The sequence below is a fragment of the Cnephaeus nilssonii genome (assembly GCF_951640355.1).
Source record: "Cnephaeus nilssonii genome assembly, chromosome: 6".
Lineage (NCBI taxonomy): Eukaryota > Metazoa > Chordata > Mammalia > Chiroptera > Vespertilionidae > Cnephaeus > Cnephaeus nilssonii.
This window is the reverse complement of record NC_137077.1, coordinates 20,683,169-20,751,291: the sequence shown is the minus strand read 5'-3', so window position 1 is coordinate 20,751,291 and position 68,123 is coordinate 20,683,169. Positions and strand designations below refer to the sequence as shown.

At 54.2% G+C, this 68,123-nt stretch overlaps 5 protein-coding genes across 9 annotated transcripts; all 5 read right to left on the bottom strand.

Annotated features, from left to right (window-relative positions):
* Window positions 1-4,475: 4,475 nt before the first annotated feature.
* Window positions 4,476-19,795, bottom strand: PTPN6 (protein tyrosine phosphatase non-receptor type 6). Of its 4 annotated transcripts, none has more exons than XM_079773908.1 (16): window positions 19,458-19,795; window positions 14,820-14,942; window positions 14,404-14,598; window positions 11,766-11,955; window positions 11,487-11,603; window positions 11,263-11,376; window positions 11,016-11,112; window positions 9,827-9,906; window positions 9,479-9,628; window positions 8,151-8,282; window positions 7,888-8,042; window positions 6,097-6,164; window positions 5,846-5,997; window positions 5,646-5,737; window positions 5,121-5,231; window positions 4,476-4,659 (listed from the first exon to the last, which is right to left on the bottom strand). In XM_079773908.1, exons 1-16 carry the CDS (start codon window positions 19,469-19,471, stop codon window positions 4,578-4,580), a joined length of 1,872 nt encoding a protein of 623 aa, XP_079630034.1. In that variant the 5' UTR covers window positions 19,472-19,795; the 3' UTR covers window positions 4,476-4,577. The 4 variants fall into 4 exon arrangements, with proteins under 4 accessions (XP_079630034.1, XP_079630032.1, XP_079630031.1 ...); XM_079773906.1 differs by having other exon boundaries at window positions 4,525-4,659; window positions 5,116-5,231; XM_079773905.1 differs by having other exon boundaries at window positions 4,528-4,659; window positions 5,090-5,231.
* A 376-nt stretch (window positions 19,796-20,171) lies between these two features.
* On the bottom strand, window positions 20,172-22,833 carry LOC307101911 (protein C10). The gene is made up of 3 exons (XM_079775420.1): window positions 21,607-22,833; window positions 21,154-21,330; window positions 20,172-20,402 (listed from the first exon to the last, which is right to left on the bottom strand). The coding sequence occupies exons 1-3, from the start codon at window positions 21,656-21,658 to the stop codon at window positions 20,251-20,253; spliced, it is 381 nt and encodes a 126-aa protein (XP_079631546.1). The 5' UTR covers window positions 21,659-22,833; the 3' UTR covers window positions 20,172-20,250.
* Window positions 22,834-22,950: 117 nt separating this feature from the next.
* Window positions 22,951-35,299, bottom strand: ATN1 (atrophin 1). 2 transcript variants are annotated; one of them, XM_079773398.1, is made up of 10 exons: window positions 35,132-35,299; window positions 30,141-30,334; window positions 29,858-29,995; window positions 29,599-29,712; window positions 26,997-28,996; window positions 26,609-26,831; window positions 25,395-26,091; window positions 24,173-24,316; window positions 23,663-23,843; window positions 22,951-23,489 (listed from the first exon to the last, which is right to left on the bottom strand). In XM_079773398.1, the coding sequence occupies exons 2-10, from the start codon at window positions 30,165-30,167 to the stop codon at window positions 23,456-23,458; spliced, it is 3,558 nt and encodes a 1,185-aa protein (XP_079629524.1). In that variant the 5' UTR covers window positions 30,168-30,334; window positions 35,132-35,299; the 3' UTR covers window positions 22,951-23,455. The 2 variants fall into 2 exon arrangements, with proteins under 2 accessions (XP_079629524.1, XP_079629525.1); XM_079773399.1 differs by having other exon boundaries at window positions 26,997-28,993.
* Window positions 35,300-39,417: 4,118 nt separating this feature from the next.
* ENO2 (enolase 2) lies at window positions 39,418-49,068 on the bottom strand. The gene is made up of 12 exons (XM_079775309.1): window positions 48,952-49,068; window positions 47,767-47,866; window positions 45,482-45,577; window positions 45,262-45,320; window positions 44,884-44,953; window positions 44,289-44,422; window positions 43,842-44,064; window positions 42,121-42,318; window positions 41,199-41,400; window positions 40,813-40,921; window positions 40,591-40,649; window positions 39,418-40,339 (listed from the first exon to the last, which is right to left on the bottom strand). Exons 2-12 carry the CDS (start codon window positions 47,849-47,851, stop codon window positions 40,270-40,272), a joined length of 1,305 nt encoding a protein of 434 aa, XP_079631435.1. The 5' UTR covers window positions 47,852-47,866; window positions 48,952-49,068; the 3' UTR covers window positions 39,418-40,269.
* Window positions 49,069-50,294: 1,226 nt separating this feature from the next.
* Window positions 50,295-54,909, bottom strand: LRRC23 (leucine rich repeat containing 23; the record flags this gene model as incomplete). The annotated part of the gene is made up of 6 exons (XM_079773520.1): window positions 50,295-50,556; window positions 52,349-52,485; window positions 53,143-53,273; window positions 53,859-54,112; window positions 54,593-54,702; window positions 54,787-54,909. The coding sequence occupies 6 exons, from the start codon at window positions 54,907-54,909 to the stop codon at window positions 50,295-50,297; spliced, it is 1,017 nt and encodes a 338-aa protein (XP_079629646.1).
* Between the last annotated feature and the right edge of the window lie 13,214 nt (window positions 54,910-68,123).

The following is a 68,123-nucleotide window of genomic DNA, read 5'->3' as shown; positions in this document are numbered from 1 at the left end:
CTCGTGCCTATCAGGGGCTTATGTGCTCAAAGGCCCCGTGGGCCCTAGCTGGTTTGGCTCAGTGGATAGAGCATAGGCCTGCAGACTCAGGGTCCGGGGTTCGATTCTGGTCAGAGGCACGTACCTGGGTTGCAGGCTCCCCCTGGTCGGGGCACATGCATGAGGCAACCAATCGTGCTTCTCACATCGATATTTCTGTCTCTCCCTCTCCCACTCTAAAAATCAATGGAAAAATATCCTCAGGTGAGGATAAGAAAAAACGGCCCCATGGGTCGTGTTTCCTGCTGTGAGCTACTCGCTCTGCCAATTTCACAATCACCAGGTGTGAGGAACCTGTGTGAAACGGCTCTACCTGTGGAGGTGAGTTCACTCCCACAGCTCCGGCCCCCAACGGAACAATCCCTACATGATGGGCCTCATCTTCCCAACACAACACAGGGCTCCCGGAATCTCAACCACCAGAGAAATGAAGCTACTGCTGTACCTGGTGCCATCCAGTCCAACCCCCATCCCTGTCCCTGTAGGGAGACAGCACTGGGGGCAAAAGCATGTGCAGGAATTACAAAGCCTGGTAGGGGAGGAGGGGAGTCTTGCAGGGTGAGGGACGGGGCTCATCTTCAGCTTCGTAGATTTTTTAAGCAGGAGATTGATTTTCCCTGCTCTGCAGGTTGAATGTCATGCAAGAGGCAGGGAGGGAAGCCGACGTGGCAGCCCACGCCTCCGGAGCTGGGAGCCTAAGATGAGATCGACAGACAAGAAAGGGTGGAGTAACCTGAATCGGTCCGCCTCGAGTCCCCTCCACACTTTATTTCCTTCGTGCTTCCGAGGCGGGAAGAGCGTGGAGGTGCCTGGAGAGCAGGCGTGTTTTCAAGTTCTGGGGCAGCCATTTTGTCTCCTCCCCATTGTTCCCCTTTTCTTAGTGACTTACACCCCCATCCAGAGGGGTAAAGGTCAAAGGTTGGTCAGGAGGCCTCCAAGGTCTTCAGGGCTCCCTGAAGGTCACTGCCGAGGGAACCAGCCCGGGGGCCATCTTTACCAGACAGTGTTAGGAGCTTCGAGATTAGACCATCCAACACTGTACTGGAAGATGGGCCCAGAGCCGGCGACACGCAGCTCCAGGCTAGAGCTGACCAGTTGCTACAGGGACCCTGGCCGCAGGCCAGGTGAGGTCTCTTGAGAGCACATGAGCCAATCCCAAGCTCCTGGTGGGCTGTGGGTCCTGGATCCACCAGATGACAAATCACTCCGGGTTGGGGGAGGGGCTCAGAACCATTGTGTCCAGTGGGCAACTCGCCAACCAAGAGCCACTTTGTTGGCAGCACCCTCCACTCCAAATGAAGGGGACTCCAGGGTGTGGGGGGAGAGTCAGCAGTGGGGGGCTGCAGCCTGCCAGGGCCTGAGGTAAAGGATGGTCGCTGACACAGGGACGGGGGCCTCCATCATTACCCGGCAGTATTAGAGACTCCCAACCAGCACCCAAACACTGCTGGGTAAGACGGGGGCCCCCACCCAGCCGGCCCACCTCCCGGTCAGGCAGTCCGAGGCCCAGGCTCCCTCTGGAGAGGCTGCAGAACCCTAGCTCCCTTCCCCCCACCACCACCCGCGTCCCTGGGGACACTTCCGGGTGAGCCCTGCAGCCTGCCACCAGCTCCACCCTGAACTGTGGATCCACTGCGGCCCAGGCAAAGCTTCAGCAGCCCCCCCCCGCCCACCTGTCTTCGGCCTCCGAGCCCCTTCCCCCCACCCCGCCCCCCACATAGCCTGTCCCTGTCCCCACAGACCAATCCATGGCCCTCATGGGCCCTCTGCAGCCCCCAGCTCAGCCCCAGGGCTCCTCAACCAGGGCCTTTACCTGTCACCAGGCCACCTGACCCCCAGAGAGTGAGTGCTGAGGAGGGGAAGGGGAGTCAGGCCCAGGATTCAACCGCCGCCCTGGCCTCCACTCTTCCTTCTTCCTTCTCCACCGGCAGGCAGCGCAGGCTCCTCACCTGGGCCCCGCCTGCCGCCCCTGCGTACAGGTGTGTCCTCCTGCCATAGGCTGCCCCCCCCCACTGCCTTAACCCCTTGCCTCCCAGCGCCAGCCCTAGGAGCCTCCTCTGAGTTCTGCCGCCCCACTAACCCTCCCGCCCTTTTCTATCTGTGTCTGCTCTCCTACCAGCCACCTCTGCCCCCAGGCCTAGACCAGGCAGACTGGTCTGTCTCCAGAGGGGGAAAGGGAGGGGCTTTGGGGCCCCTTTGCCTACCTCCTTAGGTCCCTCCTCAGCTACTCCTGCTCCAACTACCTTCTTCCTCTGAGGCCTCCGACCCACCCCGTGGGCAGACCTGGAGGGCCGGAGATCCCTGAGGTCAGCCACGGGTTCGCTTGGTAGGGGTGGGTTGTGCCCAGGCCCGCTGCCCCACCTGTGCTGGGCATCCCTGCCTGTGGAGGGCAGACAGGTCTCAGCATGGCGTCTCCCTGTCCTCAGCCCTAGTGTTGGGGTACCCGCCTCTGCTGAGAGGCCCGAGCTGGCCACGAGCATCAGTTCTGACCTAGACCATTACAGGACTGAGCTGCTCTCCTTCAGCCCTCACCAGCTCAGCCCCTGCAGTCGTCCTTCAGGGAGGAGGGACTGGGGACGCTCCGCTCCAGGACCCACCTCGCTGCCCTGGGTCCAAGTCCCAGCCCATGGGCAGGTAGCCCACAGGCGGTTAGAGGGTGTGGGGCCTACCTTTCCTTTGTGCAGCTGTAGCCGGGAAAGAAAGGGCGTTGCTGGGAGAGGGGCCCTGAGGCCCACAGGTGCACAGGTGATGGCCCCACCCCCACCCCCTGGAGAGCATTAGCTCCAGGGAGCTATTGTGTTGCCCAATCTGATCCCTCTCACCGGCCCCCCTTCTCTCGCTCCCTCCCTCCGGCCTTTGTTTTGTTTGCATCCTTCTGTACTTCCCATTTGTCTGTGGGCTGTCTCTGGGTCTGTCGCCCCTACCACCCTCCTAAGTTCCACAAGGACAGGAGCTGTCTTGTTCATCATCGCACCCCCAGCACGACTCCCATGCCGGCGGCAATGTGGACACTCAAAAAAGGAAGTATATGCCGAATGAAGGACAGTGGAGCCAACATCGCATCAGGACTGTGCCTACTCCTGAGCCTGCCCAGCAGGGGGGACTCTCACAGGCTTAACGCCCCGGGAGTTAAGATAAAGCCATAAGGGAAAGGAAGAGGGGACAAAAATAAAATGAATCGGGAGCACAAGGGGAACAGCGGCCCCATGGGAGGGAGGAACCGGGGCCCGGGGAGCCCAGAGAGGGGAGGGGAAACCAGGGCGGTCCTGCTCCTGAGCTTCCTGGCCTCTATGTATTTTCTTGGCTCTTGGACCTCCAAGTCAGCACCAGGAGTGTGTGGTTGCCACCCCACCCCCCTCAGGTGACTTCAGCTGCATCTCCAGGCGTGTGGGTTCTGGGACGACGTGACCGCCTGAGTTAAAATCTTAGCTTCACTGCTCAATAGTGACCTTGAGCAAGTTATTAATCGATCTGTGCCTCAGTTTCCCCCACTGTAAAATGGGAATGATAGATACCCAGGCTGAATGAAAACATGCAGTTTTTTTTTTTATGTTTTTATTGATGCTTTTTAGAGAGAATGGAAGGGAGAGGGAGAGAAAGAGAGAGAGAAACATCGTTCAGTTGCCTCCTGCATGCACTCTGACGGGGGATCAGACCTGAAACCTGGGTAAGTGCCCTGACGAGGTGACCTTTCGCTGCACAGGATGATGCTCAGCCACCTGAGCCACAGCAGCCAGGGATACATGTAGCCTTTTAAACTGTGCCTGACAGCAAGGAGCATTCATCTTGCTCCCTGGCATATGTGGTCAGTTTGGCTCAAATAAACTCTTATGTAAAACAAATAAATAAAAGTAAACAATGCCGCCCTGGCCGGTTTGACCCAGTAGATAGAGCGTCAGCCTGCAGACCAAAGGGTCCCGGGTTCGATTCCGGTCAAGGGCAAGTACCTCGGTTGCAGGCTCCTCCCCGGCCGGGGCCCTGGTTGGGGAACGTGCAGAAGGCAACCATTCGATGTGTTTCTCTCACATCGATATTTCTGTCTTTCCCTCTCTCTTACACTCTCCCTAAAAATCAATGAAAAAATATCTTTGGGTGAGGATTAAAAAATAAATAAATAAATAAATAAATAAACAGTGCCTGACACATGGCAAGTGTTACCCTTGCAATCATCATGCCTCATCTCAATGATCTTCACAGCCTGCCTGTTAGGATCGACCTCCACTTTCCAAGAAAGAGTCTGGTGAACCTGGGCCACGGTCACACTCCTAGTGTGTTAAGCAGAGTCCAGAACCAGGTCTGTCTGACTGTAAAGGTGGAGCTTTCACACACACACACACACACACACACACACACACCCCTCTCCCTGCCCACCTCCCTCTTCACCCCCTCCTGCCCTTCCCACTGGACAGCATAGTTAGAGACCCAGACACAGTGATCCTAGGGGCTTTATTTACAGTGTAGAAGGGTCTGGCCGCCTGGAGCCTTGCTGGGCTATTTACAGGGTCTGGGAGAGGGAGGTGGTAACACGACCATTTAAATTACAACAGAGTTGGGCGGGCAGCTCCTAGGTTCAGGCTGCTGACGTTCTCTGGAGTCTTCTCTAAGGGAACAGGGCTGAGGCTGCAGAGAGAAGGGAGTAAGGGAGTTAAGGGGGTGGCTGGAACCTGAGGAGAGGGGACAAGAGCAGGTCTGGGATGGCTGAGCCTGTCATCCATCCAGGGTGAGCACCAGATCCAGAGGACACTGGGGCAGGGCAGGGAAGAGCCCTGAGCAGAGGGGCCAGGGGACATGGGGGACAGGGCAGCCCTGAGCAGAGGGGCCAGGGGACCCCGGGGCAGGGCAGGGGAGAGCCCTGAGCAGAGGGGCCAGGGGCCCCGGGGACAGGGCAGGGGAGAGCCCTGAGCAGAGGGGCCAGGGGACCCCGGGGACAGGGCAGGGAAGAGCCCTGAGCAGAGGGGCCAGGGGACACTGGGGACAGGGCAGCCCTGAGCAGAGGGGCCAGGGGACCCCGGGGCAGGGCAGGGAAGAAGCCTGAGCAGAGGGGCCGTACCATGGCCGCCTCAGGATGGTGCCCACCTCACTTCTTCTTGAGGGAGCCCTTGCTCTTGTCCTTGTCTGCTGACCGCTGCTTCTTCACCTTCTCCTCCTTCTTGCTCTTACTGTGCAGATTCTCATACACATCCTCCTTGTGCCTGCAGGTGGGGTGGGCAAGTGTGGGCAGATGGCGCAGGTCAGGAGACAGTGCGGGGTTACCCGGCACCAGCAGCCGCCTCTGGTCCCTCTGCCTCACAGCCAAGTAAACTGAGGCCAGGAAAGTGAGGAGACCTGGTCACTGTCCTTACACCAGACTGGGAGCTCCTTGGCACAGAGGCTGCGTCTCACACACTAGTACCCTACCCGCCCCTAGCACAGGCCCCACGCCGAGAGCACGCAGGAAACACGAAGCACAGGTAGGAGGAAGCAAGCCTGAACTTGAACCCAGGTCTCCTCAACAGCAGCACTTGTGCTCTCTGGAAAGGGCGGGTCAAGCTGGGGAGGAGACACAAGAGGATGCCGGGGGGGGGGGGGGGGGGTGGCAGGCAGGCAGGCAGGGAGGGGTCACTCACTTGGAGGAGGTTCGAAAGGCCTGGGCATGGGTGTTCTTCATGGCTGGGGGGTAGGAGATGTTCCCGTACTCGGACTCCTGGCCCTTCTGGGACTGTGGGCAGAAGTGTGGTGGGAGAGCCGTGGTCTCAGCAGGACCAGGGGATGCCCACGGCCCTCCGCAGCCCCCCCCCCCCGCCCCCAGGCCCTGCTGGGCACGCACCTGCATGACCTCGAGCTTCTTCTTGGTGGTTTCAATGAACTGGGCGATGGCCACGTAGATGAACTTGTACTGAGCCTCCGTCTGCACCATGCCCGAGCGCTGGGCCCGCACCATCTGGATCGTCTTCTGGATGTCAATGTCACAGTCCAGGCCTGAGCGGGGATGGCGGTTGGACCTCAGGCCCAGGCGGAGACGGACACCCAGGAGCTGCCCACCCACCCTCCCCGCTGCGTTCCCCGCGGCAGCCTCACCTTTGGTGCTGATGCTCTCCATGAGCATGTCGATGACGATGATGGTGCCCGTGCGGCCGATGCCCGCGCTGGGGAGAGAAGGGGCGCCCTCAGAGGCCAGGGCCACACCTCCCAGGAAAGGGCCCAGAGCTCAGTGCCAGCCAGCCCTCTCTTCCCACTTCCTCCACCCCCTGCCTTGACTCATTTCTGGCCAGTGGCGGCTGCCCACCCCAGAAGATCCAAGATCCCCAGTCCCACCTCCGTCCTGCCCACTCCCCTGACACCTTCTCCCAAACCCTTGGCCTGAGCGAGGCCTGCCCCTTCTCCCTTCACAGGTTATATTTGGAGCTCCTTTCTTCAGGGCTTCATTTCCCTTTTTCTTCAGAGCTGACGGCAGGAAAAGAGCAGCCCTCAGACAGTGGGGTGCAGGGCGCACAGGAGACATGGAGGAGCAGTGCAGCAGGAAGCTCCCCTTCCCCCCACCCCCACCCCGCCTTCTGCCTCCACCCTTGGGCAAACAGGGACTGCGAACCTCAGGGCCCCGCATGTCCCTCAGACCTGCCCCTTCACTGGGCCTGTCAGGCTGGTGCCCTGAGTCTCACTAATTTCAAACCCAGATTGTCAAAAAATAAACCCCCTTCACCCACTTCCTTCCTGTACCGTCTAAATAAAGACCATGGGGATTTCAAGAATTGGGGGGGGGGGGGGGGGGCGGGCAGCGGGACGTTTGTTCCTGGTGATGGATGCATGGATGCAGAGCAGCCCCTGGAAGCAGAGCATTTGGGGGGGGGGGAGCAGACACCTCCAGATCCAGGCCTCCCAGCCCTGCCCAGGAAACGCAGCTGCAGGCGGGCAGGAGTCAGGCCCTCAGGCCCGGCTCACAGGAAGCCGCGAGAGAGCACAGAGCCGGCTTCTACTCCCTCGATCCGGACAGCTCCCATTTCCTGAGTGTTTACTATATTCCAGACTCAGTGATAGGTTCTCACTGAATCCTCACCACGGCCCACAGCCCTGGGAGATCCTGACTTTACAGCGGAGAATCTGAGGGTCACAGAGGTGAAGCAATGTGTCCAAGGTCACCCAGCCAGCGAGTAGAGGAGCTGGGATTTAACCCAGCCGCCCTGGACCCTGTGCCCACTGCCCCCTCCACCGGGCCAGGCTGGCTGGGCAGCCTACCTGCAGGACTCTGCCCTCAGACCTCCTCGCTGAACCCCCGCCTCCCCACAGGAACGGGCTCTCCTGATCACGAACATGAGGGTCTCCACGGGAGCCAGCGAAGCGTGTGCCCCTCCTGGCATCACCGTCCCTACACACTCTGGAGCCAAGCTGGGGGCACTGGCTGGGAAGGGGAGAGTGGGAGCAGCAAGGAAGAAGCCCCCCGACTCGCAGAGCTACAGGTGGAAAAAGCGAAGGGATGGGGAGCCACACTGGCCCCCGTGGGGGGTGTTGGTGCCAAGAAGAAACGGGCTGAATGGGCCAATGCCGGAAAACCGTGATGGGGACTGAGGGCTCTTATGAGTGCCAGTCTAGGCTCTGCCCTGACCAGGGTGAGCTGCCAAGGGGCCGGGCCTGTGTCTTCATCCGTCTTCGGCAGAGTGGGAGAAAATGGTACACCCCGGGGGCTCTGAGAAAGCCACTCCCTGGCACAGGGTCCGACAGTGGGATCGGTGCAAGCTAAGTCCCACCCATGGATCTGCAGCCATCAGGGAACCCGGAAGAGGCTGGCTCATCCGTAAATTGCTTACAATAGTGCGTGGGTCTCAGCAGTACGGACCCGCCAGCTACTGCTCATGTCTTTCTCGCCACTCTCACCTGCAGTGCACGATGATGGGCCCGGCGTGAGGCAGCCTTTCCTGCTGCTGATTGATCTGGTCCAGGAAGCTGAGGACGCCCCCAGGCTCACTGGGGACCCCATGGTCAGGCCAGCTCAGGTACTGGTAGTGCCAGATGTCCCGCACCAGGTTCTCCTGGACCCGGTACATGGAGTCAGTGCCCCCGGCTCCCGCCCCCGGCTCCATCCCCCTCCCAACCAGACAAGGAGGGCCCGAGAGGCGGCAAGGGTGGGGGACACTCACGTTGTCCAGGGGGGAGATCTGTAAGGTGCGGAGTTTGTACTCAGCTGTGTCATGCTCCCCACAGTTGGTCACCGTGTAGGATCCGTACACACGCTGAGTGCCCACCTCTGGCCAGTACGGGACACACTTGTTCTAGAAGGGAAGGCGGAGGTGGAGCGTGAGGCGCGGAAGCAAGCATGACACGGGGTGCTCTAGGCCCTGCTCTAGGTCCCGAGTCCTGGTGCCGGCCCAGTCAGCATCGCTTAGAGGAGCGGATGGACTGGCCAAGAGGCAGAGCCTGAGGATCCAGTGCGGAGCCCTGCCCAGCCGCCTGACAAGTCCTTCAGTACACATCCGCTGTGCAAGCAAGGCAGGCATTACACATACAAACACGAGGCGGCCTGCACCGCGGGGCCTCCAGGAGCTCACAGAGACAGGTGGACGGGGAACGTGGAGCACCGTGGAGGGCGAGGCTAATGCTCCCCTCCGTGAAGGAGGAAATCAGAAACGGCTTCACAGAGGAGGCAGCGTGTGGCCTGGGTCTGTCAGGCAGAGATAGTGTGGAGAGAGGAAGTCGCTTCCTTGTGCAAAGGCACAGAAACGTGACGGGGCCTGGCCCGTTGGAGGCAGCGGGTGTCAGGGAGAGGCCGCCAGGCCCTGACTGCCAGGTCTTAGAGTGCGACCATCCCCAAGGCAACCGTGCACAATTTGGACGGGATCCCTTTGGCTCCAGGACAGAGGTTCTGTGCAGGGGAGAGGAGGGGGCTGATTCCAGAGAGATTTATGAGGCAGAGGGGACAAGAGGGGCTCTTGCCTGGATGGGGGCAAGAGGGGGAGGGGCAGGTGGAATGTTTGCGTCTGGACACTTTAAGGCAGAAGGCCCACTTAAAACCTGTGTCTGGCCCGGCCAGCATGGCTAAATGGTTGAGCTTCAACCTATGAACCAGGAGGTCGCGGTTCAAATCCCAATCAGGGCACATGCCCGGGTTGCAGGCTCCATCCCCAGTGGAGGTGTGCAGGAGGCAGCCAATCATTCTCTCTCATCATGGATGTTTCTATATCTCTCTCTCCCTCTTTCATCCTCTCTGAAATCAATAAAAACATATTTTAAAAATAAATAAATGAAACCTGTGTCTGGTGGTCAGGAGAGCCCAAGGCTGGAAGCAGAGATCTGGGGAGTCAGGGTGCACCCAAGACTTTGTCTCGGTGCCTCAGTTTCCCAACAAGGGTTGGGCCCTTGCCCTCTGAGGTGCCTTTCTGCCCTGGCATTCTTTGGTTTAATGGTGGTGGACAACGAGTACCGGGGAGGGGATGTGGGGACCAGGGGGTGGCAAGGGGTTCGGCCCTACCCGGCCTTTCTCCACTTCTCGGGTGGTCATGACGATGACACGGGTGTTCTCCTGCCACGTCATCTGCCAGAAGTCGTTGACGGTGGTGTCCAGGCAGCCCTGGCTGGCGATGTAGGTCTTAGAGTTCTCATCGGGGCCTAGCAGCTGGTTCTGGATGCGGGGGCAGAGAGACACACACCGGGACCGTGAGCCTCTGGGCCGGGGGCATGCCCTTCGTCCCCACCACCCTCACCCACGTGCGTCGTCAGCTTCGGCTTTGCCCAGGTGTCTCTGGACCTGGCACCTCCCTGAGATGGGGAAGGCCCAGGCCTAGCCTCTCCTCCTGAATGACTGGTGGGCAACACAGACCTTGATGTAGTTGGCGTTGATGTAGTCGGACCCAGGGATGTTACTGTCACGTCCCTGCAGGATCACTCGGCTGTGGTCGACTGAGAGGGAGCAGAGAGGAAGCAAGGAGGGTCTGGGTCAGCAGGAACTCACCAGCCCCTGCATCAGACCCTTCCTAAGCTCACAGGCCGTTCTTGTCTGAGAAGCCATGAGGCTCTCGGAACAGTGAGGGCAGGCGGGGCAGCTGCATGCGTGGGAGTGGAGGTTTCAAAGGAAGGAGAGTAGAGAGGGTGGTGGGTGTGGGAGGCTCGGGAGGATTAGAGGCTTTTTGAAGGAGGGGAGGTTATTTTGTGTGGGTGGGAGGTGGATCCTCCCTGAGTTGGGGGTAGGGACCCTAGGAGATGGGGGAGGTTGGCTGAGGGAAGGAGAATCTCCTGGGTGGATGCTGCTTGGGAGGGGGAGGGATGGAGGCCATGGGGGGAGGGGGAGGGATGGAGGCTATGGAGAGAGGGGGGAGGCTATGGAGGGAGAGGGAGGGATGGAGGCCATGGAGGGGGGGTGGAGGCCATGGGGGGAGGGGAGGGATGGAGGCCATGGGGGAAGGGGAGGGATGGAGGCCATGGATGGGGGGTAGAGGCCATGGGGAGGAGAGGAGGGATGGAGGCCTTGGGGGAAGGGGGTGGAGGCCATGGGGAGAGGGGGGAAGGCAATGGAGGGAGGGGGAGGAATGGAGGCCATGGATGGGGGGTGGAGGCCATGGGGGGAGGGGAGGGATGGAGGCCATGGGGGAAGGGGGTGGAGGCAATGGGGAGGGGGGGGAGGCCATGGGGAGGGGGGGGAGGCAATGGAGGGAAGGGGAGGGATGGAGGCCATGGATGGGGGGTGGAGGCCATGCGGGGAGGGGAGGGATGGAGGCCATGGATGGGGGGTGGAGGCCATGCGGGGAGGGGAGGGAGGGAGGCCATGGATGGGGGGTGGAGGCCATGCGGGGAGGGGAGGGAGGGAGGCCATGGATGGGGGGTGGAGGCCATGGGGGGAGGGGAGGGAGGGAGGCCATGGGGAGGAGAGGAGGGATGGAGGCCTTGGGGGAAGGGGGTGGAGGCCATGGGGAGAGGGGGGGAGGCAATGGAGGGAAGGGGAGGGATGGAGGCCATGGATGGGGGTGGAGGCCATGCGGGGAGGGGAGGGAGGGAGGCCATGGGGTGCTCACATGGGAGAATGTTCTTGTAACGGTTCTTGCTCTTGTTTTCTGGCCGCTGCCCTTCCAGCCGCTCGTGCAGGTTCTTCACCTCCTGCTTCTGCAGACTCTGAGGGGCGAGAAGGGCAATGGAGTGCCAGCCCCAAGGGGGCGTCCATGGCGGAAGATAGCGGGGGCAGGTCAGTATCAGGTATGGAGAGAGAGAGTGGGGTCTGCCTGGCTCCCCATGCTGGTCACCCTCATGGTCCCCATCTCGCACCTCAAACTCCTCCCAGAATCCAGCCTTGGCTGTGTTCTCCGACTGCTGCTTCTTGTTCAGTTCCAAGACCCGGTTCTCAATGTCAGCCGCATTCACCCGCGTGGCGTAGTATGGCTGGGTGGGGAGGGCGAGAAGTCAGTGACTTCCAGGTCTCAGAGGCTAGGGCGGCTGCGGACTGCACTGGGGGGCGGGGGGGAGGGGGAGCAGCCAGACCCACGCCTCACCTGCCGCAGGTAGACAAAGGCGCCTGAGGCCTCCTCAATCCCCGTCTTCTTGAAATGCTCCACCAGGTCCGTGAGGCTGTCGAAGGTCTCTGAGCCACCCACCGTGTAGCGTCCACCCTGAGGGATACCCAGTCAGGCCACCCCACAGGCCCGTCTCCCTCTCTCCCTCCACCCCCAGCCTTGGCCGGAAGCCTGGCTGACTCTCCCCACCGCCCACGCTGTGAGCACAGATGGGAGGGAGCCCCAGCAAGATGCTCCCCCACTGCCAGGCTGCCTTACCTCACACATGACCTTGATATGGGTGACTCTGAGCGGGGAGCCTGGGCCGGCTTTGGGCTGGTCGTTGAGCACGGACAGCACAAAATCTCCCGGCTGGCTGAGACTCTCACGCACAAGGAATGTCCAGGGCTCACCCTTGGCCTGCAGCAGTGTCTCCGCCTGCCCCCCAGACATGTGGCCATGGTACCACCTAGAAAAGGCAGCATCGGGGAAGGTGAGTCCTGGGCCGAGGGGCAGTCACTGAGCAGAGAGGCTCACAGGGAGGGACAGGGAAACAGACCCTGGGATGTGCCAGGCACTGTGCCAGATGCTTCCAAACCCACCACCATATTTAGGTCTGTTACTCACAAAACACAAAGAGGCAGGTACCATCCCCATTTTACAGATGAGAAAACTGAGGTTGTCGATTGCACACTGGCCCGAGGCCCTTGCTGATAAGAAGCAAACCTCAGGAGTGCCAATCAGGCCCACCTCTGGAAGTTTAAGACAAAGGCAGAAAGGCAGGCCCTACCCAGAAAGTTTGGAGGGGAGACACCCAGGGTCTCCATGAAAGACGGGGCTGGGCTAGGGAAAGAGGACGGCGACCAAGAGGAATGCAGACAAAGGTCAAACCACAGAGAGCCGTGATGGGAGAGACGGAAGTCACCAAGGAGGCCTGATGGAAAGCACTCCTCCAGGGAGGCAGGGAAGATGGACAACCAGCTGGGGAGAGTGGTTTAGGGGGCTCTGAGGCGCCCAGGATGATGCCATGGAAGAGGAGGCTGGGGTTCAGAGGGGCTCAAAGGGGCAGAAAGCAGAACTAGGACCTTTCCCCGAAGCACACCCCCTTCCCAGGAGGAAACTGTAGCCCCACAATGCCCAGCCCCACAGGAAACCACGTGATGGAAAAAACACAAAACTCCTTCTGGGGAGAGAGTGAGAAGTGAGGTTGTGAGGTTTCCTCAGCCCAGGGACCTCGGGAGGGGGGGGCATTTTCCAACCGCAAGGATGGGGGGTGGGGAAGAGGGCATCTCACTCCGGCCCAGAGACACCACAGCTCAAAGGCCTTCAGCGTCTCCTGGCCTATCCAGGAGCCCTCTGGGCCACCGCATCCTGCTACTCAGGGACAGGCCAGAGCCCCAGGGCAATGAGGAGGGGGCTAACCCTCTTCCCCGAGGCCCCAGGATGAGGAAGTTTCCATGCAAATGTCAGGCTGACCACAGGCACAGAGCTAGCCATCAAGGGGACAAATGCAAATTCTTGTGGAGGGGAGGGGCAGCAGCCGCCTCTGCAGGGACACAGAGGTCTGGAGAAAGCCTCCCACACACACTTCCCAGGTCAGGGGTGAGCCCAGAGTGTCCAGGCGTAGGTAACCAAAAGGGCCTCTTCGCGTCAGCTTCCCTGGTCTTGACCACCCCCAGCCCCAGCTCTATTCTCCTCCTGTTTCTCCTAAGTGATGTGAGCCCAGGCCTCAGCCTCCTCCCCGGGGGGTCTGCTCAGCCCCTCCGTCCCTCTCCCAGCTCAGTACCCAACCTGCTGCTTCTCTATGGTCTGGCAACCCCATTCTCCTACTGCAAGAGCCTGGCTGCGGGCAAGGGCCGAAAGAGGACATGAATTCAGTGGGTCTGGGTGACAAATGCCCAGGCATGTTACCGATGGGACCTAAGAAAGGGGTCAGAAAGTACGAGGTCTTCCATGCTGAGGCTTCACTCCTAGAAGGCATGGCTTCAAAAGAAGCGATCCATGGCTTCCTGTGGGCTGGAGAGAGTCACGGTGGGGCATGGGGCCTTCACCTCACCTCCTCCACTTCTAAGCCTTAATCAATCACTTGGACAAAAATACTGATGCAAGGTGGGAGGCATGCATCTCAGAAGCACTGAAAATGGACAGAATCGAGGTTCAGAATCATGTCGACAATCAATACACAAACACAGTACGAGGGCAAGTTGGCTTGGCCACAGGAGTACGGCGGGGGCGGTGCGGGGAGGACACCCTTCGCCTTAACAGGAGCTGCCATTGAGATGTGGCTGCTAAAATGAACCTCCTGGGAGACTGAGTGTTCAGGTGCCCCCACCTCCCACCCACGCTTTAGGGAGACCACCTGGAGAGTGGCCAGCCCAGCTCTGCGGCCACAGCTTTGGAGCCAAAGGGATGGGAGGGAAATGGCTTGAGTGTTACCCTGGGCCCAGTCCTGGGCCCTTACGCACGTGACCACATCACACAGTGATGCCCTACCAGCCCCAAGAGGCAGACCCATTCCCGCTGGTCTGCTGAGATAAGGCGTTAAGTGTCCTCATAGACCGTTATCCCTGCTCCTTCTCCACCTCTCACTGCATTAACCTGTCCAGAAGGAGGGAATAGTTACAGGAAGTCAGATTCCGTTCCATAGAAGGAAGAAGAGCTTTCTAACAACAGAGCTGGCCGCAAGGAGCGGACTCTCTGTCACCAGGGCAGCCTGGGGCCTGGGTTGCCAGTCAACAGGGACCCTGAAGGGTGAGGTGACCTCTCGCTTCCTCAGGGGTAGATGGAAAGGGGTAGGGGGTTAATCCCCTGAGACACAGCCCTAGGGTCACATGGAAGAGAGAGGGCCACAGAGCCCTGGTAGGGAGCTGGGATAGGGAAGACACTGCCAGCGGGGGGCAGAAGCAAAGCCCCTCACCTCTCACTGGTGGGGTCAGAGCAGTTAAGCGGGTACTTGAGGTGGATGATGGTGCCATCGCGGTCCTGTAAGACCCCGTGCTGCTGCGTGTAGTACTCCACCAGCTCCGTCAGTGTCGCAAACTTCTCCCCGCCATACAGGTCGTAGAAATCCCCCGAGTTCTGGATCCGAATGTGGGTCACCTGATCCCCGACCCTGCAGGACACCAGGCGGTGAGGCCAGTGGGTGCAGGAGGAGAGGTGGGGACGGGTGGGGGATAGGCTGAGGGCCTAAGAATGGGACACACACAGGATGGGGTGGACACAGACAGGGACAGGGACATGCTGGGCTGGGGGCTGGGGAGTGGGCACTACCAAGAGGGAATCAGGGATGAACTGCCGAAATACTGGTCCTGGGTGGAGTTGAGGGCCACCTACCTGACAGAAAGGGAGAAGTCGCCCTGGTTCTTGCGACTAGGCCGAGCCAGGAAACTCCCGTGGACACCTCGGCCCTTGAGCAGGGTCTCTGCGTCCAGCCCACTGAGGTCTCGGTGAAACCACCTGGGAGGCCCAGGAGGGCGGTGAGGAGAGGTCTCGCACGGGCTCCGGGGCTCCCATGCCTCCTGCCTACCGTGGGTCCCAGGCCCTTACCTCACCATCCTGGGGGCTCCCCAAGAGGAAGCGGGTGCAGGGAACGAGGTAGTGCCGGGGAGTCCGGGCAAGCGGAGACCGCTAGGGCTAAGCCTCAGACGCGGCCCTCAGCACCCAGGCCGCCTCGCCGCCCCTGCAGTCCTGGTTCTGGGGCTGCCACTCCAATGGCCCAGGGCTGCCGACAGGGCGGGGACAGGAAGGGGCGAGGCCCCATTGGGGGAACTCACTGTACTTCTCATTTTAGCAGAGACGGAGGCAGTGGGGGTGGGGCTAGGCCCACTTTCCACATGTCTGCCATCCAAGGCCTTCGGAGCATGGCATTCCACAAATAAGGACACATGTACGCCTTGCACCCTCCAGGAGACGATCATGCTTCATACATGTGAACCCACAGTCACACGCCATCTCTTCCTCCTCCCAGCTGCTTCCATACTGCCTCCCCTGTGCCGAGCTAATAATAATGGTCACGGTGACCACTGCCATGTCATGGAATCACGCCGTGTGCCAGGCCTTGTGCTATAAGGTCCTTTACGACCCCCGCCTGGCTTACTCCTCACAGTAGCCCTGTGAAGCAGGTGCTGTGTTTCTGCCCATTTTACAGACAAGGGGCCTGAGGCTCAGGGAGTGCAGGGAACTTGTAGCGGGAAGGGGCGAGTCCCCAACAGCGAAGACCTGCAGATGCTTCCGAAGGAGGGTGCCCTCGCCTTCCCAGCATGCCCATCTGCAGAGGTGCCACCAGGGCAGAGGGCTAGATAGAATGGCCCCCGTGAAACTTGCACCTTTTCTACTTCTTGCCCCCAGGCCTTGGCCGCCTACCCTGCCCTAACCATGTAGTTGGAGCCCAGGAACAGAAGCGGGGGGCGGGGGGGAGGTGGGAGTCAAGGAGGCAGGAAGGGACGGAATTGACAGGCCCCTTTAGTCCAACCACCCTACGTCTGTGCCATAGCTTCTTGCCGAGTGGGTCTGGTCTCAATGAGCCAGAGCTCAGGACTCTGACCGAGGCCTGTCTGGGGTCAAGATCCCTGCCATGGCTGATAATCTCAGCGCCGGTCGACCTTGAGAGGCCCTACACACTAAAAGTGTAGGATGCTCTCTGTGTGTGATTCCACACAAACACCGCCCAAGCAAAGTGAGAGGAAAGAAGCCCAACAAAGAATAGACAAGAAACTCATATTGGTGGCTTCCCCTAGTGGGGGAGTCTGGGTGGCTGGAGGGGTGGGCTGGAGGGACGCTGACTTCTCCCTTATACCTTTTAGAAAGTTGTAGCATGGGCAGGTGTTACCTTCATAAAAATAAACTGACTGGGAGGTAGCAATTTCCAGGAAAGCTCTGGGCTGCTGGTAATGCTCTACATCTTGATCTGGGTGGTGTATACATGGGTGTGTGCTGATGTTCATCAGGCTGTATGCTTACAGACATGCACATTATGTGTGCCAACCTCAATAAAAAATAAGGAAAAAATAACGAAGTGTTAAAGCCCAACAAAAGTCTGTTTTTCTATGATGGCTACTATATCATTTTTTAAAACATCAAACATCAATCCTCCCTCTTCCCCCCCAAAAAAAGGGCTTTTTCTCCACCTCCTTCTGGTACCCTGGGGAACTTGCTTGGCCTGGTTATTGCATGGTCTGACACTGACTACGCTTCAGTCTTTTAAAAAAATTTTTAAATTGATTTTCTTTAGAAAGAGACAGGAAGGAAAAGAGAGAAAGAGAAACAGTGATTTGTCATTCCACTTATTTATGCATTCATTGGTTGCTTGTTGTATGTGCCCTGACTAGAAATCAAACCCACAATCTTGGCTTATGGGATGACGCTCTAACCAACTGAGCTCCCAGCCGGGTTCCCCTTCAGCCTTGGACAGCCACACGGAATGGCCATGAACTCCCTCCCACAGCGAGGGCAGGAGGAGCGGCTGCACAGTCCGCTCCGCCACAGGGGGTCCACCACCGGTCTTGCTCACCTCCAAATGTTCAAAGCTTGGCACAGAGTACGTGTCCCATAAACAAGCTCACCAAAACCTATGCAGGTACATGGTCACAAGTCCAGTTCCTGGTCCTACACATATACCCTCCCTTGTCATATACAGACACACACCACAGACACACACACCCACACACACACACACTCACCCACCTAAGCACACAGTCCCACTACATGCACCTCATCGCCCATGTCCATGTACACACATACCTGGTTTGGTACAAATACCCACCTGGACACTCAAAGTTCCAGGTCCATGCTCAGCACTGAACACCCACTGTACCCCAGCCCCAGGCCACTCTCCTTCTGGGGCTTAAACCCCCTGGGTGGGAAGAAACTAGCTAGGCACCCAGGAACTCCTGACCCTTGGGAGAGGAAGGACTTTTTCTGGAAGGTGTCAAGCCAGAAGACAGACACTAAGATAAGATGCACAGTCTCTGCTGTCCCTTTAACAGGGAAATAAAGAACCACCGCCTTCCTTACCTTGACATAAGCGCTCCGGTATCCTCAGAGCACGTGCACATACACAATCCCACCTGGGCCTCGCACATCCTTCTGATGTAGAGATTATTTCTCCCCACTTTTTAAAGGAAGGGAAACAGGCTGAAGGAGGCTGAGAGTTACAAAATAAGTGCCTAGTGCTTCAGAAGAGAAAAGTATTCACTTGGGAAGCAGGGAGATAAAGGTAGAGATAGAGATCAGTGGTGAAGTAGAAAGATAAGGGGTCTAAATAGCAAAGTGAAATGCCTAGAAAATTACTGAGCTTCCCCATTCCTCAACACCTGGTAAAGAAAGAGAGATAGAAACATCAATGATGAGAGAGAATCATTGATCGGCTGCCTCCTGCACGCCCCACACTGGGGATCGAACCTGCAACCCAGGCATGTGCCCTGACCAGAATTGAACTGTGACCTCCTGGTTCATAGATCAACGTTCAACCACTGAGCCATGCCGGCCAGGCCATCATTGATGTTTCTATTTCTCTCCCCGTTCCTCTCTGAAATCAATAAAAAAAATACACATATTTTTTTAAAAGCTGATACGCAGTAGGGTTTTCGTGCCAACAGCTTTTACATTACAAATTAACCCACATGTCAACCCTATGTATTAGGTCTTATTAGCTCAATTTTAGAATAAAAAAACAGGCTCAGAGGCGTTAAGTAACTTGCCCAAGGTCACTAGCTCATGAGTGAGAAGGCGGACAGACCAAGGTTATTTGACACCAGAGCTTGTCCTTCCCCGCACAATGGCCACACTTCGGTAGCAGACTTGGGGGGGGGCGGTGCTGGCATGGCCCTAGGGGACACTGCAGGGCCGGGGCTCCCACAGAGGCAGCACCAAGGTGCAGGCACAGGATCCACTGGAGCAGGGCTGCGTGTGAGCAGAGCAGGGTGCCCGCTGCAAAGCTGCTCTGAGAGGCGGGGGCCTGTGGCAGAGTCTGACAAGGCCCCGCTGAGGAACCAGGGAAGGAATCTGCACCGGGAGAGGCCTTCCCAACCAGCTGGTAAGAAATCATGGTAGGAGCATGGACGGGATTATCCAGAAGACTGCCCGTGGGGCTGACAGCGACAACTGTGTGCGCCGGGGAAGGCAGCACCAATGGAAAGAAGGGGGCGACCAACCTCCCTACTCACCAACACTCCAAGCAGGTCGTCACTGCGTACGTGGTCACACACTCCAGCAGGCCTGCGGGCCCTGCTCTCCTCCCCACCAGTTTACCCAGCTTCCCCACAGCAAGGCCTCTCCTCACCATTCCCTCCGCCCAGGGGCTCTGACTCACTCCTCCCCTCCTCAGGAACACCCTCCCGGACCCTCCAGCCAGGGAGGCCATCGGCAGCCCAGGCACCTGCTGGCACATGAAGCTGTTTCTTTTCCCTTCTGAGAATCGGAAATTATCCTATTAATTGGGTTCTTGGTGTAGTCCGTTGCCTCCCATTGACATGAAGCTCTATGGGGGCAGGAACCATGTCCATCCTGTCCGATACAGCTATTGCCAGAACCTTAAAAAGGACCTCACCATGTATCTGTGTCTGAATGATGCAGCGGAGGGGAAGTGAAGAGGAACTGAAAGAAAGTGGAACGAAGACACGCTTTCTCGGGTTTGCCTTTCAGACACGTTATGTTTCAGGTGATGTGGGCTACCCAGGGGGGCAGGTCTAACTTAAGCAGACAGCAAAAGCAGGCGAACAGAGGATGGAGAGAGAAATGCAATGGTGAGAATCAATACACGTGTCAGGGGAAAGTGTCAGAGAAGGGGGCGAGTCCCCCCCCAGAAGCATGAATAAGCCTGGAGCTCCTCAAAGCTTGAGGGTAGAGACAGGATGCAGGGAGCCGTGACAGACTGCACTCATGGTCACACATGTGTCAGAAGTGAGCATGAACCTTGCTCCTCCCTCCAAACACACAGGAGACTGTAGCACCCAGGTGGAGCAGGAGACTTACCCATGGGACAGCATCTCCCCAGAGGGATGGGGGAGTCACAGGCAGAGAGCCACAAGGGGCGGGGCTGAGCCCGAGGCACAGCAGTGTAGTGGCCCCGACCCGGTGGAGAAGAATGCTCTGAACTCAGCCACTTCCTCCTCCTCGATGCTGTCCACCAGGCAAATGGTACCCGCAGGAACAAGCCCCTGCACGAATGATCCCCAGAAAAGGGACAGGTGAGGTGGGGCTGGCCTCCGACCACCCACAGCAGCCTGCTTTTCCCTCCAGCCCTACTCCTCCGTCAAGTCGAGAGTCCAGGGCGTGCCTGCCTGCCTGTCCAGGGCCTCCTTCCATTGGGAGGGGAGGAGCCACCTGGAGCTCCACCTGGAGCGCAAGCTGACAGGGCCACAGGAGGGCGGGTGGGGGCCAGGACCAGGAAGTAACCCTGGCCAAGGGAACACCAGCCAATGAGGAACGTTTTTGGTCCACAGCCTCCCAGGGGCCGCAGTAGAAGCCCAGGAAGCCCCATTCCTCACCAGAGGTACTACCTGTGCAGGCCCACCCACTCAGGGTGTTGAGGGGGCCCGGCCCACCCTCCGACCCTGCCTTGGAGCAGGGTTGGGCCCAGCAAGAGCAAAGGAAGTATCTGGACAGGGACCTGAGCAACTGAAATGGCAGAGGGAATCCGGGGCCAGGAGGTGGGCTTGTCAGGTCACAAACGAATGAGGCTGAGAATAAACCACAGGCATGTTTATTATCCACTGGGACACCGAGATCCTCCCTTCCCAGGCAACGGCACAGGGGAGGCCAGCTCTCAGGAGGCGGCTACGCTGCCACCTGAAGCAGGCCCGTGGGGTGGCAGTGTCATCGGCGGCAGGAACAGTGCCTTCAGCTTGCCTGACAGGCTGGCAATCTCAGGATCCTGGGCTTCGTAAGACTTGACCAAGCGGGCAAACTTCAGGACACCTGCAAGGAGGGGGGGGGAGGTGTCTGAGGTCAACCCACATCCCCAGGGAATGGAGGTGCTCAAGACGAGGAGAGGGTAGCTTGAGCATGAGTCACTCGCCAGGTAGCTGTCTGCAAAACAAGGCACATGAACGGCCTCTGCCCTGGGGGTTTGGATCAACCACTTTCTGGTCTACACGGAGCACAACTAGATGGGATGCAGGAAATGGAAATATCCCGAAGCAGTGAGCTTCTCCCTATCAAGTGAACAATTTTAGCAATTTAGTCACAGGAATCCAAAGTATGAACACCCAGGAAAGACCCCATATCTATAACCACAACACAGGAGGGCCATGGGGTAGCTGGCCTAAATCAGTCAACACCCTTGGGGAATACCATGATCTCATTAAAGAAACTGAACTTCCAAGCCTCCAACACCTTGGAGGGGCTGCGGAAGCTGCCATTATGCAGACTACAAGCTTTCAAAACGGGATCCAGGTCCAGCTCTGCTGTGACGACCCTCCGGCACTTAGTTTACTACAAGAACATGTTTCCTCGTCTTAAAATGGAATAATAGTAGAATTAATGGTAACTTCAAAATGCACTTAAGACTTCACCTGGCACATTTCAGAGTAGGTCCTAGGCTCTCAGTGCCAATACTATTGGTCGGATCATGGCTGCCTCCTTGTGGCGAGAAGGGAGACGACAGCTCGAGGACACAATGAATCCAGCACCTTTCTCCCCAACTCCACCCCATCCCCTGCCGACCCACCTTCCCCGTCGCAGCTGAAGCCATAGGCCTTGATGACCTCCTGCTGAATCTGCGTGGCCACGGGCAGCACGAACTGCAGCATCTTGCCCATGTCGTTGCACGCGTTGTCCCGAGCCTCGTCCATGCGCACGGCGTTCTCGGGGGCCGAGAACGCCTGGATCACCTCGGCCAGGACCACTGTGTGGCGGATGCAACCCAGGGTGGCGTCCCGGGGTAGGCGTCGGAGCATGGCCAGCAGGCCCCGCCGACAGTGCAGGGAAGAGGACAGGGAATTAGTGGGCTGAAGCCGTAGTAACCCGATAAACACGGCCCCGCATCCCTCGCTCTAGGGCCCCCCTCTCAGAGGAGGGAGGATGGTACCCCGCGCCCCGTTTCCGGCGGAGCAAGCACATCTCGCTGTTATCCCCCCGCCGGCTCCCTCCTCCGGCAGGCAGCCCCCCCTCTGCTGCTCACCCTTGGCCTGTTCGGCGCTCAGGGCCGCAGCCTGGGCCGAGGCGGACGCCATCGTGCAACAGAAGCAGCACGTACGGCAGGACCAGGGAAATGGCCGGGAGGAGAGGGAGGTCGCCGGGACCGGTTCTCCGGGGTAGCGGGGGCGGGGGAAAGTGTCAGCCGCGGCCGGAAGTCCCTCGTGCGCCCCCCAGAGCACCCCACCGAACCCCCAGGAGCTGAGAATATCAGGTGTGTGTGTGACGCTCTAAGAACTAGCAGAAATAGCGCTCGCCCGGATATCAAGTCATTCTATTGTTACCAAGAACTTGCTTTTTGGGGTGGGCCTTCCGGTGCGAGCCGGAAGACCTGCTGGACAAATTCAAAAAGAGCTGTAAGCACTGCAGGGCGGGCCCGGGAGAGAACGCGGGGGACCCGTGGACTCCAATCTTGGTGAGGGTGACTCAGAGCGGACTTTCCTAGTTCCCACCGCTGTGCGAGCAACGGTGCGCACTGCAACTTTTACAAGGAAAAACAGTATTTAAGGGACTTATTCATATGCATTTCTAGAGTTTGCAAACGTTTGATACGAGCGTATGCAAATGAGATCGATGCCGATTGGCTGAGAGAAGCTAGTCACACCTTTTGGTTTTTAAGAACGGAGACAGTGATTTGCAGCAATAAGAGCTTGGAACTGAAACAGCTGTCGCACTTTCCTACCAGGGCCTTGTATAGGAATGCTGAAGCGTAATGCCTTCCAACTTCTCTTCTAGGCGTTTGAAATGGTCACCTACTCTCTTCTCAAACCATCGGGTAAAGACTCCTGGAGTCTAATCGCTTTAATCTGTTGAAACAAGGCTCTTGGACCTCTGCTTCATGTCTCAAAGTATTCTATAGAAAGGATTCAGACTGGTCCTCCTAGCTGTCACACCTCAGCGCGGCAGTGGTGGTTCAAGGGTTGAGCGTTGACCTATGAACCAGGCATGCCAGGGTTACAGGCTCATGGGGGCGTTGGGAGGGTAGAGTTTGCAGGAAGCAGCCAATCAATGATCTTTCTCTCATTGATGTTTCTATCCCGCTCTCCCTCTCCCTTCCTCTGAAATTAATAAAAAATGTATTTTAAAAACAAAACCCTCAGAAGTCAGTATTCCCTAGACCTGACCTTGGCAGAGGCATGCCTGTCCCAGGCCTCCAGCATCCTGATGGGAGTGTCCTGTTCAACTGTCCAGGGTCCCTCAGCCAGTTCTTCAGAAGGCCCATCCCTTCCAACTTCCCAAAGAGTCTCTCTGGAGGCCCCACTGAGCAGACAACTTCCCACCCACCCCCACCCCCATAGCCCGCAAATAAGGAGTCACAGCCATCTTCCTGGGGAGTTGTGAGGACGTTTTGTTTGGTTGGTTTTGGTTGGGATGTTTTTAAAGAGCATCATATAGATATTTATATATATAAATTATTAATGTGGGGCAGGGGCAAGGGGCATACATTGCAGAGGGGGGCGCGCACACAGGGATTGGGTAGAGGCAGGGGTGGCACACAATGCTACGCAAAAACAGCCACATCTAACAGATGAAATAATCACACCAACGGGGCGGGAGGGGGCGTGGCCACGGGCTGGGCGTGGGAGAGGGAGAAAGCAGGGGGACAAAAAGAGGGACCTGGTCCAAGATACTGTGCGCTTCTGCCCCCACCCCCGCCACCTCCCCACCTCTGCACACCACAGGAGCCTCGGTTTCCCATCTGTCCCTTCCTCCCTTCCTCTGCCCAGCTGCCGAGGCCCTGCAACTGAGCAGCACCCCTCCTCGCTCTGGGTGGCAGGCCGGGAGGAGACTTCCAAGATCCAGATGCACACTTGGGTGTTCTCTTGATTGCAGGTTTACAGTGGCTTGTCACTTTCCTTTTTCAGGTGACTAGGAGTAGAACAGAGATATGCGACTGAGGCCAAATCTGACCTGACCCCTCTCACAGAGGAGGGTGGAAGAGGGGATCCCTCCCTGAGAAGACTAACACCAAGTTGTACCATGCCTACACCCCATCCCAGGCTTACATCTCCCATTCCTGGCCTAGGGGTGCCCAGTAGTACCTGTAGTAGTCCTCCTGGGCAGGTAGCGGCACACTGTGCAGTGGGTGATGGGCATGCAGCCACTGCTGCTGCTCCAGCGCCAGGCGCTGCAGCTCGGCGGACTGTGCGTGCATGGCCTGCAGCTGGTGAGCTGCTGACATCGGGGCAGAGAGGGAAGCTGGCAGGTCCCGGTAAGGAGCAGCTGTAGGCAGCAAGGGCACAGGGAGGGCACATGACTGATGACCTACTCTGAGCCAGGAGATAACCAACCACTTTACATACAGAGGAAACTGAGACTAAAAATGTTAGGTAACAGCAGTCTTGAAAAATGCCAGTGGTGGAGTTAGGATTCAAACTTCTTAGCCTGGCAATAAACCTATGCCTCTCTTCAGTGAAGCTACTCCCATCCCCAGCTCTTCTGGGCACTTCCTCACCCATCCCCAAGCCCAATTAGGCCAACCCCACCACCCAAATTCCTCCTTTCTGCTCTTCTCTTATTAGACCTTCCCTATCCCCAACCTCCATCCTTACCAAAGAGCTGGTGACGAAGAACTTCATTCTCGTGCAGAGGGTGAGGAAGAAGGGGGTTGGGGAGGGTCCCAGCTGGGTAGGGTATCCGGGTAAGGTGAGACCCTGAGGCCAGAGGGTCAATGAGAGGGTGCACTGAGGCAGAGGCTGGAGGGTAAAGAAGAGGAAGGTGTCACCAGAAGGCAGGTTTGGGGAAAACCATGCATGTAGTGAAGGGATCCAAGCCTGGGGGGAGAGATGGCAAACCAAACACAGGGAGATCCAGAGTGGAAGAAGGAGCACAATGGACACGTATAAGATGCCAAGGGAGCAGGGACATACTGATGGACAGATTATAGTTATCAGAGGGGTTTGAGGAAAAGGAAAGAGAAGTAGTCTGCTTAGAGGAGATGAAAGAGGATAGAAAGTTTAGAAAATGAGACAGGAAGAGAACAGAGGTTAACAGAGAGAGAGAAAGCTCAAGGGAGGTTGGAATGAACATGAGTGTATGGTTAGATTGGGCAATAAGAAATCTAGTGAAACCCTAGCCGGTTTTGGCTCAGTGGCTAGAGCATAGGCCTGCGGACTGAAGGGTCCCAGGTTGGATTCTGGTCAAGGGCACATGTCCAAGTTATGGGCTCGATCCCCAGTTGGGGGCGTGCAGGAGACAGCCTATCAATGATTCTCTCTCATTTTTGATGTTTCTATCTCTCTCTCCCCCTCCCTTCCTCTCTGAAATCAGTATTTTTTAAAAGAAATGTAGTAAAAGGACAGTAAGTAAAGCTCATTATCACCTATGATGCCCACAACCACAGCTACAGGGCTCTTTCTGAAAGGCACAGAGATGGGGAGGAACACAAAAGACCTGCAGCTGGGAGGGGAGAAGATGGCAAGAAATCACAAGAGCTGAATCCAGAGGAGCAAGAAAACAGGTATGTGAGGGGCTGGGGGAATGGGCTGATGGGCTAGAACGGTAGAAAAGCAGTGCTCTCTCCAAGGGCTCCAGCTTTGGCCTCTGTCATGGGTGGGATGCTAGACTGACGATGGTGGGGATGTGGGGAACAGTCTCCGTGGCAAGGCTCGGGTATGAGGTGACAGGCTGGTGAATGACAGGGAAGCAAAGATCAGGGAAGCACTTGAGAGCTCATGCCAGACTAGGAAGGTCCTGGATTGAGGAACAGAAGAGCCCAATCACTTGCGGGGGGGGGGGGGGGGGGGGCGGCAAGGAAGGAAGTAGGAATCTCACCTGCATGGATGGCATCCTGCTGGTGAAGGTGCAGGTGAGAGTGGATGTGGGAGTGCTGGTGGTGATGGGGGGTCACATTGAGCATCTGCAGCCGGGCCAGGGGGTCATTGCCCAGGGCTGCCACCCTTTCTGCATGCTGCCTCTCAGCTGCTAGGCGCTCTGCGTAGGACATGTCAGGCCGCAGGGCTGGCCCCGCGGCCAGTGCCAGACGTTCTCTCTCCAGGGGCCCCAGACTCGGATGAAAGGGGAAAGGGTGCAGGCCAGGGGGGCCAGGCTGCAGAGCTAGGCCTCCATGTCGGGGGAAGGGATCCAGGCCAGGCCCAGGAACCCCATGTAGGGGTTCCAGCTCACTGGGCTTCACCTCAAAGCCAGGCTTGAGGCGGTCACGGAGGTCTCTTTCTCGGGCTTCCCGCTCCCTCTCCCGGGCTGCTGGGTCACTGCTGTACAGGGCTGGGACATTGTAACCCAGGAGTCCCGGGTCCACTGCCCCCAGGGGCACGTAGAACGGATGGTTGCGATTGCCAGGAGACATGACGTGAGGCCGGGCATATTCACTGAGTGTGCGCAGGGCTGGAGTGTCAGGACCCAGGTAGGGGGGCACTGTAGCCACAGCACTGCCCGGCTCAAATGGAGGGCGATGGGGCACTGGGCCGAGAGATGGGCACTCCACTGGAGCACGGCCCTCCTGAGCCAACTTCTGTGGGGTACAGGAAGAAAAGGAGTTAGAAGAGCAGTCTTATAAAATAGTGGCCAGGCCCTGACTGGTGTGGCTGTTGGTTGGAGCATCATCCTGTCCACCAAAAGGTTGCAGGTTCAATCCCGGGTTGGGACATGGGCGGAAAGCAACCCACCATGTTTCTCTCTTCCTTCCTCTCTAAAAATCAATAATAAAAAAGATGGGCAATCCTGAGCTGCTAGTTTATCTCAGCAGCAGAATGCCAAAATACCTCGTCTTATTGGAATTCAGCCTACCAGGAACTTCCCTACCCACTTCTCCTGACTAGCAGTTCTTCTTACAATCCACAGGTAGTCTGACCTGAGCCGCCCCCAAACCAGGCATCCCTCTCGCAGGAATCCTTTGGGCTCCATTTCCTGGGCTGCAGTACTTCCTCCTCTCCAAGAGGTGGCGCAGTGATCCCCCCGCCCCTTGAGCCTGACTGCGCGGCGCACTAGGAACGCCGGAAGGCGGGAGGCGCACGCCGTGACGCACTCACCACGCTCCGCTCCAGCTCGCGTTCCTTCTCGCGCTCGCGCTCCTTCTCGCGTTCTCGCTCGCGCTCGCGCTCCTTTTCTTCGCGCGCGCGCTGTTCGGCCTCGCGCCGCACCTTCTCCACCAGGTCGGCCCGCTTCTTGGCCAGCTTGGAGCCCTCCAAGGGCACGAAGTACAAGTCGCTGCGCGCGCACGAGTTAAAGCCGCGGTCCAGGTGTTTGTTGAACCTGTGGGCGCAGAGGCGGCGCGCACTCAGCCCCACGGGCTGGGCGGGCGGAGCGGGCCCGCAGTACTTCACAAAGCGCCTTGGGAACGCAGCCCCCGGACCCCCGCCTCCCCTCTCCGTTACCCCTCCGCCGTCCCCATCCCAGGCCCGCCCGCGCCCCACTCACCGGGCTGACTGACTGGCATGGCTGGGCACGTCTACCACCTTGGGAGGGGGGGAGGGGCTGCGGGCCGCGGGCACCGGGCTCTCGGGGGTCTCGTACTCCTCAGCCGGCTCCTGTTTGATCTGCGTGGCGTTCAGGGGCGGCCCCGAGGCCAGGCCGGCCGGCTGTGGCAGCGAAGACAGGCCCGAGGGTCCTGCTGGCGGCAGCGGCCCCGACCCCACAGTGGGCGAGCCTGGCTTGAAGGTCCCCGGGCCTGCGGGCGGCGAGGCGCCTCGGTAGCCCGGTGGGGTCCCCGTTCGGAAGGAGGGCGGGGACCCCGGTTTGTATCCCGGTGGGGTGGCTGTCTTGTAGGCCCCTGGGGACGGAGCCCTCTTCCCATACGGCGGGGCCCCTGGGGGGGAGGCCGTCTTGTAGCCTGCTGGCGAGGACGCCACTGTGGCTATGACTGTGGAAAGCGTAGCCGAGGAGGTGGTGACCGGAGGCGCCGGTGGGAAGGGGTAGGGCGCCCCTTGGGGGCCCTGGGAAGGAGAGGGGTGTGAACATGGGTAGGACCCTTGAGAGGAGGAAGAGGAACTGGAAGAGGAGGAAGAGGTTGGGGGGCCACTGGGGCCTGCCTGGCTGTAGGTCACCTGGCTGTGAGGTGGGGGCAGGTGTGCTGGCCCCGGTGGGTAGGGCCTCAGAGAGCCCAGGGAGGGAGACATGGCGTAAGGGTGCGCATGGTGGGAATTACTGCCCTCCAGGGGGTGGGGATAGGCTCCGGGTGGAGGGGGCCCAGAGTTCCCATGATGCTGCTGCTGCTGCTGTTGCTGCTGCTGCTGTTGTTGCTGTTGCTGGTGGTGATGGTGATGTGCTGGGGCTGGTGGGTGGGCAGTGGATTGGCCTCCAGTAGGAGGAGGGAAGGGGCCTGGATGGGCATTGTTGTTGGCTAAGAGGCGGCCATAGGGAGGAGGTGGGGGGGGACCCTGGCTCCACACAGCCTGGGATGGGAGGGAAGGCTGAGTGTACTTGGGTGGCTGATTAGAGACAGAGAGGCTTGTTGGGGGAGGGAAGGAGTGGGGATAACTGGGCAACGCCTGGGAAGCTGGGTATTGGGAGGCAGAGGAGGACGAAGAACTGGAAGAGGAGGCTGCTGCAGAGCTACCACTAGAGGACGAGTAAGGGTACCTCATCGGCGGGGCTGGGGCCGAAGAGGAAGCAGGGGGTAGAGGGTGGGGTGAAGGAGCAAGAGTGGGGCCCTTTTCTGGGCCGGGAGGAAGTCCACCCATCCCCTGCCCCATGGCATGGGGAGAGGGCAGATGCCCAGGTAGCGGCTGGGCTCCCAGGCCAGGAGGGGAGGCCGATGCATTGTTAAGGGGTCTCAAAGCAGGTGGGGGGGGCAGGTTTGGTGTCACATGTGGGAAGGTGGCTGGTGGAGGAGCAGAGGGGAGGTTTCCACCACCCACTGGAGCATTTGATGGCTTTGTTGGGGGAGCACCACCAGCCCCAGAGCTCGATATTGAAATGGGGGTAGTGGGTGGGGGGTGCTGCTTACCGCCACTAGGGGCCCCCACTGAAGAGGCAGCCGCTCCCCCCTTGGGACCCATTGGGGGTCCAGACAAAACTCCTCCACCAGCACCCCCAGGGTAGAGCTGTGGATGAGGGGGCGGCGCCCCAGGAGGAGCCTGGAACATTCGAGATGGGGGGGGCTCCATGGGAGCATGATATCCAGTGGGTGTCACAGAAGGGTGGGATTCAAAACCAGGCTCTGGCTGTCGAGGGTTGCTGTCTGGCGGTGGAGGGGAGGGAGGGAAGAGCGGAGGTGGGTGGTAGGGGCGGGCTGGGCCCTGGGACAGGCCCGAAGACGAGTCGGAGTCATTCTCCACGCTTCCAGGGCTGTAGATGCTGGGGGACGTGCTTCGGTTATCCTGGTCTATATCCCTCGGGTCACTGCTACCATCATCATTGAGGCTCCGCCCATCTAAACTGTCCAGATCCGAGGGGGACTGTGGCCGGGGGAGCTCCTGCTGCAGAAAAGGGAGGGCTGTTTTCCCCTTTGCCTCTCCTTTCTTGCTTCCCCTAGATTTGGGACCGCCCTTGCACAAAATCATTTCCCCCTCACAGCACACCATTGGGCCGTGATGTGATGAACACTCTTACTCACGCCCACTTTCCTACCACCTCTGGATCCCACCCCTCTCCCCACATTCTCAGCTGCTCCCTAGCAGCCCCTAGATCACCCCCTCCTTGTAAAACCCTATTCCTTCTTCAAGTGTCCATCTTATCTCAAGCACCTTCTTCCTATCCACAGCTGAACCCAAATCCCTGTCTTCCACCAGCTTATATCCATCCCCTTCTTAACTCCTTTACCTCTAACATCCCAGAAACCCTTGGTTCTTAGAAGGCCCACTTCTGCATTTTTCTTATGATTTATCTGTTCCTTCCACTAAGACTTCTCACCCTTAACCTCCTCCTCCTTCCTGAAAATCAGGACCTAGAAAAGGAAGGGCTAGGCTGCTCCGCTTTTCTCATATCCCAGGTGAGATTAAAGTGGGAATCCTGAAGGAAAGGAAGTGTGGGGGAAAGAGCAGTCAGACGCTGGGTCAGGATGCCTGCAAGTGTCTCCTACCTCCGTTTTGGTCTTCTTTGGTGCATTGGTCTCCTCACTTTCACTCTCTGAGATCTCCTCACTCCGGCCCTGCTTGCTGACCTTGGGGGTGGAGGCTTCCTCTACTCGTGCCTTCTGTTAGCGAGAAAGAAAATTCCTGTCTTACACCTCCCAGACCTCCACCATCACCCTCTGCCAGAGAGCAAGTTCCCCCACAACACACACACATCCTTAGCCCCAGTGCCTGGGCCACCTGTGGGAGGACCTCAAGACAGAATACCTTGGCTGTCTGCCTAGACTTCTCAGCTTTGCCATCACTGCTGGACGTGCTGACCCCTCCAGGGGAGGCCCGGCCCCTCGATCTCAATTCTTCCCGGGGCCCAGGGGCCTCTTTCTTCCGTCCACTCCTCATTGACATCTGAAGGAGAAGAAAGGAAACCAAGTTTTTTTTTACACGACATCTAACTTCAAGATGTGCCTTACTGCAATTCTTTCTCTCCAGGCCGTCCCCCTAGCTTCCCTGCCCCTAATCTTTCACGTCCCTCATTTAAGCTGTCACTCACTGAGTCTTTATTCTGTCGTGTCTTCATTCTTCAGGCTGTGGAGACCCCATTCTCCTCTGCCTGGGCAGCTGAATACAGAAACTTCTCTGCTTCACCCCAAGTTCCCCACAACGGTGGCCTGGGAAGCAGGAAGCAGGATCTCCAAGTTTCCAGTGTAGGCACCTGGAACTTGCAGGGTCTGTTTTCAGTGAAGCCTGTTAGAAAAAGACCATCAAAATGTCCAAATCGGGGAATCGAGTCTGAGGGGGTTACCCTTGTGCTTGTCAAGGAACAGCAAGTGCCCTAGTCCTAGGCCTTTCAGTCAAGAAGTACAGGCCCACCCTAGCTGGTTTGGCTCAGTGGATAGAGCATCCGCCTGAGGACTGAAGGGCCCCAGGTTCGATTCCAGTCAAGGGCACATGCCCGGGGTTGCAGGCTCAACCCCCAGTAGGGAGCGTGCAGGAGGCAGCCAATCAATGATTCTCTCTCATCATTGATGTTTCTATCTCTCTCCTCCCTTCTCCCTTCCTCTCTGAAATCAATAAAGATATACTTTGAAAAAAATTAAAAAGTACAGGCCCCACAATACATGGCTGGCTTGCCCCATAGTCTACCCAGCTCTCTATAAGTGAATTACAATATCATCTCTTTCATCTCTGGGGAAGGCAATAAAACTCAGATGTATCTATGAGCCCCAATTCAGGAGATGACACTATTTTACCCTTCATGATCCCTAGGAAATATTTGTGCGCACACAAACTCCACAGAGCCTTACAAAAGAACATCAAGAAACATAGCTAAAGTATTAACTTATTTATTGAGCACCTTCTTTATGTCAAGCCCTCACATACACAATTTAATATTTATAACCAACCCTGAAAAGTAGGTGTTCTTCTTATTCCCATTACATAAGTGAGGAAACAGGCTCAAAGATTTGTGATTCTGACTTGCCAACTTCTGTGATGAGCATACAGTGAGGAACCAGTGACAGCACCAAAATCCAGCCCACCTCTCCCTGACTCCAAAGCCCAGGTCCTTTCTTCTATACTTTATTCTCATCAGAAGTTGGTTGAGATAATCCTCAGAAGACCTAGACCAGCCCCAGAGATTTGAAAATACTCTTTTTTTTCACATCAGAGTGGGTAGGAGAAGAATGTCCCATTCTACAATGCAAAAGAATGCAACCCTACCAATCCCAAGACAAGATCTACGTAGCCCCAAAGTGCAGAATTTCGTTTTTGAGAGCCTCATAAAGACCCCCCTCTCTAGTGCTTGGGTTCCCAAAGGCTAGAGGAAAAGGCAGGACTTTCGCTTTACCAATGAAATCAGTGAGTACCCAAAACAAATTTGTGAGCCTATCCTCTCACTTGGCTTAGACGGGAACATACACCTCCTCACACCCTATCTATATCTATATATCTGTGTCTATCTATACAGTCAGCTATTTTCATTTGCATTGGTTTGTACTTCCTGCTAAGCGTCATGTCTTTCCATACTACCAACCATATGATCTTTTGAGAGCAAAAATATTACCTTGCTACTGTTTTCTTCCTTTCTATATCCCCCACTGATGCCATGTATATATGGGTGTTCTGTTCTTGACCTCTAAACCCACTAACTTTGCCCTAGCTGGTTTGGCTCAGTGGATAGAGCGTCGGCCTGCGGACTGAAGGGTCCCGGGTTCGATTCCGCCCAAGGGCACATGCCTGGGTTGTGGGCTCGATCCACCAGTGGGGGGCGTGCAGGACGCAGCCAGTCGATGATTCTCTCATCATTGATGTTTCTATCTCTCTCCCCCTCTCCCTTCTTCTCTGAAATCAGTAAAATATATTTAAAAAATAAATAAGTAAACCCACTAACTTTGTAGGTCTTCTTGGATGAAGTGCTGCTGGCCTCAGTGGGAACAGAGTAAGCTTACCTGCGTGTTCTGAGTTAGGAGGTTTCACTAAGGTAAATGGCATTTCCACCTTCTAGATCATATTTTCCCCAAGGAATACAAAGTAATTACTTCTCACTCACCTCCACTGATCCATACTGAGGCAGGTAGTGCGGGGTGAGCCTAACCTTTCCAGGAAACTTAATAAGAATTTCCTTGAGTGAAAAATAGATGGACCAAAGCCCCAGGCCTTCTGAACTTAAAACAGACGATCTGCCCAATAAACCAGCCACTTCTCTTCAACTATAACTATTAGCATATTTTTGTTGTGTAGACTGATTTTAAAATACTGTCAACCCAAGAAGTCCAAATAAAAGCCAAATATCAAAAGGGGAAAACAATCTTAACAGAAGCACACAACAAGGACTATGATGACTATTAGTGACAGGTATGTCTTTGCAAGCCCCTCTAGAGAAGAGCCTCTCTCTCCTTCCCAGTACCAAACCTGCTCACCAAGTCAGTCAGAGCTAGGGCATCCAAAAGGTCACAAAAATACAGGAATGTACCTGAGCAATCCTAGTGTGCCCCTCCCCATACTTCAACGTTTAAAATCAGCTGAAATCTGCCCTGGCTGGTGTGGCTCAGTGGATAGAGTGTCAGCATGTGGACTGAAGGGTCCTGGGTTCGATTCCAGTCAAGGGCATATACCCGTGTTGTGAGCTCAATCCCCAGTGTGGGGCATGCAAGAGGCAGCTGATCAATGATTCTCTCATCATTGATATTTCTCTCTCTCTCTCTCCCTCCCTCTCCCTTCCTCTCTGAAAACAATAAAAATATATTTTTAAAAAATAAAATCAGCTGAAATCTGATAAAATAAGCAATGAGTAGCTTTGAAGAAAAGCAGTCATTAAAAGGTAGGTAATCCTGGGGGAGGGAGAGGCGGGGAGAGAGAAATTAAGGTTGTATTTATGTGTCTGAACCAGGGGCATGTTTTAACACCAGCAAACTAAGCTCCACTCCATCTTGCCCTAGTAGCCAGTCACTGTAACTAACATTCACAGAGCACCTACTATGTGTCTGGCAACACACAGCTCATTCACCCGTCATCGCTTCACTGCAAAAGGAAAATGATCAAGACCAGATTGGGGAAGTGGAAAAGTGAGAAATAGGGAAAGAGTCTCCAAGTAAAAACAGAAAAAGAAATTAAGGGAGAAATAGGAGAAGGATGTCAGAGGGAATACAATAGAGGCACAAGGGTTTTCGGGAAGGGCTTGAATTCCAGCCCCCATCATCATTCCAGATCTACCAGACGAACAAACCTGTCCAAAGTGACACCTAGATAACAAAGCAGCCCAGACCAGCAGGTAACAATGCACTGGCTTAAGCCTTCAGAGAACCCAGGATTGTCAAAGGGGCCTCAGACATCACCTCATCTATACAACCCCTTCACCTGACAACGAAGCTGAGGCTCAAAGAAACAGAAGTGACTTGCCCAAGGTCACAGAAGTACAGCCAGGACTAGGCCCAGGCCTTCGGGCTGCAGTTATAGAGCCTTTCCACCGCACCAGGCGGTTCCACAGCCCTCTCCCCTGGGCCACCCTTACCTGAGCTGGGCGTGGAGAGCCCAGCCATTCCTACAAGATGGGAGAAATAGGTCGAAGGTTAGCTGAGGAAAGGGGTCACTGTGTCAAAAGAGGAAAAGATTGATCGGGGAGGAAGACTCAAGCGTTAGAAAATGGAAGAACATCAGTGCGAAGAAGCAAAAAGACTACTGTATACAAAAAGTTCCTAAAAATGAGGGAGGGTCAGAGAAAACTACCAAAAGATGGTATAATGAGCACAGCCTTTCCATGCTCCCACCATGCCTACCGGGAGGGGCTTGGAGAAACACCGTGACTGTCAAGATGGAGGGAAAGCCTACCCACCAGCAACACTAGGCACATCCTCCAAAACCCAGACAACAGTCCCAAGGACAGAGCCAAAGGCCGAGGTCCACTCAACATGCCGAACCCCCACCTACTGGACATCCCAGTGGATCATTGCCATGGCAACAAAATGACAGAACCTGCCCCTCAAGAGTCCATCTCGGGGGTCCATCTACCAGCCACTCCCCCTCCCGTGGCCAAACCAACTCCTACTTTTCGGTGGCACCCTCAGGGAAGAGAGCTTAAGAGTCCCACCCCCGGAAAAATAAGCCCATGCCCCAAGGGAAATCCCTGAGCTCCAATAGTAATGAAGACCCCCCACCCACCCACCCGGGAAACCACACCAGAGGGGCAGTGGAATGCCCTGGGGACTGAAGGTGGAGGGGACAGCTTGTCTGAAGTGCCTACAGGATGTCCCAGTTCTCTGGTTTCCACGCTCCCAGACACCTTCCTCCCTAACTCTTCCGTCAGGGCTCCTCTCCCCATTAGTTTTAGGGGGACCCACACTACTGGACCCCAACGTGCTCCTCGCCAAGAAGTAACTATGTCTGAAATTGGGAGAGAAAAAAAAGGGGGACAGAGGTGACCTGACCGAGGGGAAAGAAAACTGAATCACAAAGGCACTGCCTTCCCAATTCCACCCAGGAACACGGGGGGGGGGGGGGGGGGCTCTCAAAGGTGTACCCCTCCTGAGCCTTTCCCCAGGTTCCATTCTCCGCCCGCAACAGCCACCATCCCTCTCTTTCCCCCCACCACACCCCTTCCCCAGTTCCCACTCCCCCTGCACACCACCCCCCCACCCGGCTCGGACACCCGGCTCTGGGCCGCTGGGGCTTCTCCTGGAGACCCGATGCCCCACCTCGCTGCCACCTCTCCATTCCCTCTTGCCTTCGCCCCAAAGCCCCCTCACGGGCATCCCTCACCCCCCGCCCCCGCCCCGCCACCTCGGTTCCTCTTTGGGTCCGGGGTCCTCCTCCTGAGACCCTCCCACCCCCCACCTGCCCGATCCTCCGGGTCCCTTGGCCCCGTTCCCTCCTCGGGGGCCGACCCCACAGCCTCAGGCCAGGCAGTGCCCGCGGTGGGGGGACCCGATCGGGAAAATAACAAATGGAGGCGGCGGCGGGAGGGGGACGGGAGGGTGGGGGAGGGGTGCGGGGGGAGCCGTGGCCCGAACCCGGGCGTGCCCGGGGCCCGGCGGCGGCAGGTCTTACCTGGCTGTAGCTCGGGACGGCTGGCTGCTTCCGAGCAGGATCCGGGGCTCCGGCGCCTACGGGGGGCGGCGGCGGCCGCTCCCCCGCCCCCCTCTCCTCTTCCCGCTTCAGTCGCCGCCGCGACGGCGGCGGCGGCGGCCCCGACCCTCTCGGAGGGCGGCCCCCATCCCCCCCTTCACCCCAACCAGGCCGGCCGCTCTCCCCCCCGGAGCTAGCCCCGACCGGCTCCCGCTCAGTCCCTTCCCGAGCCGCCGCCTCCCCCGCCGCCCGGAACGCCCGCCGCGCCGCCCGCCCCCACCGCGCCGCTCGCCCCCGCCGCCCGGCCGGCCCTCCGCGCGGCTACGCGCCGCCGCCTCGCCCGCCGCCCGCGCCCGACCCGCGCCGCCCGCACTCGCGCCGGCCCCGGCCCCGAGGAGGCCTCCGCCCGCGGCCCCCGCCCCTTCCCGGGCGGCCGTCTCCCTCGCCCCCTCCGGACCCTCCCCAGGCCGGCGGGCCCCCCGAGATAGGTCCTGGCCCCTGGCCCCTCGCCCCGGCCCGACGCCGGGCTGCGGGCGAGCTGGGCGGCGCGTCCGGCGACTCGCACAGGAAAGCGGCCGGCGGAGGGAGGGAGCGCGGAGAGGGGGATGGGGAAGGGAGGAAGAGGGAGAAGGAGGGAGCGCGGAGGAATCGGGAGAGGGGCCGGGAGGGAGACGCGAGGGAGGGAGGGAGGGAGGGAGGGAGGGAGCGCCAGCGAGCGGCGAGGGGGAGGGAGGGGATCGGAGGGGGAGGCGCCGAGCGAGTTGGCCCAGACCGAGGCCGAAGGGGCCCAGGGTGCGGGGAGGGGTTCGCCTAGGCGGAATGTGGGGAGCCTGCGGGCCTTGGCACCGGAGAGGGCTAGGTAGGGAGGGGCTGTGGGTTGTTAGGGTAGATTTGCGAGAGACAGAAGTTTGGGGGCAAAGGGGTTTGTGGCAGAGGTGGGGTGGGAGGTGGTGAGGCAGAGAGGGGGGTGATTGGAAAGCTGGAGCTGCTTGGGGGCTTTCGGGGCAGTGAGTGAGTGAGTGTGTGACAAGAAGAAAGAAGCTTGGGGAGATGGCGTCTGTGGCAGACATGTAGGGGGAAGGTTGGGGAGGCAATTATGGGAGAATGGGATGGAAGTTTGGGGTCATAAGGTGGGGAAGAAATTGAAAAAAATGGAGACATGTAGGAGGATGGGGTTTCTGGAAGAGAGCAGAGTTTGGGGGTGACTGGTGTTGGCAAAAGAATAGGAAACAAGAATTTGGGGGTGATGAGAGACAAGTTCAGAGATGTCAGCTTGGAGAAAGGAATGTATGAGAAACCTTAGAGGTGACAGAGGTGGGGCCAGGCGCATTTTCTGGGGGTGCTGGGGTTCTGGGTGGGAAAGGAGGGTGGAAGACGGGGATGGCTGGGTTCTGGGGGTGGAGGGTTTCCAAGAGAGCTGAGGATTTTGATTGGCAAGACAAGGTAGATAGAATGGAGTGGGTGCAGAGGGGGTGAGGACTGGAAGCATGTGTAAGAGAAACAAGGCCTTTGGTGGCGGTGTGGAAGGGGAAGGTCAGTGATGCAGAAGACACGAGAGGAAGGGAAAGGAGAAGGAAATGACAGAAATGGGGAGGGCAGGCCCTGGTGTAGGGAAGAGAGTAACTCATAGGAGAGGGCCACCGGCCTCAGGCCCTCTGTCCAGTGGTGTCTCCTGTGAAGTCCTCACTGTTACTTTGGGCCCCAGGGAAGGGATGGGGTAGGGATTAGTCTCAAAAATGAGCCAAATCCCTCGGTGCCCCGGTTCCCTAATCCCAACCATTCTAATGTGGAGACAACCCCCACCACAGGCCGGAGGCTCTTTCTTCTCCCTCGCTCTTCTCCAGGAGGGGCAGCCTCCGACAGTGCCGGTCTGCCAGCCATTCCCAGTCTTCAGCCTCGACGCCTGCAGCACCCCCAGCAGGCCACCACCAGTGTCTTCTTCTGGGCTGGCTCCCTGCCCCGCACCAAGCAGCAACATCTCCCAGGACAAAGGACACCAAGACACTGGTTGGATTTTGGCAGCGGAGATTGCCAGAGAATGGGAGGGAGGCAGGCTGGGAAACAGGAAGAGCTGGGGCTGGAGTCTGGATTGGGAGCCCTCAACAGCTCTCCAGACTTGGGGTGGGGGTAGGGGATGTGTGAGGCCAGGACAGCTAGAGGCCAGGGGTGGGCCCTGAATGGCAGGATCCCGCCAGCCTTCTGGGAAGGAGGTTGGCTCTGTATCAGCTCAGTAGATTTTGCCTCACATTTCCTTGGGCCGGGCTCAGCCAAGTTCTAGGAATACCCAAAAGCTCCAACCGGATTCGAAAGCACTGGGGACCCTGAACAAGAGGTTTCCTTGGCCTAGGAAAGAATCACACCACTCTTTTGTCTCTTAAATTGATTGATACTTTACCACCCCCTGCCCACCTTCCTTATTCCTCAGGGCCTTCAAGAGCCAAGGCCAAACCCCCCCCCCACCGCCTGCCCCCCCCCCAATACCCTAGAATAGCTCCTGCTCCTCCCCACCTCCCAACTTTGCTCCAAGACTCCTCCCCCGCCTCATCCCCCTCCCTATTGCATTTCCTCTCTCTCTCTCTCTCTCTCTCTCTCTCTCTCTCTCTCTGCACCTCGCAGTTTAGTCTCCCACTGGATCCTGGCCGAGGCCTTTTCCAATTCCCTTCCAGGCTGCGTTCTCCCTCGTTTTTTAACCACTAAGGGGTGAATTAGGATGGTGACACATCTAAGCCTAAAAGAAAAACTGAAGCATAGGCAGGAACAGAAGATGGGGGAGTCTCAGAAGCCAGGGCCTCTACCCTCCAGATCCTCCCCTACCTGAGGGCCAGGCTGACAGTTCAGCTTCAGGGAACATCACACACCACCACCACCACCATCCCTCACCCCAGCTCCCTCTCGGGCCCCAGCCCCCCAGGACCCACTGGTCTCCAGGCAACGGCACAAAGGGAAAGTGGAGAGAAGGGCTTGGGAAGCCCAGGCAGAGCTAGCTGTAACTCAATCTACCCAGTACCTGGCAGCGGGGGGGGGGGGGGGGGGGGGGGGGGGGGGGGAATGGCTGCAGAGAAGGTGAGAAGGTGATATAGTGAAGAGGGAGAAAAGGGGCAGAGGATAGAAAATGTGGCTCCAACCAGAATAGGCCTGGTTAGTCCAGGAGTTACCAAGGAAAAAGGACTCTAATGCACCCCAGAGAAAACCAAGAGGCACAAAGGAAAGTATAGTGTGCCCCAAGGGAAACAGAGAAGGCGCCAGGAGGCTCAGGAGAGAAGGGAAAGATGAGATGCCCGCGCTGAAATGAAGAGGCACAGAGGAGAGGGTGCAAGTTCTTTGAACTGCAAATGGAGGACGTGTCAGTGACCCCGGAAGGACCGGGCAGAGAAATGGGTTCTGCCCGTGCAGAACTGGGATCTTCTTGTCCTGAGCTGGGCAGGATGGCAGAGGGATCCCAGGACCAGAACTCAGAAATGGAGTGGGAGGCCCACAGAGGGAACCACCTTGAAAGTCCTCCCGCCTACCTTTAGGCAGGCTGTTCGCTGTCCTGCAGAGCCTTGCCTCCCTCTAGTGGCCACAGCTTTCCACAGCCCCTAGTGTTCAAAGCACTGAGGGGGTGCTCCCCCTGGGTGGTTCCTGGGTTCCCATCTCTGTGCTGGGGCTCCACAGGAGCTGAAGAGTTGTAGTGTGTCTTCAGCCACACACTGGCACCCTACTTGCAGGCTGACTCAACAGGGGGGAGTTTTAGCCCGTTGAGCGCTTCGGGTCCTGAATCTCCAGTTGACTGGAGGCCTTTTTCCTCAGCCCCCTTCTGCAGCCCCCGGTACCACCCCTCCCTCCTGGTTCCCCGCCTTGCAGGGAGCGATGGCCATGCAGTGCTGTTCCATCCCTGAAGAGCCCGGGATTTTGGTTTGGAGAGGCCCAGTATGGGAGCTGCTCTAGTTCACAGATTTATCCCTTCTTTGGTCAAGGCTCATTGGCAATCTGAAAAACTTTGGCCACCTTTCCCCCAAAATGCACATACACACATTTTTGGTGACTTTAAGAATTCCTGCACCAGATTAAGAACTGCTCATTCACCTGGATCCTGGGGCCAAGCTTGCTGCTGAGAAGGCAGGGGCGACGTGGCCCTCACCTGGCTAGGGTGGGGTAGGCAATGTCATCATCTTGGCCATATTTATTTGTCTTCCTCCTCTTGTGCCCTCCCCAGCTCCGCTATCCAGTTTCACCAGCTTCCTTCCCAGGACTCCATCTTCTCTCCCCTCATAGGAACTACAGGCAGACTCCTCAGACACAATAATGCACTGTGATTCAGACTTTAATGGTGGTGCTCATTGCAATGTCAGAGGTGGTGGGAACTGGGGAACACGGCATGGTGGGAGCAAGACATTGCTCTGGGGCAGCTGGAGAAAGAACGGGGAAAACAGGGCTGGGAAGAGAGTTCCGGGGAAGAGTCCCGGGCGCACAGCCCCATCTCTGGCCCCAGCAGGCTTCCGTGAAGGGTTGCTACACACAAAGGAACTGCCAGCAAAGGCCTTTTGCTGTTCTCCCTCAGCATTCCAGCAAGACTTCCATCCCAGACCATCTCAGAATCTACAGCCACATGAAATACATAGTCCCCTCCAGTCAGGCCAGTTTTTGACCCCGGAGTCATGAGGAAATGATTAATCAACGGGATCCGTGAAAAATAAATAAACAAATAACACACTCAAACCTTAGGCCAGGCATGCCCCAGCAGCCAGAACCTCCCTCCACCTCAGCACCACGCAATGCCTGGCTCATGTGCAACATGGGGAACACGGGGAACAGGTGCAAAGCACCAGTGACACATGGCCCCTCCCTGAACACCTCAGCAACCAACCCTGATGCTCCTGTCAACAGACCCTGATCATTCTTCCGCGGACCCCCTCACCACCCTCAGTCCTGTGGCCAGTCTTTGAGGAGAGAGAAAAGGAAGGAAGGAGAAGTGCAGAGAGTGGAACCCAGAGGGGGAGAGTAGAGACAGCAGGGGTGGGACAAGCCCAGGAGCAGTGCGGCAGGTCAGCCGGGGTGTCTGGGGTGAAATATCACAGAGCAGGACAGGGAGGGGTTCCAGGAGGGTGGAGGGGGTCCAAGTCTCCAGGAGAGTGGAGGGATCACAGCACGCTGGGATTGCGGAAATTGTGTCCGGCAAAGCGAGCTTCGTCTCCCAGCTCTTCCTCAATTCTGAGAGAAATGAGCCAGAAAGGCAATGTCAGGGAAGCAGCAGGTCTTCGGTCTCCAAGCCCCTCACACCACCCGCTCCTGTGTCCTGGCCCAGGTGTGGGCCTTCTCTGGCTCTCCCATGTGACCTGTGGGATCCACCCATCAGGCCAGTAGTCACCCCATCTTCCAAAGCTGTTCTCTGGATCTGGAACGGTGGGCAAACAGCGCTTTTAACCCCGAGCCCTGGGCTCCCATTCCCCAGGTTCCCTCACCTCATGAGCTGGTTGTACTTAGCCAGGCGCTCAGAACGGCACGGGGCACCAGTCTTGATCTGAAACATCAGGAAAGATAAGCAGCTCAGTGGCTGCCCCTTCATTTCTTTAAAGGAAACGTACACTCCTTTGAAATTCCCCCGACACCCTCAAACACCTGGTAGGAGAGACCCACCTGAGCCTAGAACCCACCAATTGCACCAAGGTCTCCCTTGCACTCACCTGGCCTGTGCACAGCCCCACCACCAGGTCTGCGATGAAGGTGTCCTCCGTCTCTCCTGAGCGATGGCTCACCATGACCCCCCAGCCATTCTCCTGGGCCAGCTTGCACCTGTATCCATACACCAGCTTTGACCCCCAGCCCCTCACACTGGGCGCTCTCCTCCCAGCCCCAACATCGGTCTATGTTAAGAAACATCTGGAGGGAAGTTGTCTGGGAGGGAAGCAGAGAATCTGTTCGGAACCCAGAGGGAGCAGAACTGAGGGCTATGAAGGTGACTCCAGGTTCCCTGCTCTCTTCAGCATCTGTGGGCGGGATTAGGCGGAGAGCCCTTGCAAGAGGGGTCCTGAGAAACGGGCTGAGCAGGAGAGAACCAGGAGGCACTCACGCTTGGATAGCTTCAGTGACCGAACCGATCTGGTTGACCTTGAGCAGCAGACAGTTGCAGGCCTTTTCTTCCAGTGCCCGCTCGATACGCTTTGGGTTGGTCACCGTCAGGTCATCACCCACAATCTGTATCCCGACATTGGCTGTGAACTTCGACCAGGCAGCCCAGTCATCCTGGTCAAAGGGGTCCTCAATGGAGACCACTGCAGGGAGAGGGGTGAAGAGGCTGTTGATTTTCTCTGAGGCTCTGCACCAGGCAGGAACCCGCCCACACACACACTTTGATTCCCTGAAATAGCCAGATCCCCTGGCTAACTGAGCTGCTCATCCTTGCTTCCCCCAGCCCCAAATAAGCCTGCCCTGAGTCTCATCGTGATTCATTCATAAACTTGCAAAAAACAAGGGTTCCAAATCTTTCTCACAACCTCTCTGCATTTTCGTATTTTCACTACCAGGAAGCCCTTCCTCATTACTCATCAACATCCTTCATTCTGCAATTTATATCTAAAGCTCTGGAAGAACTGAAGGATAACTCAGTTCCTCATCAGCCTTCTGTTCTATTCACACATCACTTCCAGCTCCATTCAGCATCCACAATTTTATCTTTCAAAAATACTGAAATGGCTGGTTCCCTGCCAGGGCCAGTCACCTCACCATCCCTGGTTTCTTCCAAAGCCTTCCCCTAGACCCCAGTAACTTCAGAGCACATGACTTTAATCAGGAGCTGAAGCAGATGGAACAAATTCATCACATTTACTACCTACAAAGCCCAGGCTCTGCAGGCGACTTCACCCCATCCCTGGCTCTCAGTCTCTTCTTAGGAGACCGCCACCTGGCACCTGAGGTAGCATCCCATAAGGTCCAGAGTTACCTGCCTGCTGCCCTCCCCCTGCACTCTCTTCCATGCCCCGCCTTGCTCTCACCAGGATAGTCCCTGACAAAGTCCTGGTAGAGGGACCCCAGCTGGTCCCCAGTGATGTATCGGGAAGGGTCAGCAGGAGACTTGAAATCCAAGTCATATTTGCCATCACGATAAAACTCTGAGGCAGCGACATCCATGCCAATGACAATTTTTTCCGTGTAGCCAGCCTTGTCAATGGCTTCCTTCACCAGCTCCAAGGCTGGGGATGAAACACAGTGAGATTATTGGCAGGAAGGGAGGACAAGGAGGAAGGAGAGAAAAGAAGAAATGAAGGGCAGTGGTAGAGCACTTGCTAAGGAGGAGTCTGGCTAAGGTTCTGGTCAGGGTTATCCCCAGGTCTGGGAAGAGCAGGCCATCCTCCAGGAAGGCAGGGGATGCCTTCTGTTAATAACAGTGTGTGTTTTTTTTTTAATATTTTTTATTGATTTTTTACAGAGAGGAAGAGAGAGGGACAGAGAGTTAGAAACATCGATGAGAGAGAAACACCGATCAGCTGCCTCCCGCACACCCCCGACTGGGGATGTGCCCGCAACCAAGGTACATGCCCTTGACCGGAATCGAACCTGGGACCTTACAGTCCGCAGGCCGACGCTCTATCCACTGAGCCAAACCGGTTTCGGCAACAGTGTTTTGTTGTTGTTGTTTTAATATATTTTTATTGATTTTAGAGAGGAAGGGAGAGGGATAGAGAGATAGAAACATAAATGATGAGAGAGAATCATTGATTGGCTGCCTCCTGCACACCCCCTACTGGAGATAGAGCCCGAAACCCAGCATGTGTCCTTGGCCCGAATCAAACCTGGGACCCTTCAGTCCGCAGGCAGACGCTCTATCCACTGAGCCAAACCGGCTAGGGCAACAGTGTTTTTAAATCACTTATTAGGGCTAACTGTGCACTTCACATATCTGATCTCATTTAATCCGCACAACAATGCTATGAAGTAGATACTGTTATTAGTGTTCCCATGTTACAGGTAAGAAAGACAGAACATGGCCTGGCTGGTGTTGCTCAGTGATTGAGCATCGACCTAGGTTCGATTCCAGGTCAGGGCACATGCCCAGGTTGCCAGCTCGATCCCCAGTAGGGGGCGTGCAGGAGGCAGCTGATCAATGATTCTCTCATCATTAATGTTTCTCTCTATCCCTCTCTCTTCCTCTCTGAAATCAATAAAAATATATTTTTTTAAGACAAAGCATGGACAAAGTAAGTAAGAAAGATCACCAGCCAGTAAGTCTTCAAGTCAAGGTTCAAAGGCAGGCAGTTTTAGCCTCAGAACCTTAACTCTTAGCCACCACCAGTTTTGGGTTTTGTTTCTATTCTCTAAACAGTTTCTCCCAGGGCAGAAAAAAGTTAGATCCTCAAGGCCTACGAAGTTGGGGTGAGAATGGGATAGATTTAGAATAGACTACCTCGAGTTTGGTATATCTCATCAAACTGAGAACCCTATGGAGTTAAAGGCTGGCATGGATCCCACAGGAGACCTAGACCACCTTCCAGCACTTCCAGGGACTCCAGCGAGAACTTCTAGTCGCTAAGGAGCCTGGCTGGGCAGGTGAGGACTGTTCTTCCAGGCCTGCATGTGAATCTGGCAGGCCCGCTGGAGCTAGCAGGAGTCAAGGACCATCACCCATACTCCTCAGGACTTGGTGAAGTATGTGGCCCTTCCCAGTGGCCCAGGATGAAGTGAGACTCAGAGCTGGGAGTGGGGATCCTGGTCTCACCTTCACTGTTCTCCAGGATGTTGGGGGCAAACCCGCCTTCATCTCCCACGTTGGTGGCATCCTTGCCATACTTGTCCTTGATGACCCCCTTGAGCGTGTGGTAGACCTCCGCCCCAAGTTGCATGGCATCACGAAAGCTCTCGGCACCCACTGGAAGGATCATAAACTCCTGCATGGCCAGCTTGTTCCCAGCATGGGAGCCACCATTGATCACGTTGAAGGCCTGGGAGCCACAGACCAGATAGAACCTGAGCATTTTCCTTTCTGCCCCTGGGAGCATCCACCCAAGATCCCAAATTCCCCCCCAACTCCCCAGACTCCGAGTCTCATGTCCCCATCCTTTTTCTTTAGCTACCCCAATTCCCTGTCCTCCCATCCATTTTCACAAGGTTTCATGCTCCCCAGACCCCACCCCTGGGAGAGGTACAGGCATGGCGGGCTGCTCACCGGCACAGGTAGGATGAGGTCTGAGTTCCCAGCCAGCTGAGCAATGTGGCGATATAGCGGCAATTCCCGCTCAGCTGCCCCTGCCTTACACACGGCCAAGGACACACCCAGGATGGCATTCGCCCCAAACTTGGCTGGGAGATGACAGAAGAAGGCACTAAGCAAAAATGTCTCCTTCCTCTTCTAGCCCTGACACCACGTATACTCCCCAAAGGAGGCAATAAAGGAGACACCCTCCTCCCTCCTTAGTCCATTCTCTCCTGAAATAGCAGGGGATTTGGGGACGAGATGACAGGAAAGGGCAGAGAGCTGCATGTATTTCTAAACATCCCAAGATCACACTATCTCACACCAACTCCCTCCCCTTTATGCTGCAAAGAAGTTCTTCCTCCGTCTAATGGTCTAATGTCACACACACACACACACACACACACACACACCAAGTGTAGTTAAACTCATCTTCTCCTGCTCTGGTTTTGGGGGTAGGATGAAAAGTCCACCCTTAGGAAGCTCCCACAGCACTGGCCCCTTCAATTCTCTCTGCTCCACACATCCCCACCCTCGGCCTCCCCACTTTCTCCTGACCCCTGCTTACATTTGTTCTCTGTCCCATCCAACTCCAGCATCAGGTTGTCCAGCTTCTCCTGCTCCACCACAGAGAGACCCTGCAGGCAGAGCCACCATCACCCAGGGCCAGAATGGAGGCTGGGCCCTAAGACACAGGGCCCCGCTTCACACAGGCTCACATCCAGCCAGGGTCCAGCCAGGGTCCTGTGACAGCGGCCTGTCTGGATCAGGGGACCCGACCCCCACGGGAGCAGAGGACAGTAAGGGGTCATCTTCCCACCCTTCCCTGAGTAACCATGATTCCCAAGGGGAGAGCCTTCCCCCCACCCCTGCTTTCCTCCTCCCCTGGCCCAGGATTCCTTCTAGGACCCTGGTCCTGCCATCCCCAGCAGAGAGTGAGCCTCACTGAGCTGATGAGGGCTGGTGCAATGGTTGTGTTGATGTGGTCCACTGCCTTCAGGACACCTGAGGAGAGGCAAAGAGGCCAGGCTGGGTCAGGCCAGGAGGGGCCAGAAGGGAAAGTGGGTGTGGGGGGGGGGGAAGGCAAGAAAAGGCTTGGGGACTGGTGTGAGGTCAGAATATAAAGCTGAGGGGCGGGAGAGCTTGGGAAAGAGAGAAGGCCTCACCTTTGCCTAAGTAACGCTGTTTGTCCCCATCCCTTAGCTCCAGGGCTTCATAAATCCCAGTGGAGGCTCCACTGGGCACCGCGGCCCTGAAAAGACCTGGGAGAGGAACATGGAGTGAGGAGGAAGAGAGAAAGACACCAGGGACCAGGGATCCCTTTAGCCCCCAGCTCTAAACTCCTGCCTGCCACATCCAGCCCTTTCCCTACACTGCTCCCTAATACACACACATACACACACACCTCCCTAATACACCCACATACATACACACTGCTCCCTAATACACCCACATATGTACACATTGCTCCCTAATACACACACATATATACACACTGCTCCCTAATACACCCACATACGTACACACTGCTCCCTAATACACCCACATACATACACACTGCTCCCTAATACACCCACATATGTACACATTGCTCCCTAATACACCCACATATATACACACTGCTCCCTAATACACACACATACACACACACCTCCCTAATACACCCACATACGTACACACTGCTCCCTAATACACACACATATGTACACATTGCTCCCTAATACACACACATATATACACACTGCTCCCTAATACACACACACTATTCCTAACATACACACACACTGCTCCCTAATACACACACACTATTCCTAACATACACACACACTGCTCCCTAATACACACACATATATACACATTGCTCCCTAATACACACACACTATTCCTAACATACACACACACTGCTCCCTAATACACACACATATGTACACACTGCTCCCTAATACACACACATATATACACACTGCTCCCTAATACACACACACTATTCCTAACATACACACACACTGCTCCCTAATACACACACTATTCCTACCACACACACACCTCCCTAATACACCCACATATATACACACTGCTCTCTAATACACCCACATATATACACACACCTCCCTAATACACCCACATATATACACACTGCTCCCTAATACACCCACATATATACACACTGCTCTCTAATACACACACACTATTCCTAACATACACACACACACACACACTGCTCCCTAATACACACATATACACACTGCTCCCTAATAATACACACACTGCTCCTAATACACAGAGAGACACACACAGCTCCCTAATACACACCTACTTCCTAATACACACACACTGCTCCCTAATACACACACATATACACACTGCTCCCTAATAATACACACACTGCTCCTAATACACAGAGAGACACACACAGCTCCCTAATACACACACACACACTGCTCCCTAATACACACACACACACACACTGCTCCCTAATACACCCACATATATACACACACCTCCCTAATACACCCACATATATACACACACCTCCCTAATATACACACACTATTCCTAACATACACACACACACTGCTCCCTAATACACACACATAAACACACTGCTCCCTAATAATACACACACTGCTCCTAATACACAGAGAGACACACACAGCTCCCTAATACACACCTACTTCCTAATACACACACACTGCTCCTAATACACAGACACACACTGCTCCCTAATACACACACACACTGCTCCCTAATACACCCACATATATACACACACCTCCCTAATACACCCACATATATACACACTGCTCTCTAATACACACACACTATTCCTAACATACACACACACACACACACACTGCTCCCTAATACACCCACATATATACACACACCTCCCTAATACACCCACATATATACACACTGCTCTCTAATACACACACACTATTCCTAACATACACACACACACACACACACACACTGCTCCCTAATACACACTGCTCCCTAATAATACACACACTGCTCCTAATACACAGAGAGACACACACAGCTCTCTAATATACACACACGAACACACTGCTCCCTAACACACACACACACACACAAGCAAGGGCCTCCTTATCCACCCAACTGAGTTCCCACATGCACCAGTGGGAACCCAAAGAAATGAAGTTATGCACTCATATGCTCACACACAGGTGCATACACAAACATTCCGGGGCAGGGCATGTGTCATACACTAAACTAGAACACAGAGGCCTGCCTATCCTGGCTCCCCTGGACAACAGCATCCAACCCCCACAATCCAGGCCATGAGCCTGACCCAGCACCCCATCCCTGCTGGGAATCAAGGGGTCTTCCCCTCCCAGGCCAGGGCAAACCCAGCACTGAGGGGTGGGGTGAGGGGTGGGGTGGGGGTGGGGTGGAGGGCTGGGCTCGGTCCAGGCCAGCTCAGTACCTCTGGCAGTGTAGAGATCCACCTCCACAGTGGGGTTTCCACGGGAGTCCAAGATCTCCCGGGCCCAGATCTTCGTTATCGACATGATGGCTGGGATCTCCTTGGGTGGAAGGGAAGTAAAGGAGAAAGGTAAGAGGCTTAGAGGGGTGGAGCCTGAAATCGTGGGCGGGGCCAGAGGCTGGGAAGGATGGGAAAAAGGTTACTGCAGTGGGTGGGGGTGGGGAGGAGCAGGCCGCTACCACAGGCTGTAGAGGGGATCCCCCCACCCCTTCCAGGGGGAAAGGAGAAGGTCACTGCAGTGAGGAAGGGGAGGTCACTGCAGTGCGGGGCGGGATAAGATCCGACTCTGAGGCGGGAGGACACCGCAGTGAGGGGGAGGGGGGCCGTGGTTCCCTCTCCCCTCGGCAGCTTGGGCAGCCGGCTGGTGGGGTGCGCCCAGACCTCCTCAGAGAGGAATGGCTGCCAGGCTTGCCTTTCTCCTTGGAGCCAAGAAGAGGATGGGCAGTCTGCACAGCTGAAGCCTTCATTCACAGCCCCGTCCCACCCAACTTACCACCCCAGCCCCCACGCCCAGGTCCCAATCTCTCCCAAATGTGCGTCCCTCCGCTCCCACAGACGTCCAGTGGAGAGGTCTGGAGAGAGGGTCCTAGGAAAGGCCCTCCGCCCCTGGGGGTCGCAGCGGGGAGGGAGGAGGAGGAGAGAGCCGAGCGGGGAGGCAGGGCTGGGCCCCTCCTCCGGCCGTCCCTGGACACATTCTCCCCTCCAGCCCCGGCGCGGCCCGGAGGGGCGCAGTGGGGGAGGAGGGGGCGAGGGAGTCCAGACTCAGAGGATGCTGCGGAAGGGTGAGATAGGACAACCCTTAGCAGCAAAGCCAAGAGGACGTGCCAGGATAAAAATGCACAGCCGGGGGGGTGGGGTGGGGGGGCCGAACTTAATGTCCACAGGACCGGAGGTGAAGCGGGACAGGCCAGGGGGAGAAGGGTTGGCGCCCAAATGAGAAGGAGGCGACAGCCAGAAACCGAGCGGAGCGGTCCGGGAAGGCAGGGGAGGAGGGTGCCGGGGAGGCGCGGGTGACGGAGCAGGTGCGCAGCGCCCGGGGAGAGATGCGCGCGGGCCAGGGGAGCTAGGCGGGGGCGCAGGGGCCGGGGACAGGCCAGAGGGGCGAGGGGCCGGGGAGGGCTTCACCTCGGGGCTGCAGACTCAGCCTGTGGCGGTGGCGGTGGCGGCGGCAGTGGCGGCGGCGGCGCAGAGAGAGCGGGAGTGGCGGCGGCGGCGGTGACTGCGGCTCCCGGGCAGCGGGCGGGGGGTGGGAGGGGGGGAGGCACCGATAGGGCCGGGCGGACGCATGTGACCTGGAGCCCCCGTGAGTCAGGAGCCGCGGGCGGAGGCGCATGTAGGAGTGCGGGTGGGGGGCCGGTGGGGGTGTAGTGGGGGAATGGGAGGGGGAAGTGATGCGGGAGGGACTGGGGGCGACCCAGAGCCTGCCTTCTCCAGCGCCCACGCACGCTGCTGCCCACGACCCGACCCCCTGGAAAGTAACTGGCACAGCCGCCGGGTAATCTGATTCCTGAGGCCCGCCGCAGCCAGGAAAGCCCGCGATAGACTCTCCCATACCCGGTCAAGTCACAAAAGTATCAAAATATCTCTTTATTCGAAAACCGAGCTGTTCCGCAGGCAACCGGATCGGCCTGAAGGATGCCCACTTCTAGGCTCCAGGCTGAGCTCGAGCCCACCCACCCCTCGGCCCAGGTGCCCACACAGAGCCTGGGCGGCAGGTGTGATGAACCCCCAGGTCAGGGCTGAGAGGTCAGCCTGTCTCCGGATGAGGCGTGCCTGTGGCGGACCCTGCCAATGGAGGCCTCTCAGGTCTTGGGGCCCAGTGTCTTTGATCCCCTGGAGGAAGGGACAGAAGTAAACCCTCTGGGCCCTGCTGCATTCCCACTGCTGCCTCTGCCCCCATCGGAAATGGCCCGCTGCTACACTTCCCTGGGCTCCTCTGCTAGGCGCCTCTGCCTCACCCTGCCCTCCTTCTTCCCCCTACCCCGTGTCCTGTTATTTTTAGTTTCAGATTTTTAGTGCAGGCTCTTTCTCTCCTGCCTTCTCTCCTAGGCCCAGCTGCATTCCTCATACACCACCAACCACCCCCACCCCCCCACCACCACCACTTTGCTGCAGACCTGGCCTTCACAGCTGATCCTCACTCTAGCTCAGGTATGGCTGCCACCCCACACGACAGCTATACCTGCCACCCCAATTCTTTTCACGTATTCTTCTGGCTTCCTGATGTATCTCCTAAGCCTTTCCTCAGCTCCTCCTAGGTCCTGCTGGTCTTTCCTCCTCACCCTGAGACACCCCCTGACCCAGAACCCTCATCTCTCCAAGGGTTGTCTTTGATTCATCCCTTCCTCACCCACCTCCTCCCACAGCAGCTTCGCTCTCCCCCTAAGTGCCAGGCCCCTGGCCTCCTCTTCCTGCCTCCCTGCTGGCTTCCTTACTATCCGTGAAGGCGAGAAGAACTGCTGCTACATCTATGGCTGGTCCGGTCCTATATCAGCCTCAGCATCCTGCTCCTGCTCCTCCTTCATCCTCTGACGAATCTCATTGGCCTCAGCCCGATCCTCCTCCTCAAAGAATTCCTTGTCCAGACGTTCCAGTTGTGGCATATGCACCAGGGCCTCCTGGCGGTAGTCATTCTCATCTGTACACGGGTTGTCCAGCAGCACCAAGGCTCGAAGCTTGGGCAGGTTCCGAAGCTTGGTGAGCTCCTGCAGGTTGGAGATCATGTTGCCCCTGCGGGTGTAGTCAGGAGGGGTTCATGGGAATGATGATTTTGGAGGCTAGCTGCCAGGAATGGAGCTTCTGGGGGACTCTCCCATGGGCTCCAGCTTCCCTAGAAACACTATGGATCGGCCTGCCAAGCATTGCCAGATATGCTGCAGAGTTGCTTGTCCAGCCCTACTCCTGTCCTGCTTCTGTCCTTCACGGAATCCCTAAGTGCCATATTCTATTCCGTAATGTGTCCTATTTATCCTTCTGGAGCAGCAAAGCTAGGTCACAACCCAGTCTTGTAGTTGGGGAGGAGGGGGGAATCTCCCTTGCAGGGACAGACTTCTGTGTCAATTACACCTAATCAGAGGTTAAGGGAGTTGGGATTGAAGCTCAAGGTAGTGAGTGCTGTGTCGCGCTCCCCACTGGAAGGAACCTAGAGGTAAGGATGGGCTGGGGCCTCGCAGCCTGAAGAACAAGCTTCATCTCCTAATATGTCTCCTCGTACAGTTATTTTCATGTGTTTGCTTCAAGCCTTTGTGAAATCAGGTTTAAATGTTTCCACTTTATCTCCATGGAGGTGCTGAACCTCACGCCGTATTTCTCCCTGGGAGCGCTGCATGCACTTGGTGCTGGACTGCCCTGTGCATTGCAGGAGGTTTAGCATCATTGGCCCCAGAGGCACCTCCTAGTCATTGAGACAATGCAGCTCCACTGCTCTTACTTCCAAAGTCCCCAGTCAACAGCCACTGAAAAGGGTCCACTATCCCTGCCTAGGCTATTAACAGGAAAACAGCAGCCCCTCCTCCTTCCAGACCAATGTGACAGAGCTAATTAGCAACAGATTGCTCCATGAATTAAGGTTGGAGTTGGGGTTCAAGGTGCAACCACTTTCTCCTACTTGGAGATTCTGTTTCCATTGCCAGTCTTTGTGTGTGTGTGTGTCATTTTTTTTTTAATATATATTTTTTCTATTGATTTCAGAGAGGAATGGCGAGAGAGATAGAAACATAAATGATGAGAGAGAATCGTTGATTGGCTGCCTCCTGCATGCCCCATACTGGGGAACAGGAATCAACCCGGGAACCAGGGAATCAAACAGTGACTTCCTGGTTCATAGGTTGATGCTCAACCACTGAGCCACACTGCCCAGCTCCATTGCCAGTATTGACTAAAGAGGCCTTGTTGACTAAGGAGGCAGTTTTCTTACGTCTTTGCTTAATGAAACATACATAAAATCCTCCATCAGGCAAGAATTGCTGAGAGAAAATCTCTGATCCTGAGTGCTTTTCTATCTAGAGATTTCCTTTCAAATATTCTCAGCTCACATCTGAGCACATCTTATGTTTTATACAAGTAAAGGAGCCTTACAGGTGGGGCTCAGGATAAGAGAGGCAGGAAATGGGAAGGGGAATTGGGGTCCAGAAGATGGAGAAGCAGAGTAGAAACTTATATGGGACAGAAACAAAACACAGAGTTGGAGCCAGACCGAGTCCCTTGAGAACAGGGACCATCTCTGGTGCCTTTAAATGTTCCTGAAACACAACACAAGAGCTGGCATACAGCACGTTCTCAATAACCGTGGGTTGAATGCATAAGTATTTGGGGGTCTCAGGCTATAAAAACCTCAGTGTTATAATTAAGATTGTTATAACGCAGAAAAAAATAAGGAAAGGAGGGATGAGGATCAGGATGGAGGATGAGGTAAGAATCTGAGAATGGGCTAGGATGGGGGGATTGGGACCGGGAAGAACGCGGTCAAAAGCTGCTCCTGATGAGGGGTAGGAGCAAGGTGGGGCCTGGAGGGGGTGCATACCTCAGGTTGAGGTACTGCAGTGATTTCATTTCCTCGGAGAAGCCATCCAGAGTGTCAACCTGGTTGTCTCTAAGATGCAAGGTAGTGAGGTTCTTTAGGTTCTCCAAGCCTTCCACCTTCTTCAGCATATTCTGGGCCTAGATTCCAGGATACAGTAGATATATTGGGAGAGGGGAGAGGAATAGGGAAGGAAGAGGTCAAAAAGAGATGCAGCGGAAGAGGAAATCTAAGAGGTAGATAGGGAGGGGTTAGGAGGGGAGTAGAGATGGGTAATGAGAGTAAAGAAATCCAGGAGAAGATGCCTGTCCAGAGAAAGGTCAGCAGTAACTTCCTACTGACTGCTCATCCCACCAAAGCCACCTCTGATTAAGGAGGCAATGCTTTAACCCACCCCTGAATCTCAGAGCCCCACTGCTCTTCTGAGGAGAAATTACTTCAGCCCCATCCTGCAATGAGGAAGCTCAAGAGTCTAAATGACTAGACGTTGAAGTGGCCTCCTTAGCCTGATGTCTGAACCTCAGTTATGGCACATTATGCTGCTACCTCTGTCAAAGCAAACTGTTTCTGTATTATCCACACATTATGTGTTACCAGCGATGCCAAGTGGTTAGCACCTTGTTTGTTTTAACTTTGCATCGCCACAGCATCTGGCATTCAGTAAGGGCTCAGTAAATGATGCCAATTATCATCATGATGACAAAGTTAGTAGCTGAGCCTACTAGAAGCCAGGCATCCTGGCCCCCACCACAGTGCCGTCTTCCCTGCACCAACCACCCTCTGACCCAGGGAGCTACCAGGAAGAGGTTCTTCAGCATAGGAAGGTTGATTCCCATTGTGCTCTCCAGTTGGTTCGCTCGAAGCTCCAGTGTGTGCAGGCTGATCAGCTTTTCGGGGTCCAGACCTGTCACCAAGCGGATGTGGTTCCCTGAGGAGCAGGAGGGTGTCAAGAGCGCAAAGGGCCACTCCAAAATGTTCAGAGGCAGAGCCTGAGTTTTGGGAGCCTCTGCATCTTTCCCTCCAATGCCAGTTGGATATGAGGAGAGACAAGTCCACACTTAACACCTCAGGGGCCCTGGGCCAGTGTCTGGTGGTCCAGGGCCTGAAGTACTTGTCCACCCAGCAATGACTGACTAACTCTCTCTCCTTCCCCAACTCTTTGCTCAAATGTTAGCTTTTCAATGATGCTTGTCCTAACCAACCTGTTAGAAATTGCCACTTGTGCCCCCATTCCTTTTACCCTAATCTATTTTTTTCCATAGCACATATCTCCTTTAACTTACTGAATGAATTTACTTATTGTGTTTTTTTGTGTTCATTGTCTGTCTCCCCCATCTAGATTGTAAACTGCATGAGGATACCTCCACTACATAGAACTGCCATAATGGGTCAGAATGTGCCTGAATGAATGAAAACAAATTGCTGTGTGGCACAGCCAAGGACCACACTACTCACTTCTGTTGGCCCCAGGCTAGGAAGGAAGGAATCTGTGTAGCCCATCCCACGGACCCACCTTTGAGATTCAGGATGCTCAGACGAGGATGAGAGATGCCCTCAGTGTCAGTGATCTGGTTATAGGCAAAACTGGCAATCTGCAGGTAAGGCAGTTCATTCAACTGGGCACTCCGCAGCCGGTTGCCGTCAGCCTTGAGCCAGAGCAAGTGGGTGAGGTGATTGAGTGCGGACATGTCTGTCAGATGGTTCTCAGAAATATCCACATAACGCAGGTGGATGTAGGAACGCAGCAAGTGGATGTCTGTCAGTTCTCTAGGAGATGGAAGAGGCCATGGTTAAGGGTGCGAATCCAGCAAGGACTGGCAGAGATGCTAAAGCAGAAGGCAATATGGAGATGGCTTATAATGGGGAGAAGAATGGGTGACAGATAGTAGGAGTGAGGGGGAGAAGAGAAGGTAGATGGATGCTTCATAGTGGGCAAGGACCTTGTGTCTTTGAGGAGCTGAGACCTTACACTCGGAAGGACAAGTGAGGAAGTCCAGCAGGAATCCCACATTCCCTCTCACAGCCTCCAGTCCTCAGGCAGCCCTGATGCAGGGAGTCCTGGGCTCCTGAAAAGTAAAGTTGGCCCTTCCCTCCCACTGGTCCAGGATGAGAGAGATCCGGACTCTCAGAGAGATCCAAACTCTCAGCTGAAACTCCCAGGAATGAGGGTGAGAAAGGAGACTGGGCCCTACAACCTCATTTCTCATCTACCCCCCCGCCCCCTCAGCTCCCTACCCCGCAATGCACCTCTCTTTAACCTCCAGCTTGACATAAGCATGGGCCAATCCATTGCCGGTCTTACAGAGCAAAGAAAGCCCTTCCTTCATCATGTCCTCGGTGAGGGGGGTCGGCAGCCACTGCAGGAGGAAGTGCAGTCAGGCATCCCTTTCCAGCCCAACCCTGTCCTTAGCCCTAGGGCCTCTCCATTTCCGTGCTCTCACTTCCTCTGATACGTCTTCCTCCTCTTTCCTGTCATCTTCCCACTCTGTCTCCTTCTCATCTTCCTCCCTTTCCAGATCATCCTGGTCTGGCTCAAAATCTTCCAGATCGTCTTCATCTGACATCTTTCTTCCCTGCTGAAGGCTGGCGTCCGATCAAGCTGGGTCCTCGTCCTGAGAAAGAAGGTCTCCTCAGCCCCTGCCAACCCTCAGCTCTCTCACCTCCATTGATGGGGTACTGCCCCTCCCATCACCTTTGATCTCTTCCCAAATATGCTTCTTTCCTCATCCCTATGAGCATCTCATTTTGACTCCCAACCTCCACTTCACATTTCCCATCAAGGACCCTCTCTCTTTCCAGGATGCCTTCCCTGACCGCTGAGACCTTTCTGCCCTTCCCAATGGCTCCAACTCTCCTCCAGCATCTGTCTCCCTGCTTCCTGGACTCCCCTCCGCCCAGTTCTTCCCATCTCCATTTTAAATTAAGGCACGTCCTCCTCCAATCTTCCTTACCGACCCGACCCTTCCCTTTCAACCCTAAGCCCTGCTCCACTCCTGTCTTCTAACTCTCCCACCTGCTTAGCCCCATTCCCTGTCCCCTGGGGACACCAGCCTGACAGTCTCCGATCCTCCCACCCAATCCTCCTTCACAGAAGGGAGCGGACTCTGGTTCCGCTCAATTACAAGCAATGCTGGAGCGGCCTTGGCCCCAGTGAAGGATTGTTTCGGAAGATGGAAAAGGGACGGAGGCGTTGTGTATTGTTGTGATGGCAACGGAGGGGCGGGGCACTGGACGTCCGCAGTTGACAACCGTTGAGAGAGGAGCCGCCACTAACTGAACTGGGTCAGTTGACAAGTTACAAACCCACTTTCTCAAACCCAGGAACCCCGGATGAGGGGCGTTCATTGGTCGGGGGAGGAGGGCAGTGGGCGGGGCTAAGAACTGTGCAGAGGTAGGGGGAGGGGCGGGGCTGTCCATTACATCACCTGAGACCTTAAAGGGACCGGACATCCTCAATGCAAAGGATTGTGAATTCAAAAGAAACACAAAAGGCGGGTAAAGAGGGACAAAAATACCAAGGTAAGTGGTCTCGTTCCCCCACCCGCACCTAACCCCACCCCATAGGTCCCGTCTGTTCGTTATTTTTAGGCCGACCTTCGACCTTCGGAGTGGAAGAAGCCCAGGCCCAAAGTATCCTAGAGACCTGAGTTGGAGTCTTGCCAGATCTGCCGTTTACTAGCAACTTACCTAAGACTCCACTTTCTCTGTAAAATCGGCTTAATTATACCAACTATGTCGGGGACTGAGTACGAGTCTAATCTACCCTAAAGTGCTGTACAGATTGCTAAACCCAGTTTGGGAGCATTTTACTCCTCCTCATATCCTGGACTAGTTTGACGCAAACCTTTTGGGGAGAAAATCCAACATGTGCCCACTAAAATACTCCTCACACAACGTTGTTATATTAAATAATCAATGAGAACTGATACAGCCAAACCCAGGCATTCAGGCCTATGTGACTTGTTGAAGGAGATGAAAAGAGAGAGGTTGAATTGCAGCTAATATTTGGTGCCAGACATCGTGTGAGGTGCCTTAACAAGTGATATTTAATCTCCACACCAGGCCTGTGAGAGAGATATTTGAAAGAAGACCCAGGGAGGTTAATATTTATGACACAATTCCTGCCTGGGGAAAGGGGGGGAGGGTACCAATCTTGTGGAATCCTGTATAGTAAGAGAGGGATATGCTAATTATTCATTAGGCCATGAAGTGTGTCGACCAACCTCGGAAAGACCCGATAAAGGATCTGCAGGAGGGTGGGGCAGCGAACTACAAGCAGTCAGCGGAGAGCTACAGGAGGGGGCAGGGCAGCAAGCTAAGAGGTGGGGGAGAGAGGAGGGGCTGGGGGGAGCTACAGGAGGGCGGGGTAGCAGGCAGAGAGCTACAGGAGGGTGGCAGGGACCTACTGGTGCACGGATTTGTGCACAGAGCTACTAGTCTAATATAAATAAAACAAAGTAAGCTATTATGTGATTAATTGTGAATCGTGCATTACAGATAGTAAAGTGGTCTAATGGAAAATGTGGTGGGCTGGAAATCAGGAAATATTATCTCCTGTCCTGTCCAACTTGGGTAATATAGTTAACAGACAAATCTGTTTTAACATACGTTTGTGAAGCACTCTGCACCAGGATGTGCCTACTGGGAACTTATGGTCAGTAAAACAGGGTCCCTGTCTTAGGGGCCTTCCAGTCCAGTGGCAAGGTTAAGTAAACAAGTACTATTTCGATATAATGAAACAGATGTCACAATAATGATGCCCTACACATACAGAGCTTTTACTAAGTGCCAGGGGGTCATTTTTTAGTACATGTGTATTCATAATATCCTATATCCCGTGCAGAGAGTCCAGACAGAGGAAGCACCTTGGTAAGGCCTGGAAGAGAAAGAGCTCAAAGGCTGGGCAAGGAGAGCAGGTAGTTCTGCTGGCTGGAACGGTAGGTGCACTTAAGGGGTGAGGTAGGAGCAGCAACCAGAGCTGAGCACACTAAGGAATGAAGACTTTATCCTGAAAGCTGTGAGGAACCATTGGGGGTGTTATTTTGTGTTTCATTGGCAAAGACTGAATCTGCACTGTGTAAGGAGAGCTAGACAGGCCATCCTCCTTGATGAGAAACTTCCCCAGTAGCTGGTTTAAATAGAATCTCATTGGACTATAAAAGTAATAATTTAATAAAAATAGAGAAGTGCATAAGAGGAATATGGAAGTCCATGATCTCTCTCAGCACCACTCTCAATTTTAAATAAAGTTAATGTATTAATAAAGATTTTTTAAGAACAAAAGTTGCATCAATCAAACATACCATTCATCAACTGGGTTATTGTCATTTAATATGTGTTGGACATCTTTCATGTCACTAAACATACACTGAGTGGCCAGATTATTATATATATATACTGAGTGGCCAGATTATTATTTATTATGCATTCAGAGATCATAATAATCTGGCCACTCAGTGTATATCTACCTCTACCTCTTTCATATATATATATATACTAGAGGCCTGGTGCAGGCCAGGCCGAGGGACCCCGCTGGTCCATGAATCCGTGCACCTGGCTGGTTTCAGGCGAGGCTAAGGGACCCCACCAGTGCACTGGGCCTCTAGTATGCATATAAGATCTTTGGTTAATCTCCTCCCACCCTCCTCCCTCCCCCCTTTCCTCTGAGATTCATCAGTCTGTTCCATGTTTCCATGCTTGTGCATTGAATGTCTTCCCCCTGGTGGTCAGTGCGTGACATAGCTACTGGTTAAACAGTCGAGCAGTTGCTTAGGCATATATATATATATATATATATATATATATATATATATATATATATATTTGATTTCAGAGAGGAAGGAAGAGGGAGAGAGAGATAGAAACATCAATGATAAGAGAGAATCATTGATTGGCTGCCTTCTGCACACCCCCCACTGGGGATCGAGCCTACAAGCTAGGCATGTGCCCTTGACTGGAATCGAACCTGGGAGGCCGACACTCTATCCACCAAGCCAAACTGGCTAGGGCAACCTCTTTCTTTTTTATAGTTGCCTAGTCTTCCATTCTATGGATATACGGTAATTATTATACTATTCCCTATTGATGGATATTAACTCTAAAAATTATAAACAATGCTGTAATAAAAAATCCTCATAGATATATCCTTACTCTTCTGCACAAGTACTCTGTAACAGTACTTTTTAAATTGTGATGTGCATTGGAATTGCCTGAGTATCTGACCCTGCAAGTATGCCAGTGCTGCTTGTCCACAGAACACACTCTGAGTAACATGGCTCCGTGGGATACAGTCTTAGAGGGTACAATTTCTGGTTCAGAGGGTATGTACTTAACTTTACCAATCATAATAGGTTGAAAATAGATATGTCACTATTTTATTTATTTTTTAATATATATTTTTATTGATTTCAGAGAGGGAGAGGGAGAAAGAGATAGAAACATCAATGATGAGAGAGAATCAGTGATCAGCTGCCTCCTGCACAACCCCCACTGGGGATTGAGCCTGCAACCAAGGTACATGCCCTTGACCACAATTGAACCTGCCACCCTTCAGTTCGAAGGCCAACACTCTAACCACTAAGATATACTAGCCAGGCAAGTTTGCATTTTAAAAATATATTTTTATTGATTTCAGAGAGGAAGGGAGAGGGAGAGGGAGAGGGAGATTGAAACATCAATGTGAGAGAGAATCACTGATTGGCTGCCTCCTGCACGCCCCCTACTAGGGATTGAGCCCACAACCTGAGCATGTGCCCTTGACTGGAATGGAACCTGGGACCCTTCAGTCCGCAAGCCGAGGCTCTATCCACTGAACCAAACTGTCTAGGGCAAGTTTGCATTTTTTATTATTGCTGAGGTTGTTTCTTTTTTAATGTACATGTATTTGTATTTGTTTATATTTATTTTACAAATTGCCATTTCATATCCTTTTTCATGTTCCTTCTATGTCATTAATTTTAAAAATATATATATTTTATTGATTTTCCACAGAGAGGAAGGGAGAGGGATAGAGGGCCAGAAACATCGATGAGAGAGAAACATCAACCAGCTGCCTCCTGCACACCCCCCACCGGGGATGTGCCCACAACCAATGTACATGCCCTTGACCGGAATCGAACCTGGGACCCTTCAGTCCACAGACCGACGCTCTATCCATTGAGCCAAACCGGCTTCGGCTATTTTTTAAATCGATTTGTTATTCTTTTTTATTTGAATATTAACTGTGGCAGAAACTGCCTCTTGCCTATCTGATATTCATTCTTCTCTTTTTTCTCCCTCACAGAATTGTTTTTAAAAGCTTTATTAATATATATAACTAACATGCCATAAAATCCATCCACTTAAAATGGACAAGTCGCCGAGACCGGTTTGGCTCAGTGGATAGTGCGTCGGCCTGCGGACTCAGGGGTCCCAGGTTCGATTCCGGTCAAGGGCATGTACCTTGGTTGCGGGCACATCCCCAGTAGGGGGTGTGCAAGAGGCAGCTGATCGATGTTTCTCTCTCATCGATGTTTCTAACTCTCTATCCCTCTCTCTTCCTCTCTGTAAAAAATCAATAAAATATATTTTTAAAAAATAAATAAATAAATAAATAAAATGGACAAGTCAATGGCTTTCAGTATGTTCAGTGTTGTGCAACCATCACCACAATTAAATTTAGAACATTTTCATTACCCCAAAAAGAAGCCTCTACACCTTAGCCATCGCGTTCCAATCCTTCCTTCCACTCCTGACCTGGCAACCACTAATCCCCTTTCTGTCTCTATAGATTTGACTGTTTTTTACACTTTATGTAAATGAAATCATACAACACGTGGTCCTTTATGACTGGCTTCTTTCACTTGGCATGTTTTCAAGGTTCATCCAGGTTGTAGTCCATATCAGTATTTCATCTCTTTTAATTGCTGAACAATATTTCATTGCATGGTTTTTAGTTTTAAATTAATCTGAAATAATTTTTGTGTATAGTGTGAGGTAGGGATCTAACATTTTCCCAAAAAGGGAGTCAATTTTCCCAACACCATTCATTGATCAATCCCATCCTTCCCTATTGATTTGAAATGCCATCTTTATCATTATCTATCATTATATATACAATTTCTGAACTATTATTTTCCATTGATCTATATATGTCTGGCTATTTCTGCTTTAGTACCACACTGTCTTAGCTATTGATTTTTTCTGTATATCTCTATATATTATAAAAGGCTAATATGCAAAGTGTCCCCTAGGGAGTTCAACTGGGAGACTGGGAGTTTGATCACTCGCTATGAAGTGCACTGACCATCAGGGGGCAGCATGTAACAAAGGCGGGCCCCAGCTGGCAGCAGGAGGCCCTGATCCTCCCTGATCGCCAGCCAGGCCTAGGGATCCTACCCATGCATGCATTTTGTGCACCAGGCCTCTAGTCTATATACACTGAGTGGCCAGATTATTATGATCTCTGAACGCATAATAATCTGGCCACTCAGTGTGAATATATATGTATATATAGTATAGGCCCAGTGCATGAATTTGTGCATGGGTGGAGTCCGGCCAGCCTGGCCATGGGGAGGGGACATGGGCGGTTGGCCAGCCTGCCTGCTGGTCGAACTCCTTGTCAAGGGGACAATTTGCATATTAGCCTTTTATTATATAGGATATACACTGAGTGGCCAGATTATTATGAGTTCAGAGATCATAATAATCTGGCCACTCAGTGTATATCCAAGGTTTGGCTGAATCTAGGGTTCCTGGGAAAATAGTTTTGGCCATGAAAGGAGGGGAGAGGTTTGAACTTAGAGCTGCAGAAGATGATCCCTGTCTTTGGAATTTACTGAGATTGCGATGGTAATGGAACATCCATATGGAGGTGTCCAATATACCACTGGATATGGAGGGCTAGAGCTGAGCCTCAACAGGACTGATCATTTTGCCCCACCATGCCTTCCAGAACTGCAAACCACAGTACTTTCTTCTCCAATGGCTGAGTCTTCTCACGTCCTGTGATGGCTGCAGGTAGCAATGAGGGACCCAATTGAAAGCAGTCACATTCAAACAGGGAAGAGTTCCTTTTTGCTGCTTTATCATAGGAGCAAGGAACCTTCTTTTTCAGAAGCCTCAGTTACCCTGCGATTTATTTTTATGTGAAATAATAAATGTTTTAATGCCATTTGGTTAGCATTCTGTGTCTCAATAGAAAACATCTTGATAACACCTGTTACTTTCTTTGCATCTCTACCAGCCATAGTTTGCAGCACTTCAACAAAAGGTGTGTGTGTACACGTTTCCCATATTTCACATTCAATTATACTCTGAAGACTAAATAACATCAATAGCTGTGATGTGCTAGTAAATTTTTAACAACAGGCTCTCTCCAGGGAGAACAAAAGCCCTAACTTTTAATATTTGCATATTTCTCTGGTGTAAATATTACTAGCATGGCTGATTTCAAGGTAGCAATTCATAATATGGTATTTCCATACATGACCATACAGATAAAATAGAGGTAAATAACTTAAAGAGCTTAGATAATAGTAAAATTATTATGGACTGAATTGTGTCCTCCCCAAATCCATATGTTGAAGCTCTAACCCCCACCTGGAATACCTCAGAATGACTGTTTTTGGAGAGTGGGCCTTTAAATTAAGTTAAATTAGGCTGATCAAGTGGGCTCAAATCCAATCTGACTGGTATCAGTATAAGAAGGGGAAATCTGGGCACGGTGTACGTGCACGAAGAAAAGGACTGTGAGGACAAGACGGCAGCCATCTGCAAGTGAAGGACAGAGGCCTCAGAAGAAACCGAACTGCCAGCCGGCCAGCCGGCTTGGCTCAGTGCTTGAGCATCAACCTATGAACCAGGAGGTCACTGTTCAGTTCTCGGTCGGGGTACATGCTCGGGTTGCGGGATCAATCAATGACTCTATCTCATCATTGATGTTTCTATCTCTCTCTCGCTCTCCCTTCCTCTCTGAAATCAATAAAACATTTCAGTCCAAGGCTTATTCAGCTAACCTACTTTTCTGCTTCTAAGACTCACAGACATCTCAAACTTAACATATCTAAAAACAATTCTGTATCTTTTCCCCTACCTGCTTTTTTCCAGCATTTCCTATATTACCATTCAGATGTTCAAACCAGAAACCTGGGTCATCTTTGTCATTTTTTCTTCCTCAAGTGACACCTTTCCCCACTGGCTCCCATTGGATCTTCCACCAAGTGTGATCTGTTCTACCTCCAAATGTATCTTGAATCCATCTACTTCTCTCCTTCTTCTGACACACCTCTCTGGCCCAAACTACTGTCACCACTCCCTGGAAGTACTACAGTAGCCTCCTAAGTAGTCTTCCTGATTCTACTTTTTCTCTCATTCAACTGTCTTCCATGAGCAGCCATAGTGAGCTTTTTCAATTGTGAAGAGAACCCTATATGTTAACCCCCTCAGGCTTTCCTATTGCTCTTAAGATAAAACACCTACTCATCACCATGGCCTATAGGCAAAGCCCGGCAAGGTCTTTGATGACCTTTGCCATTGGACTTGAGCCACACGAGGGCCACACAGCCCACCTTTCAGTTCCTCCTACCACCAAGCTCCCTCCCTTTTCAGGGCTTTCACTTATACTCTTCTGTGTGTGACTCAGCTAACTCCTGCTCATCCTCCAGATCTCAGATTAATCGGGACTTCCTCAGGCCTTTCCTGATATCAGTCCAAACAGAATCCCCTCTTACAGTTTCATACTTTTCCTTGATAGCAGTCAACACAATTTGTCTTTATCTACACTAATAAAAGAGAAATATGCAAATTGACAAATTGACCGTACTTCTGTGACACCCACCAGCCAATCAGGAGTGAGTGTGCAAATCAACCCAACAAAGATGGAAGGTTAATTTGCATACTCAGGCATGAAGCAAAGACTAAAGGCTCCGGCCCGAGTGAAGACTGAAGACTGAAGAGCCTTGGCTTCGCTGCTGTGGCTGGAGCAAAGGTCTGGGTCCCCGGTGCCGGAGGAAAACCGGTGCCGGCAGCCAGGGGAAGGAAGGCCTATTGCACGAATCTTCATGCATCGGGCTTCTAGTATGTATATGAATTTGTGAATCAAATTTATTCCCTTCTAGATGTCATCATGGATTTCTATGTTGGCTTTTCTAACTCCAATAGACCTGAGTTTCACACTGCATTCTACTGCCTGGCAGTGCATGCCACATAGTAAGTGCTCAATAAATATTTGCTGAATGAATATTAAATGTGCTTTCTAAAAGTAATCAAAGGTACCCTGGCCGGGTGACTCAGTTGTTTGAAGTGTTGTCCCATTAACCAAAACATTCCAGGTCAGGGCTCATACCTAGATTTCAGGTTTGTGTTTGTTTTTATATATATATATTAAAAAAGGAGGTCAGACTGCAGCTTAGGGAGCGGGCCTAAGCCGCAGTCTGGCCTCCCTCTGTGAGAGGCAACCCAGCTGATCAGGGGAAGGCACCGCCCCCATCACCCTGCTGCTGCTGCCACTGCCGGTGGTGTTGGGATGGACATCCAGAAGACATCTGCCCTAATTAGCATATTACCCTTTTATTAGTATAGATTTTTATTGATTTCAGAGAGGAAGAGGGAGACAGAAACATCAATGATGACAGAGAATCATTGATCGGCACTGGGGGTCAAGCTGCAACGTGGGCATGTGCCCTTGACCAGAATCAAACCCAGGACACTTCAGTCCACAGGCGGATGCTCTAGCCACTGAGCCTAACCGGCTAGGGCTAGGTTTCCGGTTTGATCCGGGTCAGATGGAGTATGGAAGGCAAGCGATCGATGTTTCTCATTCTCTCTCCCTTCCTTTCTCTCTAAAATCAATAAAAACATATCCTCAGTGAGGATTATAAAAGTAATCAAAGGCACCATCCCCTCCATTTGGATTTGCCCTTACAAATGAAATATGCTTATTTCCTCCCTCCACTTTGAGAATCACTGATGAGGAGTGAACACAGGACAAACCAGGGAGACATCCCCAGTTAGGATTCACTAGAAAGAAGTAGATGTCTTAAAGGAAGGTTTTCTTTAGGTGGAAGGAAAACTAAAAAAAAAAAAAAGTTGAAGCAGTATTTTAAAAATTAGCAAGGATAGTCCAGCCGGCTGGCTCAGTGGATGAATGCCTACCTATGAACCAGGAGGTCAGGGTTAGATTCCCAGTCAGGGCTCAAGTGGTTGCAGGCTCAAGCCCCAATGTGGGGTGTGCAGAAGGCCGTGGTCAATGATTCTCTCATTATTGATGTTTGTATCTCTCTCTACCTTCTCCTCTGAAATCAATAAAATCTCTCTCTCCCTTCCCCTCTGAAATCAATATATATATATTTAAAAATTAGCAAGGAGAAACAAAAGGGTATTAGATTTGGCAAGTAAGACTTCCGATGACCGGCTGACTGATTTAGGTAGGCATGGCAGAGGCATTGGCTGTTTGCAGTGGGTGTGCTCTTCCTACTGCAGTTTCTAACCCAGTGATGGCGAACCTATGACACGCGTGTCAGCACTGACACGCGTAGCCATTTCTGATGACACGCAGCCGCTGAGGCGGCCGCATGCCGAGGATGAAACATTTGCTGCTCCTGAGGATGAAACATTTGCGAAATAATGTTTTTTCCTCAAAGTGACACACTACCCGAGTTATGCTCAGTTTTTTGGCGAAGTTTGACACACCAAGCTCAAAAGGTTGCCCATCACTGTTCTAACCTAACCTGTGTCCCTCCTTGCAGCCTCCCTCCTCCAGGGTGAAAAAAGATCCTCTCCCGTGAGGGTCCCTAGACGGAGCTGAAAGCAGCGGGAGACGGGGAAGCAAAGAAAAAGGATGGAGGAAAGGAGCCCTTTAAGTGTAGGGAAGCACTCGTCCCTTCCACTCCTCTCCGCAGCCCGGGGCTACAGCTGCAGGCCCGCCGCCGGATCCGAGGCCTCGCTTCCGCCCTGGGGCCTTTGTTCCGGGACAGAACCTTCCAGACGCGAACGCCGGCACCGGAAGGAGGTTGGCTGGGCGGAAGCGGCGTCCAGGGCCGGGCCTTAGGGTAGGGGCTCCCGGCCCCGTCGCGGCCGTCGGGAGAAGCGGGTTGAGAGGCGGCCCCAGCATCGGCCGCGGCCGCTAGGGGGCGCACGAGCATCTCGGGCCGCAGCCCGCCCGCCCACGTGGCCGCCCGGCCCTCCGGAGTCGGCGCCCCGCCCGCGCGGTTACCTAACTGGCTTGCGCAGCTCCGGGCGCGGCTGACATTTTCTGCAGTCCCAGCTAGTTACCGCCCTTGCGTTTTGCAGAATGGCTTGTCGCTTAACCTTTCCAAGTCTCCGTTGACGAATCTGTAAAAATTGGGACATCTTTGTTGTGAGGTTTAAGTGAGATGTGTGGGGTTTCATCATGGACATTTAATGTGAACTAACAGTACTCGTTCAATAGGGTAGAAGGCCGCCCGCCGCCTTCCTCGGGAGGGTGAGAGGGTGGGCTAGACCATGTTCTCGCGGCGCCAGTTCTGGGCCTTTCGGTGTGTGTATCTTGTGAAGCTGACAGTGATTCTAGTGTTTTGTTTTGAAAACAAGATTCTAGTGTTTTAAGATGCCATTTCTCCGGATAACAGTACCATCTGAAGGCATTCCAACCACATTTACAGCAATCCCTTTCCATGCTGGAAAAAACAGCTTACTTACCGAGGGGTGGTGTGCCCATCTCCATGTGGCACATAAATACGACCTCAAGAAATCCACACATGCAATCAAAATTCAGCAAATTTGTGAAGCCAGGTCATCAAGTTCTCCTATAACTACTCCAGTGACAGCAAAGTTCATGTGATGACTTTTTTTTTTTTTTTTTTTTGTATAGCAAAGATGGAAATTTATTCAAGAACACGTACAGACTCCCACGTGGAGAAGGGGAAAGAATCTCACAGCACAGACTCCCACGTGGGGAGGGGGAAAGGGTCCCCTGATAACTCCTTTTTTTAATATATATATATATATATATATATATATATATATATTTTTTTTTTTTTTTTTTTTTTTTTTTTTACAGAGAGGAAGGGAGAGGGATAGAGAGCCAGAAACATCAATGAGAGAGAAACACCAATCAGCTGCCTCCTGCACACCTCCCAGTGGGGATGTGCCCGCAACCAAGGCACATGCCCTTGACCGGAATCGAACCTGGGACCCTTCAGTCCGCAGGCCGATGCTCTATCCACTGAGCCAAACCAGTCAGGGCCCCCTGATAACTCTTTAATGAAGACTGAAAGAGCACTAAATTTATGCCTGGAAAAAATGAACCAGAAATCTATTAGTAACAATGGCAGTATGTGGCAAAAAAAAAAAAAAAAAGGGGGGTGGGGGTGGGGGTGGTGAGGAGGAAGAAAGCTCTTGGTCTCAAGTCACGGTTCAAACCTCCTGCCAGAGGAGACAGCCTTTGGGTGGAAGGAAGGATTTCCCAACCAGCCACAGATGGCATAAGAGTTAGAAACCACTTTAACCTCAGAAACGTGCAAACTGTTGGTGAGGCTGTATCTGTGGAACCAGGCAGCAAAGCCACCCAGAGCTATTGAAAAGAATTATTGGCCAAAGGGCTATCTTCCAGAATATAATGAACCTGGTATCTTCTAGGAGGAAAATGCCCAGCTGCTTTTGTTTACAAAAGAGATATACAGGGCCCTGGTCTGAAGGTAGCCAATGCCCTCATGACCGCCCCTCCCTCCATCTCTCATGGTGGCAGGGTAGCTCTGTATTTAATAAAGCCCAACATGTTCTACGGGGATACAGATCCCAGTACCGTAAAAGAAGACAAAATATTTTTGCTTGTACCGTAGAAATCAAATGCAAAGTCCAGGGACTGCAGCACTTTTCCTGAGTTGGCTTTAGAAGCAGGCTGGGACCGTAGAGAGAAAGGCCTTGGCTTTAGTGTCGCTGACTGCAGACAGCAGACAGCAGACAGCAGCACCAGGCCAAGGTACCCATACTTTATGAGTGTGGTCATAAAGACATCGAAGTCTTCCTCCGTACAACATCACCGCAGCCCTCACTCTGCTGATCTGAGCTTGATTTGCTGCTTCAAAGCCACGTCATGAGGCTGAGATTCCTCCTCAGAGCCATGACTGCTCATCTTAATATGGTAATAAGCTGGAAGAGCTGGAAGTTCTTCAGTATTGCCAGTTGCATCCTTCATATTACACAGACAGGGAACAATCAAGCCTAAAACAGTCCATGCATGTTGGGAAGAATGTGTCTAGGATGTTAAGGGTATTTTATTAACAAAGGAAGGAAGCTCGCTGTTTCATTGTGGCCTAGCAAGTGGATAGTGGCGGCTTGTGGAAGAAATAGAAGAGCTTCTTCTTTAAAATATATATATATATATATATATATATATATATATATATATATATATATATATATATATATATATATATGTCAGAGAGGAAGGGAGAATGAGAGAGAGACAGAAACATCAATGCTGAGAGAGAATCATTGATTGGCTGCCTCCTGCATGCAATCCGGGCATGTGCCCTCACCAGGAATTGAACCATGACCTCCTGGTTCATAGGTTGACGCTCAACCACTGAGCAACACTGGCCAGGCTTGAAGAGCTTACTGAGAGCCACAGAGAAACACTAATAAGAACCTTGAGGACCTGGCATAGCGTGCACGCGCCCTCTCCCTTCTCCACCGTTGCTGCTTCTGGTGCTGCTTGTGTGCGCCTTTGGGGCGGACCTGATTCCTCTTCGGTGCAGTGGAGGCTGAGGAGACTCCAGCGCTGGCCGTGACCAACGAAAAACCCAAGGAAGGAGTTAAG

Coding starts and splice junctions, on each gene's coding strand:
- LOC307101911 (XM_079775420.1), bottom strand. CDS start 21,658: ATGGCGTCCGCCTCGGCCCAGGCTGCGGCCCTGAGCGCCGAACAGGCC. Junction 21,331..21,606: donor GAGCGCCGAACAGGCCAAGG/GTGAGCAGCAGA, acceptor TCCGCCACACAG/TGGTCCTGGCCGAGGTGATC. Junction 20,403..21,153: donor CTTCAGCTGCGACGGGGAAG/GTGGGTCGGCAG, acceptor CCCTCCTTGCAG/GTGTCCTGAAGTTTGCCCGC.
- PTPN6 (XM_079773908.1), bottom strand. Junction 11,956..14,403: donor TCTGACCCCACCAGTGAGAG/GTGAGGGGCTTT, acceptor TGCCTTTTCTAG/GTGGTACCATGGCCACATGT. Junction 8,043..8,150: donor AGATCTCCCCCCTGGACAAC/GTGAGTGTCCCC, acceptor TACCGGGTCCAG/GAGAACCTGGTGCGGGACAT.
- ATN1 (XM_079773398.1), bottom strand. CDS start 30,167: ATGAAGACACGACAGAATAAAGACTCA. Junction 29,996..30,140: donor CACGACAGAATAAAGACTCA/GTGAGTGACAGC, acceptor CTTCTCCTTCAG/ATGTCAATGAGGAGTGGACG. Junction 29,713..29,857: donor AGTCTAGGCAGACAGCCAAG/GTATTCTGTCTT, acceptor TCTCGCTAACAG/AAGGCACGAGTAGAGGAAGC.
- ENO2 (XM_079775309.1), bottom strand. CDS start 47,851: ATGTCGATAACGAAGATCTGGGCCCGGGAGATCTTGGACTCCCGTGGA. Junction 45,578..47,766: donor GGATCTCTACACTGCCAGAG/GTACTGAGCTGG, acceptor TTCCTCTCCCAG/GTCTTTTCAGGGCCGCGGTG. Junction 44,423..44,883: donor GGATGGGACAGAGAACAAAT/GTAAGCAGGGGT, acceptor GTCATCTCCCAG/CCAAGTTTGGGGCGAATGCC.